General features: G+C 40.4%; 3 long non-coding RNA genes across 3 annotated transcripts; 2 read left to right on the plus strand and 1 right to left on the minus strand.

The window, feature by feature from the left end:
* Positions 1-4863: 4863 nt before the first annotated feature.
* On the minus strand, positions 4864-24149 carry LOC114013997 (uncharacterized). The gene is made up of 4 exons (XR_003557322.2): positions 23846-24149; positions 7688-7802; positions 5474-5536; positions 4864-4951 (listed from the first exon to the last, which is right to left on the minus strand). It is a non-coding gene; the product is annotated as an uncharacterized LOC114013997 (long non-coding RNA).
* On the plus strand, positions 7745-11333 carry LOC129784787 (uncharacterized). The gene is made up of 2 exons (XR_008747869.1): positions 7745-7814; positions 9874-11333. It is a non-coding gene; the product is annotated as an uncharacterized LOC129784787 (long non-coding RNA).
* An 18-nt stretch (positions 24150-24167) lies between the features above and the next one.
* LOC114013999 (uncharacterized) lies at positions 24168-39702 on the plus strand. Its single transcript, XR_008747868.1, has 4 exons — positions 24168-24226; positions 30876-31070; positions 33876-33966; positions 37597-39702. It is a non-coding gene; the product is annotated as an uncharacterized LOC114013999 (long non-coding RNA).
* The last annotated feature ends 32387 nt before the right edge of the window (positions 39703-72089 follow it).

The following is a 72089-nucleotide window of genomic DNA, read 5'->3' on the forward strand; positions in this document are numbered from 1 at the left end:
CATGGATCGTAATGCCTTTTGCTTCTCCCTTCTTTATTCTTTAGATGATTTGTCTTTTTTATCACCTCAATATTTTCAAGCAAGAACAGTGATGTCTCCTGTAAACAAGCAGAATTAACTATATATCTCAGAGAAAATCAAAGCACAATCTACCTGAGGTCCACAGGTGCACCCTCCTTTCCTCAAGCCTGGCTTCCTCCATGAACTGGAAAGTGCTGCTGTGTCCATGTGTTCTGCTGAAGGGATGCAGTCCTAGTCTGTTGTCCAGACTGAAGGACCATTTGGAGCACAATAAACACTCCTTCCAAAGAAAACCTGGGTGCACAGGTGGGAGGTTAACACAGCAAGGTCTTATTCTGACCTAAAGACCAGAAACAAGAAAGTACTATCCTTCCAACTAAACTCAAAATTGTATTTTAGTGATGGTCCAGTGAAGCCAAAGAGATGTGACACCTTTCAAGACATCTTTTCAGGGGCTTTGAATAGCTGCAGTTTGAAGGACAGGTATTTTTCTTCTTTGGGCTCACACCAAAATTGTAAAACTCCTAACACTGGTCAATCTTTTATAGAATGGGAAGGAAAGAAGAAGAAACGAAGCCATCCAAAAAACCCAAGCAAATCCAAATGGTAGAGCAAGAAGAGCTAGAAATGGTAAGAAATCTGGGGATGTAGAAGTAGGTTGGAATGAGGGAATGAGTGCAGTGACAGTAAAAAGACATCAGAGAGGAAAAATGAAACACAGAAGAGCAGGTGGGAATGGAGGAAGGAGGAAATGGAAAGGAGATGCTTGCAAAGAAGGTGAAAGGGCGGGCCAGAAGAAGTAGGAGATGGAAAGGGACAGAAAGGGATAGTAAGGGAGTTGGGACATCAGAAGAGAAGAGGAAAATGGAGGAGGAAGATGACCAAAGGGTAAGAAAGAAGAAATGTATACTTGAGCCAGAACAAAGGAATGAGAGAATCTTGAAGCAAGAGGATTTATGGAGAAAAGGAGGCAATCACAGGAAAAGTAGTGGTGTATAATAGGAAAATGAGCAATGGAAGCATGAAGAAAGGAATAACTATAAAGGTATCATGAAGCAGGGCCTCTACATCAAGTGATGGACTTCTAGATGTCACAATTAAGGCAGGTGAACCTCACCTAAATATGTGAAAATAACTTTTTTTTGAAAGTTTAGGGGGTGTACCAGTAATATAAATATTTTGTAGAAAATACAGAATGTCATGATTTTTACAAAGGTTGGGATGTGCTACGTTTTACTTTGTAAAAAATGCCAAAGTAAAACAAACTACATTGAGCTGTTGTGTAGCAATTGGAAAAAGAAAACACGTTTTACAACACAGGCAGGAAAGAACAGTCTTATGTGTGCTATGACTTACAAATCTGTGGAAGCTATTGTGACCAGTGTCCAGCCCTTGCTTTGTACATCACTCAGTGTGAAGGGTGATGTCACAGAAGGATTAGGTCTAATCCCGAACAAGAAAGCCATGTGATGACTCAACAAGGAGCAGAAAAGAGGGAGCCAAATCAGCTTAAAGTCAGGTTTTATGGATTTAGTTGGAATCAGCATTTTGCATGTGTGGTCATGTTTTGCACATAGCAACACACTCGGCTCCTGATGATAGTCTATGACTTTCCTGTTCCTGCCTCCCATTTTGGCAGGCTGCTGGCCCAGTCTGGCTGCCACTAACATGCCACCAACACAAAACAGGAGACCATGCTCCAGGATCAATACTAGGGAAATTTTAACTAACGGTGGAGCTCTTTGCGCTGAATACGTCTCACATTGCATTGCTCAGTGCAAATAGCCAATAGATAGGTAAGGGCAGGCCTTCAGCTGTCATGTAGTAAAAAATATGGCTGCTAGATAAATCAACTTTAATTCTCAAGTTCTGTTGGTAGCCTTTGAATCTTCTGTCTAGCAAAGCACAGGTGTAGTTTTAAGTGACCAAACTTGCTAAATGGTTGGTGTGGTTCACCTACTGGTTCCCCTAACCCCAGTGCTCTACTGAACCCAGCTGAATGGTAGGAAGAGGACAGGGCTTTCTCGAGAGGATAGCTCTGCAATTTGTGTAGAAGATCTCAATGAGCCATGGAGCATCTTTGCCACAAGCCCTTTAGTCAGGCTGTCAGTCCCTGGGAATCAGCTAGGCATAAGGTGCTCAGGGCACTGCTGGATCAAGCATTACCTGAATCAGAAGCAAAAGGTGAGTGATTTGAGTGTTATCTGAAGTGGTCACTGCCAAGTGGGCCTATTCTCATGATTAATACTGAAGAAATCTTGCTTCTATTGAAAGGAAAGCAAACCATTTAATTTAACTTTTATTGGAAAAGCACCAGAATCCTGTTTGGGGAGCTAACAAGTTGGAGATTACTTTGCAGCTCATCATGGCTTTGATAGATATTCCCTTATTTATTTATTTTGGAAAGTATTACAAAAGCGAGTGATAACTGTTGCAGAGATGATTTGGTTTCTGTTTCAGGGAGGTACCATCTAAAAGCTTTCTTTAGGTTTTAAGCAGATAAAGAAATGGGGACTCCGGTGATGCATACCAGTGTAATGTTTCTTTACTCACACTGTTGGTTTTAGTCTCAAAAACAATTACCTCATTGAAAGGTGCCGTTTAGGCAAAGCAGACTTTTAAGACTTGCAGCTTTATTTCAAAAGTTAGCTAGGCAGTGTGGGGCTGCTATAAAAGCTCTGTTTTGGAGCTGCCAATTTAAAACTTTAAACAGGAGGACCAAATATGCCCCAGATGTGAGTCCCCTAACGTGGATGTGAGAGTTGGAATGAATTTGTTCTGTTATTTTCAATGTTAGTTACTCTATTTTTAAATTACTTTTGCCAGGCTTGGAGGTGCAAGAAGTACATGCTAGATAGTACAGGAAGGATATTCTGACACGTGGAATAAAAATGAAAAAAACAGTATTTCCCACTTAGAAAGTATGCAATTACACGGTATTTCACAGTTAAACAATTGTGTAAACTGGCAGAAATGTAGATACAGAAATCGATGACAATGGTTATCTTACAACTCTTTGTCACCTTTGCGTAACAGCTTTGACTTCCCAGTCACTTCCCAGTGTGCAGTTGTCAATCCAACAGTCAAAACCACATCCCAGCTGGAACAGTTTTGCATAGAGATGCTATAGGTCTCAGCATGAGGACGTGAGGGAATCCCAGCACCCTGGGCACGTGGGGAGGAACCTGCGCTATCCTCGTGTTTTCCCCTGACAGAGGGTAATAGATACAGTCAGTCTGGTGACTGGTGGTCCTTTCCTCACTATGGAAGGTGTTCTGGCAGGGCGGTCTCCTTTCTCTCTTCTCTATCCAGTTGCAGATTTCTTCTTGCCTCATCATGAGTTTCTGGATTTTGGGAGGAGACAGCTTGAATATTCATCAGGAATTGGTAAATTGCTGTGACAGCATCTCATAATCTCTGCTATAAAGCCTTAGGTTATTGAACCACTGTCTCCTATTCAAGTATGGAGGACAAAAGCTGAAAAACACTCCAACATCATGTGTTTCTGAGAATGATGTGGAAGAGATTTTGGAGCACTGACAGTAAAAAAAAATAATTAAAAAAAATAAAATCAAAACAAGGGCATATCTGCAAAAGGACTTGGGGTTGATCCAATAAGGAGTTGAGGAAGTTCTGGAGAAACTTGGGTATAGCTGAGTGTAATTATGATCCCCAAATCCCCTGCTCAGCTGCATCTAACCCAGTATAGATACCTAAACTCACCAGGGGCCTTTTTCTTTGATGTTAAACATTACTATAATAAGAATTCAGTTCTGTGCAGCCCATCTCAGATTGCCCCAGTACGTGAAGCTCAGCAGCTGGTTCAACACTTGATCAAGTTTCAGAAACAGGAATTTTCCCTTAAGTCTGTCTTTAACTTGTAAAATATTCTCAGAACATTCCTAGCAAACATGGACAACAGTGTGTTGCTTGAAAAACACAGTTATACTTTTTTTTTTAAGGGAACAGAAAGGAATTTTTTAGTTTCTTCATAATACGATAAGAAAGCATTTCTAATACTTGCAAAAGTTGTGAAATTTAGTCTCTAGGCCTTCCTTGGCTAGAATGAGAAAGTTCAAAGTCAAATTTTTCATTTTTTGATTGAGTATCAAAACTCTTCAGATGCAGGTTTTGGTTTTTTTTTTTTTTTGGTTTTTACTGCATCTTCTTGAGTTGAAGCTGGAATATGTCAGATGAGAAAAAAACCCCTAACAAAATCAAAAAAAGGGGACAATAGGGGACTCCATCCTAAAAATCAGGAGCTATAAAATAAACATCACAGGGAGAAGAAAGATATCTTGATTCTGTTTATAATTTCCAGGAATGTTTGTTCACTTTATCCAGCAACTATTTAATATCAAAACAGGAGGAGAAAAAGGTTTGAATTCCCACTGGCTGAAGAGGAAAATGAAACTGGATGCTCATACATCTGGGATAAATACCTTTGTGTTGGGTTTGCATAGCAAGGTTTTGGTAGAGGGGGGGCTACAGGGGTGGCTTCTTTAAGAAGCTGCTAGAAGCTTCCCCTGTGTCCAGTACAGCAAATGCCAGCCAGGTCCAAGGTGGACCCGCTGCTGGCCAAGGCCATCAGCAATGGCGGTAACACCTCTATGATAACATATTTAAGAAGGGGGGAAAAAATGGCTGGGCAGGATTGTCTGGAGTAGAGGAGTGAGAATATGTGAGATGAACAGCCCCTGCAGACCCCCAGGCCAGTGCAGAAGGAGGCAGGAGGTGCTCCAGGCACCAGAGAAGAGATTCCCCTGCAGCCCATGGTGAAGCAGGCTATGCCCCTGCAGCCCATGGAGGTTAATGGTGGAGCAGACATCCAGCTGCAGCCCATGGAGGACCCCATGCCAGACTAGGGGGTTGTCTGAAGGAGGCTGTGACCCCGTGGGCAGCCCACACTGGAGCAGGCTCCTGGCAGGACCTGTGGAGAGGAGCCAGAGCTGGAGCAGGTTTGCTGGCAGGGCATGTGACCCCATGGGGGACCCATGCTGGAGCAGTCTGTTCCTGAAGGATGGTACTCTGGGAGGTGGGGGGGGGGGGAGGGGAGGGGAACCCATGCTGGAGCAGTGGAAGAGTGTGAGGAGTCCTCCTCCTGAGGAGGCAGGAGCAGCAGAGACTGCAACCTCCCTTCCCCTGTGCCACTTGAGGGGAGAAGATAGAGAAATCAGCAGTGAAGTTGAGCCTGGGAAGAAGGGAGGGGTGGGAAGAAGGTGTTTTAAGTTTCGGTTTGATATGTCATTATCCTACAGTGATCCGATTGGTAACAAATTAAACTGATTTCCCCAAGCTGAGTCTGTTTTGCCTGTCACAGTAGCCAGTGAACGAGCTCCCTGCCCTTATCTCAACCCATCAGCCTTTTGTCACATTTTTCTGCCCCTGCTGAGGATGGAGGAGTGATAGAGTGGCTTGGTGAGCAGCTGGCATCCAGACAGGGTCAACACACCATAACCTTAAAATCCAGGCTTGGACATTCCAAAGCTTTATTCCTGGTGGCCCATCCAGTAGGCTGTGGATAAGGAGATACAACAAAATCCATTAGCATCTTATAACACACCATATCTTACATAACCAAAATTGTAAGTAGGAGAATTCATGTTTTAGAGTGACTTTAATACTTATCACATCAGACAATTTGGGTACAAAAACTTTTGCCCTAGGATTGACTGAGTCAAAGCAATTAAAATGTATAACTCCATTTTTTCTTCCATTAGCCTCTCCAGTAAAGTGCTACCCTTGCTCATGGTATAAGATTGGGATCACAGTTCAATTGGTGCTAGATTAAGCTGTTCCAGAAACACATCACAGGAAAGACCAAAACCTCAGGATTAATTTCCAATGACTCTGTTGCAGCACTATCAAAACTGGCTGCAACAAGGCTTTTACCACCCCATACCAGGCTGACTTCAATAAGTAGTTCCCGTGCCTTTTCCCAGCACGGCCACCAATCCCCCACAAGGTTTCAAAAGTTCATCTACTGTCCATGCTGTTTCTTCATCCTCTTCAGGCCAGTCCACCCTTCTCTCCAACATCCAGGGTGCTCACGCATGCTCACACTCTCTCTCTCTCCTCCCTCTGCTTCTTCCAGGTCTCTCTTCATCCAGTCTTCATCAAGTCCTCCTCTTCCATACCCCTTAAAGCTATTTAACTACTTTGCAGGAACCAGCCACAGCTGCACGTTATCCACATCAGCCAACCCACCGCCCCAAGCCAGCCCACAGCTGTATGTGATCAATGTTAATTAACCTGCCTTCATTCCTCTATAATTCCTCTACATGACTCTGTTTCTAGGATCAAAAGATCACCTTGCCATTTCATACAGTCTGTCTCTTACTTCATTTTTGCCTTAACATTCATTGCTAGATCTCTCAGGTCAAAACACTTAGATGCCCTGAGCTATTCTTTCTGATATCCTGCATCACAGTCATCCCCATAATGCCCCCGGCTGTGCCTGATATCTGCAGCTTCTTGCTCACCTAGATGTAGTGAGCATCCTTCACATCCTGGAGAAAGGATGCCTACCTCTGCTGTTCCCAGCTAACCTGGAGGATAGATCTGTAGAATAGACCAGAAAAGGAGAAGCCAGCCCCTTCTGGTAACTCTGGAGAAGACTTCAAAGCAGTTTCATGCTTCAGTGCAAAGTGGTTAGCATAATCTTGTAGGCACGCATTATACATAGTGTGCTCACACCCACTGCACCGGGCTTTTCAAGTGTGAGAGAGGGATAGAGAACATGCCCTTTAGGAAACCTGATTATGCTTATAAATTAGATTGACTTTGAATGGCTCAGTCCATGTCAGCTCTAGGGATGCACAAAACTACAGTTTCAGTTGTCCATGGAAACTGCATTAAAAAGAAGCTACATCAGACATTAATGTACATTTCATTCTTGGACAAAGGCATACAAGTCTATGAACATCTATTTATGAACTAGTTCCAGTTCCCAGCCAGAAGTCATTGGTTTTAGAGTCATGATGTGACCGAAAACTTCTGAGATTCAGTTTTGTGTGGTATTGCTAAGACAGGAGTTTTGGAATTGCCATGCATTTCTTTCCAATTTTACTTTTCTTTCTTTGGTCAGAAAAATGTAATGAAGATGTAACCAAAAGTAGAACTGTAACTGCCCTGTAATTATTATCAAATAATAGCAAGAAACTTTATTTTGTTATATGAGTCTATTTATAATTACAATATAATTACTCTTGTATAAATCAGGACTAAGTATATTTTAATTGTAAGTTGTTTTCTGAATTTAAAATCAATCTTGGAGCTGACAGATGTATACTTAAACACTAACTCTGACTATTTCAGCAATAAATAGGAATAGATGTGTAATTAAACAGTATATGGGAAAGTGTAGAGGGTCTTTTTATACTCAAGTAACTACATAATTAAAAAAATGTATGGTATTTACTAATTACGTTCTGTGTTTCTTAAAGAATAATTAATGACACTTTTACTTTGTGAACTATTTATTTCCATCCATATGTTTTCCTTGTCATCATATCTATTCTGGATGACAAATTTGTATGTAGGATTTTTTTTATGTAAAGAAAGTGATTTGAATGAGCTTTCAGGTTTTTATTTACAAATAATAACAATAAAATAACAATAGAAATTAAGCTTTTATATACAACACCTTCACCTCAAATATACATACCTTCCTCTGCTCTCAGAGTCCTGCCTAGGTTGATTGCTGATGAGTGAAGTCTGCTGTGTCCAGGATCTCCAAATCCAGTTTCTTTGAGGATGACCTAAGGAAGGGGAGGGCTCATCTGGAGGCAGAGGTTGATGAGAAGGCAGTACTGCCTCATGGCAGTCAGCAGGGGGGTAATAAATGGGTTATGAATTAACAGCACCGTTCAGGAGATGGGAACCAGCGTGGGAATACCGAGCTGAGGGTGTGGAGCTCAGGGGCTGCAGGAGAAGAAATAGGAACTGGGGATAGAGGTGGAACTTAAGGTCTGGGGAAATACTTGGTAAAGGGTTTGGAAAAGAGCGGTGACAGATGGGAAAGGAGGGCTGGGGTTCAAAAAGGATTAGGAAGGCCTTATTTCTCTAGTTTGGAGTTTGAGGGTTGTAAGGACTGCCTCTGGAGGAACAGGGAGATTGGGTTAGTGAAAAGTATGGGAAAATAATTGTCAGAGTTGAAGTAAATCTAAGCAAGGAATGCTGGGGGCAAGACGAGTGGCTTTGGAATGGGAGGAAGGTGCTCTGGAATGGCAGAGACCTTAGTAAAGGACAATGTAGGAGGCAACCCTTGATACAGAAGTTGTTCAGAGGAGTTTTTAGGCAAGATGGACTGAGGGATTTGAGACCGAGGACAGAAGGGCCTGAGGACAGTCGAGTGTGAGGTGGAGGTTAGTGTTAGCAGTGTGGGGAATATTTTTATCTGGACCCTGCCAAATACTTTGATCTGGGCCCTGAAGTTAGAGCAGAGGCACACACATGGAGAACTGCCTCCTTGGCCCCATGCGAAGAACAGCCCTTCCCTTATTCTCTGTTCGTAGCAATTACAATAGTCCTGCTTGGACTAAGTAACCCAGAGAATACCCCTAAAGTCATGAATGACATGAATTCTGAGTGATCTGGGGAATTATTGTGCCATATGAAAATTCTGTACATGACTGATGATTTGAGAGACTGAAACTTAGTGTTACTGAACTTGTTCCACACAGCAAGAGTACCTAATAAATCAAAGTTTAAAACCAGAGACTCTTCCACACAATGACATACATCAGTTTCATCTTAGCTGTTTCCTTAAATACCTCTGTTCTGTAGGAAATTGGTCCTAAATCCTTCTGTCAGATCCCAGATCCTTCAGTAGATGGCCAGATAATCCTACTCTCCATATGCTACGAGCACTGAATTTACATAATTTCATGTCAGCACACATTAGTGCTCACTTTAGCTTTAGTCTGCTTTTCTTTTTGGCTAGGGCAACACTGAGTTCACTTGAAGTCCTGTCCATAATGCACAGTTATTTACAAACCACTTGATACAGAAGTCACAGCACATATTTGTGTTGGCTGATAATCCTGTGTCAATGATGGATGAAGATCAGGTGTCGTTTCTGATTCTTTTGAATTTGTCAGCTGCCTCCAGTACTGTTGACCATGAACTGACCTGTGCTCTGGCAGTCTGGAAGCAAGGACAAATGGGATGAGTAGTGGAGCTCAGAGTTATGTGCAGCTTTGAGCCCTGGAGCATGTTGGCAGTGGGTTGAGGCAAGCATCTCCTCTACGTTAAAAAACTCCAGCTGATTCTTCGTTTCACACCATTTTTGTTAATGTATTTACCTACTAACATTTTAATAATGCAGCTTTAGCACTTCTCTAGGTCTCTACTTGCTTGTCTCATAAATTTAAAAAAAATGCTGTAAGCTTATACAAAATGTTTTCTACAAATATTTTCCCCCACAGTCTTTTGCCTTCAGCTCATACTTCCTCCAACTGCCTCAAAAAATAGGTGAAAAAAGCTGTACTCCATATAGCATGCTCAAAAATGCCACCCACCTCTCCACTCAACAAGCAGCCAAACAACCCTGTCTCTGTTGGACCTGGGGTATGGGGCAGGTTTTATAATCAAAGGTGGAGGCAATTCTGCTAGATAGCTCCTCTTATTCTTGTTGGCTCCATTACCCGTATCTCTAGTGTTCTCAGCTGTGAGAAGTTGTAGCATACTAATTTCCTCCATTCAGTCCAAATTTGGGTTATATACAACCTCAGGGGTCTCTTTTATACTATATATTCCAATTCAAATGACAGAGGGAGGGGAGAAGAGAAGCGTAGGCTTTTCTGCCTCCGCTGTGTGGGGCAGCAGAGACATAACTCGAGTTGCCTCTAGGTTGCAGACCCAAAATCAGCAGTCTGAAGTCCTCCTGGAAACAGTTGCCAACCACTCAGACGTGGGTTTGATCACTGCCGGTGTGTACAGCTCTTCTCAGGAAGTCTGCATGAGCCATCAGATGGAGCCACTAGGTGATCCCAGCATCTAGGGACACCTACAGAATGTTTCATCCCAAGGTGAGGAAGACATGGATGGCACCAATGGCACAGTCTCAAGGGAGCCAACTTCTTGATCCAATTCCTGTGGCAAAGCATGTTATGCCATGTCAGCTCAGCCATGGGAGGAGTCCATGTTTTAACTACTGGTCAGGTGCAAGTATGAGATATTAGATGCAAGCTCCTCTACCTTTTATTTTCTGGCCTCCTAGATAGTCAGAGTGGTAGGTAATTAGGTGGGGACATAATTTAATGATTAATAGCAAATGCCAAGCAGTGCAACACAGGCACCTTGGGTAAGGACTGTGAGGACAGCAAGTTTTGCCTTTTACAAAGGGGTGCAGTAGGGTGATTTTTTTTTTTTTTTTTAAAGATTCAGTTGCATGTCAGCATAGCTCTGTGGTTAAACATTGCCTATGAAATCCTACATCAGTAAGACACAGTTAAATCCGTGTCATCTACCAAGAGAAATGAGACATTCCATCATGACTTGCATACATTATATTAATTTTGTTAGTTCTTTGCTGGAGAGCGGAAAAAGAACAAATAATAAGATGGTTGATTACACAATCCTGACATTTGTCCACTTGCTGTTGCTTTTTTTGCCCCCTCTTTAGCCAAGAAAGACATGAGCATCAGGCAGCAGATGGATTTCCCTGAGGGACCTGAACTAGTGCCATGCCACAGCCAACAGCTTCAGCCACTTGGAAAAAGTGCTGTGATGCATCTTCCAAAAACTGTTGCCAGGGCTTCATAATATTTGATAATTAGACCAGGGTTGTTTACTGTATGGTAGCAGCTACACTCAGTACAGACTTGTTCCTTTATTATGCACTGGTTCAATCTGTTTGTGTAACACTTTACATGTGGTGATAATGTCAGTAAAACATCAGCTGTAGTGTACTCCTATTTACTAAACTCTGAATGTCTCTGTTTTGCTTTTTCCAGACTCCTGACGATAGATGGATTTCAACTGTCTTTAGTTTTAAAAGAAAGAAAACCACTATGTGTAATTGATTACTGTGAGATCGGTCTATTATCCTACCTCAAATCTGTCCCGTAATCTTATAATACTTCACCCCAGCCTTTGTTCATCGCCACCCTCAGCCGCCTTCTCCATCAGCTGTTAGTCAGCACCTCCATGTTTCTTCTCTGAGACATCTACCCAAGGTGCCAGAGGCAGGTGCAGGAGACAGGCACAGCTGCTCATGATAGTTTTAACATGAATGCCATGTTTTCCAATTGTAAACTATTACCATCATTTGTTTTCCTTAGTGAAATGAAAACAACCAAAAAAGCGAATCTGTTTGTGTTCCCATAAACTAGTACCCAACTATTTTTAAACCTAAATTTTACTTACAGATTTCATTGTAAGGCTTCAGTTGACTGGGTTCTTTTCATTTAGTTTTCTTTTTCATTATCCTATAATCCTCTGTGGCTTGATACAGCAGGGATTGAGTTTCATTTATGTAGACAAATCATACAAGGAACATTACCACAGCAACTAAGATCCTGATTTATAAGACAAAACGTAGCTCCCCCCTCTATTCAGACAGGATTTACAGGTATTTTGCTAATCATACATCCAGAGTTCCTTTGATTTCTGAATGAAGCGCTGCCTATATTAACAGTGCTGTCACCTTGACTGGTACAAATTCACCCAGCTGTTTCATGTCAGTTAAAGGGTTGGCTTTTCATTTTCAAAGTTTCCTGCTCTCATCTTCCTTTGCTCTGAGCCAAAGCACTTCCCTAGAAGTGATTACATTAAATTTAATATTTGCTGAAAATCCCGCAATACTGAAGGGTCAGTATAACTGTCCCTTTGATTTTCTTCCTGCGTAACAGCCAGGTAGTACCTTTTCCCTGAGAAATAATGGTATAAGGATCTTGCTCTGGGATGAATTTTTATCATCACTTTGCTGGGTTTTTATTTCTGAAGTATGGTATTCCATGTTACTACACAGCCAGGCAAGAAAAAAAATCCCCTCCGAAACACAGACGTTAGCCTAGGACAACCAGTGGAATCCCTGCACAGCTTCAGATTTTCTGTCATGCAGGTCAGTCCACACAGTCTATCAGGTTCCTGAACTACAAAGCAGTGTTAATACTTTCCACCTTTGTAGACCATTTTTAGATTATGAAACATTCAAATGTCTTTTCCGAGAGTAATGGTGGCAAGGGTAGGAATGATATGAGTTCTTGTGCTGGCAGCCTGTGTGGTTATCCCTACCACAGCAGGGAAATGAACCCACACTGTGGCTTGATTAAGCTGCGTGCAAATCCAGGAGGTGTTGGACAGTTTGGGTAGTGTTTTGTGTTTAAGCAGTTATTGCCATATCCTCCAGGGAATAGGTGGTGAGCAGGCTGGTGTAGCTTTAGCAGTAATATGTCCTGAAGCTTGAAACTCCCCGAGGAACTTAAAAAGTCTTCTTGTCTCAGAAGTACCAAATAAGTTCTCAAATGAAGACTACAGTCTAGCCTCACTTACATGCAAAAAGTCTATTTTTAGCTCTTAAAGACAACCAAAGTCACAGAGACCCTGCCTTTTTCACTGGAATGTGAAATTCTAAGAGTTTACTGAAATGAACCTCTCAGCTCCAAAACTTTCTTCTGGTTTGAGGCACTTCCCATTAAAAAACTAGCAAGAAAGATTACAAAAGGAAACTCCTCTGTAAAGGGGGGGGTGGGGGGGTGGGGCAGGGAGAAAAAGCCCCAGCTGCAAATGAGTTGCACGTATTGCATTTGCCATATAAGCAGAACTCAGCTGATAGCAAAGACATGTTATAAATCCAGTTACTTTGTGAGACTGCACCAGCTGAAAGTGTGCAGCATTGCTAGGAGCAGGCAAGAGGGTCTTGGGGATGAAGGGTCCCTGCCCTTGAACACACAGAGAACTATGTGTGTTCACTATGTGAAACACTATGGGAAAAAGAGAGATTGTGCCATCCATGATCTCCCTTACCAACATAAGAGCACCTGCTCCAGCTTGATTAATAATAGGCTCTATCTTATGATTATCCTATATAAATATAGGTGTAACCTCATCAAGTCCAGACTTATGTGCAGTGTGGTGAGCATAGGCTTAGCAAATGTGAAGTGAGAGCCAAGCCTCTGCAGACCTACAGTGTACGCAGGGCAGGGTGCTGTGTCAGCCCGCCCTTGATGGTACTGCCCACCTGCCTTTGTGCTGGTGCCTTTTAATGGTGGAAAGCTGATTCCTGGAACAAGAGTCCTGGGTGTTCTGTCATGTGGACAATAAGCTTTTCTGGTGCTCATGTAACAGTACCTGTCTGTAGTCTGAGCCATAGGTATCTTACAGACACACAGACTGCACCATGCGCTGGCTGGCTGATGGCCAGGGTAGTCAAAGTGGCTTTCTGGTATGGGAGTAGTAAGACAGATTGATAAAAGCTGGATGAATATTTCCTGTCGATTAGCTATATCGTCTTTGAAAATAGAGGCTGGACCTGTCTTTAAAACACATGAACATGGAGAACACCTTGTTGAGAATACAGCTGTTTAAAAGGGACTAAGACTAATTTTTTTCACTCTTTTTTTGCTGTTTGAACTTTTACAATCCCTGCAGGGTCTTCCTATGCAACAGAAATCTTACAACTGCAACAATGTAGGACCAGCAATACAGAGCCTAATAAATTCAATTGAAGGTACGCTTTGGTTTCATTAGCTACAGAGAATAAGTGTAAAAAAAGAAAGGACTAAGGTTACCATCAAGGCTGAGAGTATAGTTACATAATATGAAAAGTTTTTGTTTGGTTGTTCATTAGTTGTTAACTAACACATCTGTAAGCCTGTACTTGCTGATAATTTAGGCCATGGTCATGTGAATTCACTTTAAAAACACTGTGTTTCAGTTAAAGGATCTCCTAATGTCCAACAACATGGTATTTCCAAGAATAGGTGAGTGTGCTAATCTACTATCCTCAGTCCACCTGGAACAGGCCGGTTGCTGGTTAAACACACAGCGAGGACTAATCAATAAAGAACTGTAACTTTGATCTAGTTGGTGCTGTTTCTGGTTGCACTAAAGTAATGCTCTTAATGGAACATGGTTGTCTTGCCTTTTCAGTGTCAAATCCTGTGTTTCAAATAGTCGTTTATTAAAAACATTATGAAATAGCAAGAATTTGCTTTTGTTTGCTCTCTTCGAGCAGTCCAATAGCAGCTTGCTCGTGCTTTTCTTAAGTGGTTTAAGGTTTTGTTTAGAGTTTTTTCCATGTGACCCAGAAGTCACTCTTTGATCTTTGTCAATAGCAAATGGCATGATTTCCGAAAGGGACAGTTTACATCTATCTTATAATGTTAAATAGGGCAAGTCAGTGCCCCAGTGTCACAAGGTACGATTGCTGAATTCTCTAGGGCTGAGTCCTGGCTTTAGCTGACATTAGAGGAAGCGAAGCAGGAATACCACCGGGAATCTGTGTGCTGTCAATCTGCTTTGACCTTACCTCATAGATGTGTATTTTATTTTCCTGCAGCGCAATCAAACATGCCTGCTCACTAGCTCTGAACGCCCTCTGATTTCAGCTGTCTAAATGTTTTTTTAAAAATTGCAAGCGACTGCACCCCTCACAGCACCGTAACTCTCAGTGCTCCCTCATCGACAAGTATTTCAGTTACCTCTTCACAGTCCTTTGCAATACCCATTGAAACAAAGGAATCCTTCACTCGCTTTAAGCTACCTGCTGTAAAGGATGCTAAGGTGTCCCAGAGTTTCCTGGACAATGTCTGACGTTGCAAGCTGAAATGTCACTGAATTTGAGGATGGAAGCAGAAATTCACCCTTCCTTGCCAGGATCAATTGTAGTTTGTGTTGACAGAATTTATACGCTTGCTAATCCTTTCCTTCTGGTGTTTCTGCAGTTCAGGGTAGGCCATACTCTCTCCATTAAAAGCAAAAATTATAAGGCTGCCATCAATGCCTTTCTATACTTCTCACCGCTCTCCTCTCCTGCTCGGCACATGCTGTAGATGTGAACAGATTCTACAGGCAGCTTCAGCTATGCGAGCTGGCGTACGAGAGGTGGCTCTACCAAGCTTTCTTGTCCCCTCCAGATCTAGTCTCCGGCTCACCTAGACCATGGTCCTGGGTGGAGCATACCAGAAAGCCTTGTCCACCAAAGAAAAATCAGCTATGGGTAGGGACAGGAGGGGGAAAGGGAGAGGAAAAAAGTTGATTCTGGTTTCTGCTTTCCCTACTGCTAATGTGTTTCTTCTGGTGACTCTCACCTGTAAAATGGTGCCAGAGGAATTCTCAGGAAACTTAGAGAAAGTGTTTTCCCCTCTTATCTCTCTCGGCTGGTAGGTAACCTAGCTGTAGCAGGAAGGACGTGGAACAGTTTAGCAGGGAGGTCTCTGAGCTGTGCCCACCGGTACTGCAGGCACAGCCGGCTGTCCGTGGAGGACACGCTTCTGTGATGGTTAGTGACTAATGGAAGGCACAGAAGGGACATACACAGGGGCAGGGTATGCTGTGGGGAGGGCAGAGAGGCAGAAGGTCATGGATGATCAGTCTGCTGGAAGAGAAGCTGACTTCTGAGCAGCTAAGGACGTTGATTAAAATGCTGATTTGCAGTTTAAAACACAGCTCAAGATCTGATGTACATACTGGCCTGAGATTTTGGTTGGTCCCACCCTCATGCCTCTGCCAGTCATTCTTGGAGTGGGCCACCATTCTGGAAGTGCTTATCAATTCACAAGAGAGCCAATGCTTGACACAAATCTTCAAGTGCATGTGCTTTTGGCGCCTCTTTAGGCATTGTTTTATTTTCATCCTAGTCATCATCAATTATCTTCTCATCAAGGCCAATTAAAGCAGTCAAAGGTGAAGGACAGAAAAGTGGGATAATGGCAATGGTTAGCAGAGTGGTTAGCTAACTCTAAATGCTTTATGGCAAATTTCCAAAGTGGTGGGTAAGGTAGCAACAGATTTTTAGCACACAAAAACACGGTCACTGTGTTTTACAGTAGAATAACAGGGTGTTACCATGTTATTACAGAACTTGGGCAACTGTTTGGTCCCCAGACCAAAACATTTCTGAGCATCCACAGGAGCAACTTCTGGGCATAGGCCCATGCAAACTTTGTGTTCTGATTTGAAAGTCGTAATTGATTTTAGATTTTGCTGGGGTTGTATGGTACTTGTGAGTAAGCCTTACAAAAATTAATCATTGGCAATCAGTCAAAATGTAGTGGGATCTCAGGCCTTCCTCAGCAGAGGTGAATTTTACACCTACCCCTTTCTAGTTAGTAAATTCACAGTCTTCTTCGGTACCCCTTAAGTTTTCCTCTTGTGTTTTCATTGACAGGTTCTAGTTCATTTCATAATCACAAGTGTTGATTAAATCAGGCCCCCAAAACCACTAGGAACTTAAAGATGCACTTTTTTTTTTTTTTTTTAAAAAAAGAATTCTATTTTCTTAAATTAGTCTAAATAATAGGAAAGCACAGGGGTATCCTACCTATTAAAAAAAAATGGAATCCTACCTAAATATATAATAAATCCTACCTAAAAAAAAAAAGGAAAATATACAGTATTTACACTGGAGCTCTGGTCAACAAATAAAGATGAAACTGACATATTTATTTGCACAGAGCTGATCATATCATATGAAAAATTCTTACAAATTTAGATGTAATATAAGCTGCCCAGGTCGTCATGTGTTTATATGGAAAAAATTGTTCTACACTAAAATCGAGCAAAAAACTTGCAAAACACTGAGAAGAGCTCAGTAAGGTGACAAGTACATCCTTACATTAGAGCATTTCTAAGGAATGATAGTCAAAACATTGGTATCTATGGTGCTGAGAAGATCAAAATAAACAGCATACCTGTAACAGCAAATATGCTACTACACAATCGCTAATCTAATCTAATCAGTAATTTTACAATCAGGAAAACTCCTGTTTTCTTTCCTATCTTGTGTATTTTTTTATTAAAATTGACATACTTTTCTTTTTAATTTGTGTATCAGTCACCATTTTTACTGCTGAGAGTTCTATTTATCCCCAAATTAATCCAACAGGTGTCTGCATATGAAGACAGGAGACATTTTAATTCTGATGAGTTTAACAAATGTCTGTCTTTGAATAATTTCCCTAACAAACAGGTGCTGGGAGATGAACCTCCATCAAATACAGGAAAATAATCTGTGTGCCCTTTGTGCTGTGGATAACACATTTAGCTTCTTGTACCTGAAAGAAGTCCCCATGGTAAACAATAATTTACTTGTTTATAAGTCACTGCTTGAAGTAATTATTGGATACGGAACCAAAATGGAAAGAAGAATATGAAAGGGAAGCTGTTAATACCTTTTATTGACAGTGTTTCAAACATTTAACCTTCATGTTGTACTTCTTTTTTTTTGCTTGTTGACCTTGTAAATATCAAACACAAATGTGTATTCTTCATGGTGGATTTTAGTTATATCATACGGACTGTCACATGCTTTTATAGCCCAGCACTTCAGATAAGATAAAAATTCTATGAGCCTTTTATAAAATTATTAAGTAAGTGGCAGGCAGACTGTTCATGCTACATTGAGATGTTTTATTCTAGTCAGATGATACTCCTTGTGCTTAATATGTTCTACTATTTGCCTGTGCACAGTCATTCAACCATAAAAGGAAAGAGGTCAAAAGTAATCTCAAAATTACCTTCATTTATGACTGAAGTACTAAGGGAATCAGACTGCAGGGGTGTGTGAGACCACTCTTCTGCTAAATGGTCCTGGTTACCAGTTATTTCTTGTGCGTAGGGAATGAACCCTTAAAAGAGTGATTTTGAAAGCATTTTCTCCTGTTAAGGTCTGCAGCAAAGTCAGTGGACTCTTGCTCAAAGATGTATCAAGTTCGCCAACAGATCTAAGGGATCGGTATTGATTCCTGCATGAAGTTCTGGTTCCACTGAGGTCAACAGAAAAATCTTGCTGATCTCAGTGAGACCAAGATTTCATGGGTTATCTTTACTCATTATTAACAAGAGTACATTTCAGACAGTCTCATTAAAATAACCTGATGTTATATTACATAGAAGAATTTTCTTACTGCACGTAATAAATAACAGGAACAGAAGGGCAACAGAAAAGGCAGAGGTAATATGAAAGTGAACAGGGATAAGAGCTGAGGCTGCAGATATTAAGAGGTGGCTTTTTAAAACAAGGGTTTAATATTGGTCCTTTTATTAGTCCTTCCCACTCTTAGAGATATTAATGATCCCCAGCTTTAGAACTCAAAGAACTCATTTTCTATCCTTGCATTCTTTTCCACAATTAAGTTCAAATTTCCATGGGAAATATAAAAAGGATCAAGATTTATCTATGTAACAATTTACAAGGCCTTCATTCACCAGCAGTAGTTTCCTGTTTTGCTCTCAGATATTCACACAACATCTGAATGCCTTGCAAATGGTAATGAATTTGTGCTATAACCTCCTGGAGAATTACAGGAGAAAATTTATCTCTATTTTACAGCTGCAGAATGGAGACAGAAAGACTTTGTGATGTGCCTGAGGTCTCTCACTAGATTTTTCAAACTCTGTGTTTAAACCACAAGACTTCCTTGGCCTCTGGTTATCTTTGCTTTGGGGATTCTAGCTTATTCAAATTCTATTATTTTGAACACTTTTCTTTAGGCCATATCCATGCAAAAATGATTCTTAACCTCAAAAAATATCTGGAAAACCACTTGTCCAGAAGAAAGCTAGAGTTTTTATTGCATGTTCACTGGCTGCTGTAGCTTGTGAGGCAACACAAAGGGAGCAGAAAATAGACCCTGAAAGAGCTCAAAACTTCTTTGAAAATATAATGAATGCATAGACGTTCAGATTTAATAGATTTCCTCATCCTAATTTTGCCTGGGTTAGATGTACTAGAGGCTTTTCCAACTGCATTTAAGTTACATGGTTGTTTGCACTGTTAAAGTTACTAGCATTTTGCCACTTTTTTCTGAAGCTCTCTCCTTCATAATTAACCCTGATTTTTATATGGGCTAGTTTTATATTTAGCTTTCGTTTTATGAGGGCTGGATTGCATTGTCATGATGCCTTTCCCTCTGAATTGAATCTACATACCTCATAAATCCACCTTGATTTAAATACTGAAGAAGAACACAGCTGGCTGGTTTGTCTACAGCCTGTTTTGTAAGAAGGACAGGAACAGCAAGGTTTGCTTTGCTGCTTGGAGGAGTTAATATCTGGTAAGCTACATTCTGCAGCACTCCATGCTGCTATTGTACGGCTGCTTCCAGCTCCCAGCTGTCTTGCTAAAGGTTATCCAAGTGTGCTGTATTTCCACATAACTATCATTTGGTAACTTATTGATTTGTTTTGCAATGAATTGTATCAAGTTTTTTTAAGTTAGAGGTGGAGTTATTCCATAAATCTACTTTGCATAAACCTAGTACAATGCAGTTATACCTTTGTATAGGTGTTTATACAAAGGTAGTTTATCCTACATAAACAAAACAGAACACATTTATGAGAAAACCTGGGTATTGGGACCTCTATAATACAGAAACCTGCAGTCTGACAGAAGCAGCACACCTTATCCCTGAATGTATCAAGACCCAACACAGTCATAAAGCATCCTCCAGGCTTTCAGGGTGAGGGGTGGAATAAAAGGAAGCAAGGCGAATGAAGTTATTGGGAAGTTTGTTGGTTCAGGAAGGAGACCGATACACACTGCTGTGGATCCCTTTCCACCACTCTTGACTTGGAGAGCCACACCAAGTGGAAACCATGGGTGGACTTGGGGAAGAAGGCTGAGAGAAAAAAACATGGAGCAGAAGTCTCTCTCCCATAAAACTGTTACTGTAAGGAATATCTGGCTTTGATTTTCCTTTTACTTCACTCATTTCACATTGTGGAACTACTCCTGACTCACTGGATTTCTTACTGACTTCCTCAGGAATAAAGAAAGTTAGAGTTGGGTTCATTGTATTATGGTATGAAGCAGCCTGTCAGCGATGACACTGAAGGACAGAGTTTAGGACTTCTAGAACTTACCCTGTGGTTTTCCTAGTTTATTTAATATAAAGGATCTTGGACATCCAGAAAATGGAAAATTCCAGACAACACCAGCGTTGACTGCTGACTCTGAGCAAACTGATCTGTCTTCAAAATAGGCCCTGCTCTGAGAAGTGGTTTGGACCAAAAGGCTTCCAGACGTCCCTGCCAACCTGCGTTGTTCAGCGACTCTGTGTTCCTACTCCCTGCTCACTGTAAAAACTATAACTATGCAGAGCTACGTCCATGGCTTTCCTCATGCCCCGGTTTCCCAGCGCTTTGAATTCCAGAACCATGTGCAGCACCTCCAGGTGAGGCTGTCCACTTCTCATGCTCTACACCAGAGTTAACACACCCTGTGCAACATGGTACCGAAACTAACTGTCACCTTCTTTTGCTTCCCCCATCAATCAGAGCTGCTGCCGTCCCTCATTTTACCACCAAATCCTTGAAGTCTCACAAAAAGTGTAAGCTAATAAACCAAATCCCACCTGTAGTTACGCAGTCTGGAGGCTGCTGGTTGTCTGCACATTGTTTTCTTATGGACTTCTAGTTCTGGGAAAGGATTTCAAGGCTGCAGGTCCTTCATGAAGCCAGGTAAAGTCCTGGACAGATTATTAGTTCAGACAGGTTGTCATATAAAAGGCATAACGCTGCTAATACCAGGCCCAAGACAGCTGAAGAAGAAATACAACTGTGTTTTCATGGTGCAGAGTGAGCCAGTGCCCACTGTACAGTTAATTTGCACGAGGAGATGACTGTACAAGTGGAAATTTCATGTGTATGCTGTTCGCTGACATTTGCAGGATTTGCAATGCCAGTGGCAGTCACTGAATGGAATTGAAGCAATTTGGTTTAATAATGCAGATGTCAAAATAGTAAAACATTCAGGACAATTATATTGAGAAACTTTTGTCATCGATTTTATTTATTTTTCTTATTGTGGCATTGTTTGAACAGTGTATTTCCCACCGTTGAGAAAGATGGTAAACAGAGTAATAGAGCTGAAGCTAAATCACTCATAAATCCATCTTTCAGTAAAGTGATATGTCATTAATTCAGGCACCGGAACAAGTAACATCATTAAACATTATGGCACACTTCATCCAGTTCCTCCAAAAACTAATTTTCTTAATACTGTGTTTGCAAAGGAAATTAGTATCAATCAATCAAACATGGACATGGACCATTCTAATTATGTATTTTGCCAATATCATAAAAACAGTATGTTTGGTGCCTTAGCAAGTGTGTATAGAAAGTATAGCAGAAATATTTTGTCTTCCTTACAGGATAATATGGCCTATTTTGTTCATATATGACTCAGAGGACTTATTGCCCTAAAGGAGCTGAAGAAGTCTGGGTAGAATGGGCTGAGAGGTGGAGAGGTAAGCCAGGGGAAGCAGATGACACCATTCCACCAAGACCTGGCCCTGGGTGCAACCACTTCTTGAGTTTCCTACGAGGCAGCGAGTTTCCACATCACTGTAGCATCGCTGGGAAATTGACACTGATCTGAAATTGTTTGGATCTGATGCTAATGAAGATGTGCAGAGATACAATTCAGGTTAACATTTCTTTTAGCACATATACAATCCTGGCACGTTCTTGAACTTGGCGGAGAGTAGAATTAGGGAGTAAATAATTGACAATGGAAAAGCAGAGAGAAAATTCTACAGAATGATTTATATAAAATGTAGGGTTCCTTTCTAGAAATATTTTTAGCGTCAGATTTTTATGACTTAGATCAATGTTTTAGATGTTGATAAGTACTAATGATGCTGTTACTAAAGCTAAGACCTATTTTAATTTGAACTGTAGAGAGCCCAGATGTTTCAAATGGGCATTGTGCTTTGTTACATTATCAATTATTTGAAAAGTGTGTGAATATATCTATTTATCCATTTATTTACTGATTGGTCTAGTCATTGCTCTACCTAATTTCCCCCTTACTGTTTGAGAATTGTGGGAACTGTCCTAAACCACATCATCCTTTTAAGTGAGCAATCTTCTACATGCTTTTGTGAGGATTTATGGGATCTCTCTTAGGTGAAAATGAAAGTCTTCTGTAACCACTGGGAGAGTAAGGCTGTGACTTACCAGTAAACCAGTCAAACCACAGATTTGATCTGGCCTACAATTATCCATATGGTTTAAATATTACTAGAAGTAAATAAGCCCCATAGCAGAGTTTTGGCTCAATTGCACTACCTGGGATAATACCCAGGAGCCGTTTGTGGGACAGTATGGGCAGAGACCATTCTTTGCATGGGTGAGGCCACACAATTTAGGGAGGTTAAGGGTTCCGAGCTGCATCCCGTGAGCTGGGCTGGGCTGTTTGCTCTCAGCCTGGCACTGCATTGCTCCCAGTGCATGCCTGAGCAGCACGCTGACTCACAGCCATGCTGTTGAAGCAGGAGGTCAGATTGGAAGCTGTGGGGTTAAACAGTAAGGTGTGCTCAGCCACACCTGAATGTGAGTCAGGCAGAAGATGTCAGCAATAAAGAAGAGCAAATGGGCTTGATCACAGTCAATCTCAGATGTTTCTGAATCATCTGGGCACTCTGCTTCGCCAGCTCAGGGTTGCAATAGGTGTGATGGGAATGGGATGGGGTTGCATGAGCAAGCAATCCTGTTCCAGGCATGGCAATACAGTCTCCTTCTAGGGCCAACTCCCAGTAGCTAGAAAGAGAGCTAGTAGGAGTCCTTAGCTCCTGAAAGTGCTAGTAGTTCTTGTTAATCCTGCTCTGGGTGGGGTTTCCAAGGCAAGGTAGCTCTCTGGCATCTCCTTTTAGTTCCCAAGAGAAGCCACCATCTGCCACTCCCCTGCCTCAGCCCAGGGTTAACAGCAATCTTGTATTTTGTCTCTATCCTGCCCCAAACAGCTTTTAAGTTAAGGGGCCCTTTTTGTTACCACATCATGCAAATATGGGGTCTGCACATAGCAAAAGAGAGAGAGAAGTAGAAGAAAAGAAGAAAGCAAGCAAGCAGGACCTTGACTGCACTCTCTGCAAAACTTAAGAACAAGAATAATTGTCCTCACCTTACTCATATAAGGAAGCGAAGTGCTCTCTCGTGTGCACCCCTAACCCCCTCAGGGTCTTTCTTTCCCTTTTCCTGACGCCGTCACAGATTCTGCCCTCAGTCAACCATCTTTGCTGCAAGTTCCTCTAAATTGTAAGTGGGTAACCTTCCAGCTTCTGAGGGACCCCTTTGCCAGAGGAACTCCTGGGGACATCGCCCCTATTTTTTGAAACTGAGGGGCTGCTAGATGAACAGAGGACTGACTACAGATAGGATTCTTTGTTCATAGCAGAAATCCTGTTTTACCGGTAGCTATTTTTAAGGAGCCTTATTACAAAATACCTGTAGTTCTACATTCACGTTCCTGTATTTTATTCTCTGTCAAAAAAGACTCCAAGTTTAGGAACACCGCGCTCTGTGTGTGTGTGTCACATTGGGAATTTGGACCTTAGCCTGCTCACCTGCTACCCTCCTTCTCAGGGATCCTGAACATACAGGCACCATTTGAACCATTTTCCTGAAATCGGTTTCACTTTTCCCTCTCTCTGTGTATGTGGCTGTTCATCACATGCTGAAACCCCACACATACCAGCCCAAAAGGACGGGTCAAGGTCTGTTGTATTGACAAGCAGAGATGGTCTCGATCGCTCAGCTTCAGCTGGCAGCCTGCACTGTCTGCACCATGTCAGTCAGCTGGCCAGCTCTCAGAAGTCCTTTAACCTATAAGTATAGAGGTGAGGCAGGGTTGAGAAGATTAAGGGATGAGACCTACCGTTTCGGTGAGGAGAGAAGCTGCCTAGAAGTACTACCAGCTGTCCTTTGGAGACCAGCAGTGCTTGTACCTGCAGTGTGTTTGGTTCTGTGATCCACTCTTCAAATTAAGTCACAGCAGGGAAAGGATGCTGGGGACATGCTGTGGGTAGCAGGAGAAGTAGTGTTACCCCAGAGTGGTCATGGCCAAATTCACCTCCTTCAGTGAGGTGGCCCTGGTGAGGTTTGTACCTGCAGACAGGTTTAACCTTCACCCACCGCACCACATGCCCTTGTTATGGGTTGGAGAACTGCAGTTTTGAGCTTTTCTTCTCCACTGGTGGGATATCACGGTCACTGGGTAATGTCTGATCCCCATGGTATCATGACCTTCCATCTCAGGGTAAGTTTTGGCCTCTGGGTTGAAAAATCACAACTGTTTTTTGACCTCTGTTTTGTTACAGTAAAGTTACATCAGCTCACCTCTACTGGCTTCTTGCACTATGCTAGGAAAAAGTTCAGCAAGAGCTGGAACTATCTCTCTGGCCTAGGTTTGAACCTTATTATAAATACAAATATCTCCCCTTTTCAGCATAGTCAGGAGAGGTAGGGTCATCTTTATACCTGATATCTCAAGCAAAGCAGTGGGTAAATATCAAAGATGTTAAGACAAGGCAAACACATCCCTTTTATGTTTGTGGGCAGCACTAATGACACAGGGTGAAATTTATCCTCTTATCAAAGGTCAACACAAGACTAGGCATTACTTCAAAGGGGCATTGATCCTACAACTGGCTCCTGGCACTGAGCTGGATATCACCAAAGTCCAAAACTTAAGAGAACAGATAGATTTTATATATCTGTGTAAAAAATAACAGAGTGGTCAGATACACACACACTTAGCAATCCGCACCAGCTATTTTGATTTTTCTGGGACAATGTATCGTTTTTTATCTTGTGTTCACATATTTTGGACAATTCTTCCTAGCCAGCTGTCCCTCCCTCCCACATAATCAGTCAAAACATCCATGCTTTTCTCAACTACACAATATTTACTCAAGCTTTGTGTTTACCAAGAGGAAGCTGACCATTCAGTGACTGTTTAGTACTGCAGATACCGCTTGGTTTGAAGGGGAAAGCAAGAGTGAAGGCACCAACAAAGCCATTCTTTCAGGTCTCGGTGATTAATAATGACAACTATCTAATGTTTTCTACCACGTTCAGCCAATGGTCAAAGATACTAAAAAGTTCTTGCAGATGGGGAAAATGTGAAAGGGAAACGGAAGCAAAGCCATTGCAAGAACAAGTTAAAAACTGGGGTCTTTTTGTTAGTGGTCACATGCATAAATGTGTCACTGCAGAGGAGGCATGGGATTTTTATACTGGAAGTGTGATCAGGCTGAGTGTGAACATATACATTGTAAATACTGTAGGAGAAGATATGGCATCTGCAGTTGTTGGTTGTTTTTTTTCTTTTGTATTTTCTTTCTGTGGTTATATTTGAGCAGGGTGTGCCAGTATTTGCAGTCTGAGGAACAGCATCAGAACGTCTAGTATTCCTGTCTACTAGCAAAAATAATGAAAACACTTCAGCTAATTCACTGTACCTTCATGTGCATTAGTCACTGGTCCCTGTGCACTCTAATTATAGATTGCCTTGACATTACAACTGCAGGGCACAAAGCAAAGACTTTACAAAAGTTGGTTTGGTATCTCTTTTTTTTCTTCCTAGGCTAAACGGAGAAGCTGCTTTAAATACAGATCTGTGCTTGAAGCTGTCCTGTTCTCAGAATGTGCCTGTGGCAGTTAATAGGATTATGGTGGTATCAGCTGAGATGGATTAGGAGGTGCTTTGCTCAGGATAGGTAAACCTACCTGGTAGTGTTTTCTTGCTTTAGTCCTGAGAAAATCAGATATTTTTTTTGATCCACAGGAGTAAGACATAGAGAACGTTCATATAACTGAGCTGTCTTTTTAACCTGAGTTGCTCTAAATATATAACCAAGGGCAGCCTAATCCCATGTGCTATGGCTCACTGTGCAATTTATTAAACTGTTATAGTCACGAGATTAAGTCAGAAATCCCTTGTTCAGTCATGTACACAATTGCTTTGGGGGCTCCAATAGGTCAAACTCTGACAGTGTCAAGCATAATTATCTCCTGAATATATTCACACCCCCTGCAAAAGCCAGTGTTTGTTTGATTTTGCCTTATTTAAGAGTGTATTCATTAGCTTACAACCTTTTGTCAGGCTTTCTAAGCTTCAACTGAATGACTAAAATCTGCAAGAAACACAGATTCCCTGATGATTTTATTATGACATAAAACATATTGAAGGAAAATTTCCTTAAAAAATTCAAGACATAATGTTTATTTTTGCACACTGATGCAGACATGTCTATGTGATGGGGCCCATGGTGGTACACATGCAGTAATGCACGTTAACTCGTTCTTTTTTTGAGTTAGTGGTTTTATGCATATGTGATGAATTTTAATCCCCCACCTTATAATGCATTTAGAGCTCATAAAATGTGACAGCTACTGATGCTTTCCACTAGTGCACTTGGGTGGTTGGTCCATGTACTATTCAGGTGGAAGGTTTGTACAGTGCAAATGTGAAATATCAATAGCATAACTGAAGAATTAATATTACAATGACTGAGACAGCTGGAAACACTGTGTTAATAAGCACGCAGCCGAACACAGCTGAGTTGTGGTAACCTAACAAATTGTCACCTATCCGTTGAATCAACACAACCTACCTTGTGTCTGCTTCAGCTTTGGAGAAAAATCATTAATGTAAAGCTCTGACTGACTTATTGTCTGCCAGCTGAAGAAATAGTGCTTTTCTCCCACATTTTATTAATTCATTCTCTGTGATCACAGTAAGCATGTATCAATAACTAACTAAATAACACCTTTGTGCTGAAACAGTTACTTGCTACCTGTGTGGTAGTTTGATTCTGGTAGCTTGTGATCTTTGTTCCTTTCACTGATGGGAAAGCACAGCTACTTTGAGGGAAGACATCTTTTGAACTTATGCTCAAGTTGATACTACACAAAATGATATTTGTGAAAAACCATAGCAATGCCTTCGTATTTATTTTGAGCCCAAACCGTTGCATCAGTGCTGCTCTGTACTCCCCTCATTATTTTTTTATAAAAGATTATTTTAAAAATAAAATGTATTTCTCAAAACAAAAAGTCTGACAGCTAAAGACCATACAAGAAACTAAGTTCATATACATTTTAATAATTCTTTTTAAAAGAAGAAAACCAAATATAAAAAAAATTGCGCATATGTACAATGTAAATCTAGTACAATGAAAATCTAGCACCATATGAATCACTGAAATGGCACCAGTATGTGAAGAAAAGTCAGTTACAAAAGTCATACAAACCCATTTATTTCAGAATGCCACCACATGACAGATTCATTTCTGACTTCCACCTAACTATTGGCATTCACTAAGAAAACAAGAATGAAAAAGGGACTAAGAACCTTTCCCCTATCAGTAAAGAATAGTGACATCTGTGAAACACAAGTAGAGGTCCATGAAATATCAGCAGAATTAGGGTTCGTGGGGACTGGGGATGGGGCCAGTGAGTGGGGAAGGGTCAGGGTGGAGTTGGGCAGGGAGGATGGAAGCAGCCCCCTGGGTGGGCTGGGACATGGCTTCTGGGACAGCTGGTGGGAGTAGGGAGGAGCTGGTTTTACTGAACCATGCAAACGTTCCTCTTGTGAAACTCCACATAAACGTATGAGGTATGTTTGGCACATGATCAGAAATATGAGTGATCATAACTAGACCTGTTTGGAAAACAGAGATCCATTTGTCTTAACGAAATGGTTTGGAAAATATTTCCCTTTTGAGTTGGGGTAAAAAGTAAAATGAACAATCCTCCCTCCCTCCCTGCTCCCGCTCCCAACATTACATGTAATTTTTTATTTACTTCAACAGAAAGAGATTTCTTAAAAAAATAATAATGGTGTTTACAGAGAGTTTTGGCTTGCTAGTTGTCTGCCTGCCCAGAAAGTACTGCTCAGTTTCCTCTTCCTTTCCATAAGTGAAATTATTAGTTTTCAGCTGGGGTTACTAGCAGTTAAATGTGAAATCTTTTTGTCCTGCTCCTCTTTGCTGATGCCCATTCAGGGAGTTTTTGCAGCTTTCCACAAAGGCTGAAATACAGGGGGCCATAACATTGGTAGCTGTAACTCACTTCTCAGTAACAGAATAGAAAAATGAAAATAGCCATTGGAAAATTAAATTTTGTGGAACAGACGTTTTCTGTTTTAATGATACTAACCTTGATGAAAAATTGCTGGCTAGCTTATACCTCAAGTCTTCTACAAATATGTCAGATATTCCATTTTGTATGTTTACCTCTGATAGAATCATAGAATCATGGAATCATTTAGGTTTGAAAAAAACTTTAAGATCATCAAGTCCAACTGTTAACTTAGTACTGCCACAGCAGGATGGAAGCTGACTCTCTACAAAACTTATTTTTTTACATTAAATTATGTATTTTAACGCTAGAATGTCCCTTGACTCACTACGATAGTGCTGATTCAAGATCAGCAAATTATCATAAAGGTAATGGAGTAGTAACGTTTTGTGGCATTTCCCAGTTTCTCTTTGGTTACATCAGGAAAGGGCAAGATGCCTGTCTTCTTCTGAGTAATTATTTTTGATTTGTATCTGATGCTTCACTCATTAAGCTCTGAGCTTTCTGAGATGACAGATCAGGAAGTTTTTATGGGATTTTTTGAATTTTAATATGCTAGATATTCAGATGATATACAGACACCCACTTGCACATGTATGTGTGTGCGCCATATGAAAGAACAGCAAATCTTTGAATAGTGATTCCAGTCAATGAAATTCTTATCAAATATTTGACTTTCTTGCATTTTCAAAACATCTTTTTTACAATGCTGGAGTTAAGGTTTCAGAATAATTTCTTTTTAAACCCTGCTTTCATATATTCATACTTACGTTTTCATTCACAATAATACGTATTGTTATAATGCTATTCATTGATGCATCAGGTATTTTCCTGAAAAAAATGTAGGAAAATAAAATAAAAGTTCATCTAAAAAAGAGTTTATGGGTTAGGCTTCAGGTATGAGATGGCCAGTTGATTATCAACACTGTCCATTTAATGTTAATATTGGATATGACTGTAACGATATGTGAAATAGCTCTTCATTCTGCGAGGGGGCTGGCCAAGAAGACTATCTTACCCCTTCTTCATATCATACCTAAAGCTTCTCCAAAAGACATTGCTTAGATTAGTGTAAGAAATTTTCCCCTAAAAATGTCAAATGCGTCTTATATTTTACTCTCATCTCTGTATCCTCTCTCTTCTCTCTCTGAAACTTTTTACTGAGTTTACCAATTCAGTTACAATTGGGAAAATTTTCGGTCAGAAACTGTAATCCGTTCTGTTCACTTTTTTTTTATGAGATAATGTTTGTAAGGACAGAAGTCAGTAACAGACACTACAGAAGCCAGGAGAGAAAATGGACTGAAATGGAGATGGGAAAAGAATCAAGAAAACAATTATCAACTAAGAAAGGCCATTGCATGAAAGGATAGTAGAGGTTCACTCCCCTTTGAGAGAAGGGAGAGTCAGAAGAGAAAAACATGAGCACGAACAGGCCCATAGGAACCCATAAAGTAATTTGTGGTTAGAAAAGGGTACGTCTCACAGCTGAAGTATCCAAAGGCTAAAATTAGTAATAGAGCAGAGGCATGACTGTGAGCATAGTGCCAGCGATGAACTACAGTGAGAAGAGCGACTGAGTCTCAGAAGTGCTGGAGAAGTGTTTTGCTTGAATTCATCTGTTTTGTCCTGCAGTGCTGGAGTTTTCCTTCCTTTGAGCAAAAGAATCATCACAATGAACCATCAGCATATACCAAATCAATCACATGAGAGAGATGGGAAACGAGAGACAGACAACTGGATACTGAAATGATACATAGTCTTATTCCTCCATGAAATTTTTGCTGTAGTATCCTCTTTATCTTCATAGCAGACTAGCTTCCTTAGTTCTGTACTTTTGAGAAAGCACTAGTGCTATTTTAGCCTCTAATTCAATGTCTCTTCATGTATATAGTACAAATTTGGGGAGCATCAGATTAATATTGTCAATGTCTTGTCTTCCACGTTAGAAAATACTTTTGTTGAGGTGGTGGTGCAGTTAAAGGAACATATTCATCAAATCACAGGCACATATGATTTTGATAAAGGGAGAAGAATTTTTTTTTTTTCCTTAAAAACCCCAGCACATCTAGTTACATACCATGATTGGGCAAATGCACGTGTCAAGCTATGTTTTTGAAGATAGCAATAAAGATTTGTGATCTAATTCTGTAAATCTATGTCAAACTGCTATAAATTTAGGAATAATTTGCTTTGATAACTAACTGGAAAATTAGTGTGATTCCTAACAAGAAAGAGCATGTTTATAACAGAAACTGCTGTGATAAAATGCCCTAAGAACTAAATATCCTGGAAAGAATTTTAATTCTTATAAAGATAAGTAATTGAAAGAATGCTAATTCTCTCTTTACTAGGAATGATTAGGAATGACTGTGCACATACCAAATGTCTTGAAAAGTCTGATAGTATTTTTACAGGAAGGCTAATGAATGTTTTTGGTTTGTTTGGTTGGTTGTTTTTTTTTTTTTCCTCAGATGTGTTAATACACTCCGGTAAATAAAGACACATAAGGAAGATGAATGTTACATTGTGAAACATGGCCCCACATTTTTACAAAGAACCGTTACGAATAAAACACTGAAACATGCCTAGCAGTGTTGGAGTCATTGCAATCAGATGTTAGGCAGGCAAAGAACTCAGCAAGAAGAAAAGGATGTCAATAATTTGGTGGTCAATAAGTATTTCCAGAATTACAAATGGAATTCGTCCTTTTTTCAGTCTACAGTCATGATTTTTAAAAAGCAATAAACCCGAAATATTTCTAAGGGACATAAATCAGTTGCACACTAATGACGTAGGAAAAAACATTCTTTGCATTTCAGACAATTTCAGAAGTTCCTTACAAGTAACTGGATGAATGAAGGGTAGAAGTTGCTGCTAAGCAACTTCATCTATCTTCTTCTGTCTTGCATTAAAGAAGAGACCAAAACACAGAAGCTGGTTGATAACTATGAAAAAATGAAAACAGTCACAGCCGGACAACAGGAGAAGACTGTGGGGTTAGATGACATTTCCAGGTATGCTCCCCCAAGATGATAATTTTTTCATTTGTTTTTTATACACAGTGATGATTACTTTTATGGCATTAGACATATTATTTCTTAATTTTCAAATAATATCAAAAATTCTTTTCAGGGACTATCATGTTTTGTTTGAATGATAGACTTATATGTTTCAAAAACTGATTTTATTTTCCCAATCACTATTCCAGTAATGTACACTATTAAACAGAATTATACATATTTTATTGTATCAGAAGCTTTAATTTTGGGGAAAATTTCTTAGAAATGTGACACTTATGCAGATACAGGATACAGGAAAAAACCCAGAATTCTGTAGTGTACACTACTGGTGTATCCTGTGAAGCTGGTATAAACTTCTGGACATTTAAATATGATACAATTCTTCCAAATAAATTCATGATTTTTTTAAAACTATGATTTGTGCCTAATTATAATAGTTCTGTTGTCCATTAAGGGCACATACAATCTTCATGTAATTTTTGTCTTCTGTGTCAGCAAAGTTGTTTTCTGTGTTCATTTTCCTGACAAACCAGAAAAAGAATATGTACCACTTCATTTATCCAGCACAAAATTATGGCATTAGCCACATCTCTCAGTCCGGAGTTGCGAGCCTGTTCTAAGGAGCTCTTGGGGCATTTTGAACTTACACAGTCCATGGGCTGTGACATCCCTGAAGCATATTCCACCTGCTAGGTTAGCAGCACATTCCACCTGCTAACCTGGCCACAGCGAGGTAGGACAGATATGGGGCAGGAAAGACCCCATGTGTGATGTTAACCCTGCCCTTCTTGCTCTTGGGGTAGTGACCAGGAACCGTGACAGGGAAACGTGGAAAATAACTCCAGTGTTTGTTTCTGTGTAAACCTCTGAACATGCTGTTTGTGTGGTTGGGTGTAAGGGTGGAGCCAGCTGACAGATTACAAGAGGGAAAATGGATATGTAACTGGCAATGTAGAATATTGCCATCCAGCCAGTCCGTGATTTCCCACCCTCAGGGACCCAACAAGGAGGGAGCTGGACACAACTCTCGATACACAGCCAGGTCAGGGGAGAAGAGGTTAGTGCAACAGAGAACACTGGCAAAATAATGCTAGCTCTGGGTCTAGCAGGTTAAGCCAAAAGGCTGCCCCTCTTGGCTGAGGGCAATCAAACACCTTATGTGCAGAGGTCCCAGCATTTCCAAGTGCAGGTGGCACCTATCTGTATGAAATGTTTAATGATGTGTGCTAGTAAAGCTGGTGTTTATACTGTTCTGGGACATAGGGTCCCTTTGCAGGCTCCACATACACTCTGTGCTCTTTTATCTGGTGAAGCTCAGTGAATGAAAAGAAATAAAAGAACTGTTACTTTGCTTGAAGGTAAATTCACTGCAACCAGGGTGCCAAATAACTGTGTAGGTGTTAAACTAATCCAAATGCATCTGAAGGAAGAAAATTGCTTAAAGGAACTGCATAATTCAACATAACCACCTAACCCTTCTTAAGATTTCTTTCTCCTGCAGTGATTTACTATAGGAATGCATTATTTTATCTCAAAGTGCTCAACAATCACAACTGTCACTGATCCCTTTTACAGCAAGAGGTCCTTGTGAAGCCCTTGCCAGGTCATCTTCCCACATGCCTGCCTGTAGACCTTCAGACAGTGAGTGGGACACAAGTGATGATCTTTTCTAATACTTTATATTAAAACAACTTGTATAGAATCATGTGAGAAAGCTGCGACCCAGGCAAGAACAGACCAGAGCTCTTCTGTATGGCAATATCTACAAGAGCCACAAGTGTCCTTCTTAATCCTGAAGAATCCTTCAAGCCTTCTGCAAGGAAGAGTATGCCAGGGAAACCTTCAGTCACCAGCTCTGGCCACCATGCCCTCAGCCATCCTCCTTTGCACCGTCCCACCTGTGCAGCAAAAGGACAGACATTCCTGAAAAGCACCATGCTACGTCATGAAGGAATGTCTTGGTTCTATTTGCAAGCGTATAGTATGGTGTACTAAAGCCTTGTACTATCTTTGTGAAATGTGTGGAGAAGCCTGCTTTGAGTCTCTGCTTATATGGAGATGGTGGAAAAGCACTTTGTTCATGTGGTTCCCCCGGAGCTGTGGATGAGCCCCTGAAGCCACACAACACATCTGAGGGAGACAGTCCTCAAGGAAGGGAAGGTGGCTTAGCTCTCCCTCCCTGCTCCCTTGTAGGGGAGGGTTTCTGCTCAAGAGCAGGTGTTGCTGGTTATTTAGTTGTGGTGTCCCAGTGTTTGTGTTCAGTTGTTATTTTGGCATGTTGCCACAGCTTTGCTGACAGATGGGAATGACACACACCTGTACCTGGGATGCAGACAAATGGAATTTCGTGTAAGGCACTAGAGCAGGGGTGCTCAAACTACGGCCCGCGGGCTGGATACGGCCCCCCAGGGTCCCCAATCTGCCCCCCCGGTATTTACAGACCCCCCCGCCGGGGGTTGGGGGGGGAACCAAGCAGCCGCAGATGGCTGCCTGCCGCTTCATCCGCGCGCCGGCCCCCTGGTTAAACAGTTTGAGGACCCCTGCACTAGAAATATTTATCTTCCAGAGCTTTCTTCTTGCTGAATTTCAAAGGCCTACTGTAATCAGTGAAAACGCAGGAACATTCAGCTGAAGGTCAAAATAAGATTTATTTTATCTGATGAGAAATACTTGGCAAAGCATAGTTCTCTCACTAAAAATATATAGATATGAATATATGTAGTTTTAGTTACAGAATTCTTTTTTAGCTGCTCAGTAAATGAAGGTCTTAATAATAGTATGTTTATCCTTTTCCCCCAGCATCTTTTACTGCTGTCAGTGAACACCATAGTAGAGACCCAGACTTTGTCCATGACATGGAGTATGATGACACTGAAAAGCTCCTCTCCTCGTAAGTAAGGACGATGGCAGCTTGGTAGATTGGAGATATGAAACAGATGGTTGAATTTCTGGTTTAGATTTAAAATTACTATCTCTTTCTCAAAAGTTTTTTTTTTTTTTTTTTTTTTTTCTGGCTGCACATGGATTTGAGCATGGTTTCACATGCTAGAAAACACATGGGGAATTTTATGTTTGCATCAACTCCCAGCAGGATTTTATGTATGCACAGATGATCACATTATTCACATTTGTTGGACTGGGAGTAGAAGTGTAACCCTCCATGGAGTGAATGCAGGGAATTTAGAATATATCTCAAGCTCTTCTGCACGTTTTCATTCAGTGTTGCAATGTTCCGGGAAAACTGTGGATTCACCTCAGTGCACTGCCTTGGAAACATCAAGCTGGAGAATTGTATTTAAACCAGAAAATTCTTAGGACTGTTTGTTTTTGTGAGCATTTCCTTTTTAAAAGCAAGAAGTGTACAGCCAAGCCATCCAAAGTAAATAATTTGTAAAAGACACATCTTTCAGGTGGCGTAAGTAGTAGATTTCTGTTCAATCATGTGAAATATAGAAGTGACTATAAGGCTAATGGAAAAAAGAAAGAACACACTGAAAAATGGTCAACCTGCTTCTAAAAAGAGCTACTATACTTGTTTATATGTATATATATATATATAAAACTATAACTTGTTAATATGGCGTTGGGTTATTAAGTTTGTAGTCTTCACCAGGTAACTAATACCTGCTCTAAAGGCAACTAAACATATAAGTAGTTTCCCCTGGAGTCATTGGGTCTCTTTCCACTGACTCAGTGTTGCAGAGTAATGTACGTATTCCATTCCCCCAGCTGGCTTTAAAAAAATTTCGAACAGTCTGACAGATTAAAATGGTGCAAGTAGGCAATTTCCACAGAGGTAAACCCCTTCTGTTACAGTATTTATAAGGAACTTGTGAGAAGTATTTCCTAGTTCTGTTTCAGGTAATAAGAAAAAGGAAAAGAAAGAGGCTGGGAAAAAAAACCCAAAGCTGATACTAGATTTCAAGAATACGTCTTAAAAATTATTGAGAATTATCTAAAAAATTATCAAAAAAATGAGCACAAGCTATTTCTTTAATTTCTGGATCAGTGCTATTTTTCAATATAAATTTATGATTTATTGTCGAAACATTTCCTTCCTCCTCAAGACTTTTTCTTCAGCAAAACTTTGCATAGGAATTTTTTAACAGCTCTATATTGTGTGATTGCATTTACAATATATTTTTTTTAAACTGATAGAGTGAGACATAGTATTAAAAACACACACACCCACACCCATTTACTAATTAAATCACACTGGATCCCATGAGAAATAGTTGTTAGTAATGAAAATAAAGTATAATTTACTAGCCACGTAAACACAGTGGGCAGGTCTGACATCAATTCTGTATGTTTGTAACTAGATGACCTGTAGATGTGAGAGTTTCAAGGGGACTGGCCAAGGCTTGCAGAGCAGAGCCTACCGTTTCTCATTTGACTGAGGTGTCAGACCTTTCAAAGACTTCATGTTGGCTTGAAATCTCACAGCACTGCTGTTTTAGTGCAAGCCCTGATAGATGTTGCATTGAGCAAGGGCTGAACAACTGCAGGAAACGGGGTGACACCTATGAAATGACCATTTGCAGCAGAGGTAGCAAACCACTGTGCGCTTGAGGCAAGACCAGCAGAGGGAAAGAGGTACACAGTCACCTCCTTCTTATGTGGGAAGGTGGGGCTGGGCTATCTGGGGTAATGGAAACATTTGGTTCACACAGGGAAGACCCAAGGGAAGGAGAAGCACAGAGGCAGCCTCCCTAGGGCCAAGGTGGCCCACTAGCTGGATGCCCACGGTGCTCTTGCGTGCACCAGCTCCCATGGGTTCATTTGGGGAGTGCAACCAATCTGTTGCCCCAGAAGGGCTTGCTGGAGCACCTCCTTTCACCTTTCTGTTACTGAGGCTGGCACACAGACTGACAGCAAACTCTGGGACCTGGGACCATACCCTTCCACCTCCTCACCCTTCGTCCATGGCATTAGTCACATCTTTTCAATAACTAATAGCAATTTGCATACTCTGGGCTGGGAGCTGTGCTACAGGCAGATGGGGAGAATCCAACATGGGAGGACATTTCCTTTGTCACTTTTTATTGAGAATCAAGCTTTATCAGCAAAGATATAGTTCCTAGTAGTTAAAATAACCCATGAGGTGACAACTGTAACCCCAGGGCTTACCAAAGTGCTCAGGAGCCGTGGCCTCCCAGACTTGTCCTTTATCTCATGTTTCTCTCAGGAGTGATGAAGTTTCCCTGAGCACTGACCCAAACAGAAAGTAAAACTTGTCCACTGTGGTCTCCTTCTTTTCTTGAGAGGGAGCAATGATCTAGGGAGCAAAGATCTAGACTTACTAAATCATGTTAGTAATGTGGGAGATGAGAAGTTGCACTGTTTGCGAAAAATCCTTGGCTCAGGTTTCATGTCCACCATCATGTCCATACGGCATCTAACACAACAGGGTACAAGACTAGCTGGGGTCACTGGGTGATACCACAGTATACAATTTAATCACAAACATGTTGCAAATTTGTTTTTTAAAAGACTGCTTTCAGAAGCATCACTGACAGCAGAACAACAATATAGCAGCCTGAAGCTCAGTGGCAGGAGGAAGGAGCAGATGTTTAGCTCTCTGCAAATTTCTAAAGGTTTTCCCAATAATGAATAGGAATCACTTTAGCAGAATGAAGGAGAGCAGAAGCATGAGTAACTGCATGGAGTTAAGTAAGGGCAAAAGTTAACTGTCTGGATAACCTCTGTGACAGCAAAATCTACAAGTCTGTGGAGAATTTTCCCAAAGGAAATGGTGAAAACTTCTCTGATTGACATACGTAGATAGAATATTCTAGCGGTTTTCTCCAGATGTGATTTACAGTACAGAAAAAAATACCTCAAAATAGAAAGTTCTTTTCCTTCTCAGTTTACCATTTTTTGTTTTTCTTTTCCTTTGGACAATCAACTACAAAATCAGAGTATGCAAATACAATATATATAAGACAACTTTTCCATTGAAGCTATACTGGCTGGTCTTTCCACCTTCTCATGAACTCTCAAAAGAACCGTAAACTATCTCCTGCCCCTCTTATGCTCCATTGTGAATAATAGTGTAGAGAGTACCTTAATTATGACTTGATTTTTAACCTGGTGATACAGCAAAGTTAAGACCTTGGTCAGTTTACAGATCAGATTCATATTCTATTCAGTCATATGAGAGTCATAATTAGGGTATTTATCTAAGGATATTTTTTTTTTACCTCAAAGTTCAGGTTATTCCACATGAAAATACTGTGTACAAGTAGGTAGTTCTTGCCAGCAAAACATTTTGCAATGTGATGCAGTGGTTCAGTATGTTTTTGTAGAAGGTGACCTTCGTAATGTGAAATTGTAGGTTTAATATTTTGCTTCTTCTTAGGCAGATGATTAAGGTCTCAGATGGGATATTTTCAGGAGCCAGCGCAGTCAAGAGGTTAATTAAAATGAAGAATATTTTGTGAGTTGTAAAAGTCTGTAATTACGTAGAACCTTTTTCTATTTTTAAGCTATTCTCAGACATCCCGATTTTTGTTTATAGTCTGAAGAACAAGATGACCTGACACTTTCTGCACTTGAAGACATTGTGGAGCTCATGGGCTGGCATCATTCTTCAGTAAAAGTTCGAGAATTTGATTTATATATACTTTCTACAGTGATATACTAGAAACAGATAACTACAGATTCCAATAACTTCATCTTTCTGATAGGGTTGTTCACTGTAGTCAAAGACACTTCTACATCTGGTTTCACCTCTAGTAAAGCCAAAAAATATACTTGCCTCCTTACTGACCTTCCATTATTAGAAGACAAGGCAAAAAAGTATTATTTTCCCCCTGTTCTACGCACCATTTTAAGTATGACCCTACCTCTTACTTAATTCTGCTCTGATGCACAGATCTTTCAGCTATTCAGGCATATACTTGGGGGAAATAGTGAGTCTGATTTCAATAATGGCAAGAGCTCTGTAAAAATCACCAGGGCAATTGTATTAAGCTCAAGCTGCTGCTTTCTCATAGTAATGGTCTGGAAGTAAAATAAAACCAAACAACCCTAGACACAGCTATTTCTTATGGCACAGTCTATTGTAGGTGTTTACTTCTACCCAGCAGGTCAGCCACATATTTTACAGAGCCAGTTCTTGCAGTCTCTCTCTCTTTTTTTTTTTTTTTTTTTTTTTTAAAAAGGCATTCCATAAAAGGAGAGAGTACAAACATAACACCACATTCGTCATATAATTTATTAACACGTAAATTTCTACCTGCAACTGAAAGACCTGTCAGATATCAAGGATTATTGAAAGTCTACCTTGCAAAACCCCTTCCATGCCGTTACTTCCAGTGAAGTCAGTACTACTAAACATTCAGGTGATATTCATCCATGTGAAAATCTTTAAGCATTTTTAAAGTTGATTTCAAAGACCAGGAAGTTTCCAGACATGGAAACAGACATGCCTCTGTCATACCTAATGAATGACATGCCTCAGAGGTCTAGAAGCTGACATTGTAATACACACATCTTTGAGTCTGAAACCTTTGCTGATGAACTAGTTTGAGTTCAATTGAATCATAAGTTCATTTTCCCTTGCACTAGGTATCCATTATAAACTGACGGGTGGCTGTTCTATAGAAAACAGATAATGTCCTTGTTCACATTTTTATTTTTTGAGTATCCATTGCAATATTTATATATTTTTGGTTTTTAAAAAATAGTTGCTTTGATTATCTGCTCTTGACAGATATCATTACATTATCAGTTTTATTAGTGTGGCAGGCATGATATAAACCAAAAGATATAATAAATGTCTTTACAGAACATTTAAGCAGCTTGAAATCCTAGGGAGGCTGAATGATAAATATAAAATGCTGTTGGGTTTATGATTTCAAAGTATTACTTGCTGAGAATCAAATGTGTTCCATTATATTAGGAGGTCAGCATCTACTGAAGAAAAAGGCATAGGAAATCCAGCCTCCCTCATGAGGGCTGGCGTGTCTTGGGAAAACCCAGACAGCGCAGGCAGGAAAAAAAGCCATATTTACTTCACTAATTAATAAAGACATTTCATTTCTTTGAGATAAAATTATGGGTTTATAGGAGGAAAGGCCTCCTTGCTGTAGTCTTGAACTGACAGTCTTATAATATAAGGCTTGGCCTTGTTTTAATGAGATATTTCTGACATGTGGCCACTGTGTCAGTCGGATCAGTTTTTTGCATGCACCTGAGCTGCATTGATACACTGCTGGCTGTGGGTGGGTGGCTTCTCCCTCAGCAGTGCAGTATGGTTAACAAAGGCCACGCTTAAAGGAGTGAAATGGTCCCCCTTACCCCACAAACCAGTTATGCTCACCTACAGTTTCAGTCATTCATAGTCTTGACCACCTCTGCTTCCGTATTCCTTAAGGAATCGACTGATCAATATTTGTCTTAATTTCCATTGAGGCAAATGCTCATTGATTCCCTTTGGGCAAGAAGCAGGGCCAGCTGCACCCAGGACTGTGCCTAGGTTTATTTTACTGACTCCCAGGAGAGAGACCCCACAACCTTCCTGAGCAGCCTGTGCCAGTGCTTGGCCACCCTCACAGCACAAAAGTGTCCCTGATGTTCAGACGGCACATTCTGTCTTTCAGTTTGTGCCCATTGCCTTTGTGCCCGTTGCCTTTGGTCCTGTCACTGGGCACCACTGAAAAGTCTCCGGCTCAGCCTTCTCTGAACACTTCAGATATTTGTAAACATTAATGAGATCCTCCCTCTGGGCCTTCTCCAGGCTAAACAGTCCTAGGTCTTTCAGCCTCTCTTCACATGTGAGGTGCTCCACCACCCTCTGGGCCAAACTGTTCAGCCACTTTTCAATCCACCTCACTGTCTGCTCATCCAGCCCATACTTCATCAGCTTCTCTAAGAGGATGCTATGGGAGACTGTTGAAAGCCCTACTGTAGTTTAGGTAGGCAACATCTACTGTAGTCTAGGTAGGTAATGGTCACTGCTGAAGTGACACTCATCTACCAAGCCAGTTAGTTATTGTAGAAGGTCTGAAGTGACACTCGTCTACCAAGCCAGTTAGTTATTGTAGAAGGTTATCAGGTTGGTTCTTCATATGGCTGGAATTTGCTTCCAGGATTAGCTGCTCCATCAACTTCCCAGGGATCAAGGGGAGGCTGACTGGCCTACAGATCTCTGGGAGATGTAGCTGTAGAAAGTCTTTTCAATGAAGTCAGGTAGCCCAGAAGACATGATGAAGTATTACAATAATAAAACAAGAGTTAATAAGCAATTGGTGAGGCAAGATTCAAATTCTCAGGGCAGGGGTCTAATAAAGAAAAACAAGGCAAAAGAAGTGCTACTGGAAAAATCAATGTAGGTGACAGCAAGCTGAGGCAAAGTTCGGACAACTGCTGAAATCGTTGTGTTCAGAAGGAACGAGGAGCCACAGAAACAGGAAGAAATTCTTCATTGCAGCTATTGGACATACACATTTAAGTAATATGCAACAAAATGTAACCTTATATGTCCTTAACCTATGTGCTGCTGCTGCTGCTAAACCAAATAAGCGCTTTCATTGCTGACTGTGATGTGCAGCAAGCATGGTCTGCAGTGGCAGGAAACTCATGTGAAAAAATGGGCAGATTAGGAAATGAAAACAACATTACAAATCTAAACAAACCAAAACCTAAACTGTTGGTTCTGTAAGCGTATGGATGTGAAATTTGTGAGAGTGTGTTTCTAAATTCTGTCAGGGAAAATATATTGTGATGTCCTCTGGAGGGGTTGGTTTAGTTGCAGTTTAGTATTGCTGATGCTTCATTAAGTCAAGCTGTTGAATTGGCAGAAGTGATGTGCTGTCTGGGTGAGGTGAAGTATCGTAATGCTGAAGTCACTAAAAATCACATGGCAACTGATACAGAATTGGGATGTGATTGTACATTAAAAAGGTTGTATCGTAGTTGCTTAACTGGCTTAAGCTGAAGTATGGATGAATATGTGCTTTATGTTAATGCTAGCTTTTTACAAGGCTAAGTTAGATGTTGAACTATGATAAGTAATGTGAAATTTAAGTAAAAATATATTATGGATAATTGCATAAAAAGTTTAAATAAACCACTAGGCTTTAATTTTATTCCATAAAGATGCTGGTTTCTGATTCTCTAAGACACAAAATCTGCATGCAGTCATAGTGCATGAAAACTTACTTTGTGCTATGTGGTACATAAAAGATCTCAGAGAAGGCTGACCTCAGTGTACCCTTAGGCATGGTTACAAAGGATACTTAAATGCACACTTCTAGCAAAAATCCCAAGCAACAGATTTATGACAAAAATTGCCACGTGATAACACTTAATTCTCCAAACACAAACTGGGCAATAACATTTGTTTTGTGGTCCTTTTCTTTGTACAAATCAGGTGAACTTCTAGCTTTATTCTCAGTCTTGTTTTGAAATTGAATACGGATTCAACACAGCAACGTACAGAAAAACCTCAGAAAAGAAGTTAACTAGAACCAGATGTTGAGCAAGATGCCACACACGGAGAAACCCACTTTAAACAACCACCTTACTGTAGTTACTTGAGTCAGCTCAGTTTATGGCAAACAGAAAGGAGCTTTTCTTAGTTGCTATAAACTGGTGCACATACTTCAGCACGTGAAACCAACACCCCCTTAAAAAACACAGCGATTGGTTGTAGGATTTAGAGTTTTATAATTTTGTGTCCCTGGTGACCAACTCTGGATGATACAAAAGCAAAAGCTTGGACAATCTACCGGATTCACATGATGAGTTCTGGTTTTGTTTTTCTTTAATCTGAATCTGGAAGATTATACCTTTGTTCTGTACATTCCAAATCAAAGTCTCTGATACTGCTAGGGGAAAAAAAATTAAATGGAAGAGATGCTGCCAGCTTCAAAGCCACACTTCAGACCGAATTTTTATCTGCTGTTACTACATGCAAGTAAATTAGCTGAAAGAGATTTGAGGAGAAAGATATTTTTCCAGTTCTTTTTACTTTGATTTTTTTCTTTCTTTCTTTTTTTTTTTTTTTTAAATATACCAGGTACCTGGGTTTCTGAAACAGGTTGAATCCAATGTTATTTCTGCCTAATTTTTGACTGGATGTGCTCTGGACAATCTATCAGCTACTGTCATTAGAGGGGAAAGCAGGAAAGACCTCAAGGAAGCCTGAAATCCAGAATGGGTAGGACAGACAGTAGAATGGTTTAACAGAACTGGAGGTCAGAAAGCAATGTCACAGTTGATTGCCTGATGCCTTCTGTGCTGGGGAATGCCCTGCAAAGCATGGAATGGTCCCTAGGCCCAAGGCTTATGAGACTGCTGGGAAGCTCCTGGCACTGGTACAGGCTCCAGCTAGAAACAGTCCGTGTCAGATGTCTTGGTGATCTCCTACATCGTGCATAGGAGCGCTTCTGGTGCTCCCACATACCCTTTCTTTTATAGCCTTGCAAATATTAACTATGGAAATTAGTTGCTGGACAGAAATATGGTGATAGTTTGTTCTGGAGAATTCGATGAGGCTGCGGACCCAGACATCTGAGGGTGAATTTATTCTCTCCAGTTCACAGCCTTCCTCTTCCAACTTCTTTGCAGTCTGTAAGGGCAGTCACTGATTATCCACCGGGTGGCAGAATCACAGGACATCTAGCTGGTTAAGGAAACACAATGTCTCCAGGATCTTTTAGGGTTAGATGAGATACAGGCGTTTTCATACCACAGGGCTTCAGGAATAACGAGAACATGAAGTGCAGTGCAGCTTTTACAATATTTTCAGCTACCAAAAGAGAGGGGCTCATAGTTTCTCACAATCGATCAGATATTTCCAAGCCAGACTGTCTTAACCATCCTGCTCAAACGTCTGAATGTACAGTCTTCAAGGATTTTCTGCAGAAACCAAATGAAATCCATAAAAACAGTGAAGTCTAAAGTGACCAGTTCAAGACATGGTGAGACAATGAGTTCTTATAATGAAATGGATACAGATTTCATTAAGACACATTTTGCATGTTTGTGGGGTTTTTTAGACATATGATTCATATTATTCTTTTACAGTGATTTGTCTTGCTAACCCATGAAATGTTATGTCTTCTAGGTAGGCCAGCAAAGGTAATTTCTCCCTGTTTAGGTCGCTGATAAAAGTACACAGGACCAAAAAAGAATATCGGAGGGATTTTGCTAGAAGAAGTTCCACTCATTAATGATTTCGCATTGACAGCGTTTTAAGATTTCTCATTTAGCCACTGTTTTTAGTCTGTCAGACACATGCCTTGTTAGTGCCGTTTACTGCAAATGTTTTTTTTTTTTAAATCAAGTGTCCAGGTAATAATGCAATTAACTAGAAAAGTACAACCTTACAATAGCAACACAGTTCCATTTTCCAGATAGGTACAATGTTTCCATGAAATGTTTCCATGAAATGTAACAAGATTGTTGGCTCAGACCTTCTGCAAATAAACATACTAACTGTTCTTGCTTGTATCTATAACCTTAAATCCATTGCTGAAACTCTAATTACCATTTCATAATAATAAATAAATCCCCCCTATTCTTTTTAAATATTGAAATAACCTTAGTGATATCTGAGTCTGCTGAAGTTTTCTTGAATTTGTTTAAAGTAGTTTGTGGTGTTTGTCAGCCACCTTGTTAGGTTTTGGTTGAAGTAGAAATGCACTGCTCCAAAATTCCTTAACCTTAGCAGATGCTTCTTCACATCCTATTTTTTTCAAAACATGAGCTTCCTATTCAGCTGAGATAGTACATTTGAGTTCTTAGTTCTTGATGGAAAAAGCCTCTCCACCTTTTTTTAATTTCATTCAGTTTCACTATGTATATTTAATAACGTACTTTAATTGTTGTCTAGGGGTTTTGTTCTGTTATGTTTTGTTTGTGAAATACCTTCTTATTTGGACTGACTTTATAAAGTTTCCAAAATGATAAGTAGTAATCCTTCCTATTTACTTTTTTCTTTTTCCAGTTCTTACATACCAATTTCTGCTGATGTTATAACATTACTCCCATGTCTGTCTTTATGTGTATGATGTCTTTTGGTGTATGTTACGTTTATCCCTACAAGCACAATCAAGGATTTTGGATGCCAGTTGTCCTTCAACAACTCATAGTCTCTTTAAAACAAATCAGTCTAAGTTTGTAGTTCCCTCACTAATTCCAACTATGTGTAAAGCTTTGGCAATTGATACTGTTCAAGTCCCTGTACACGTATACCATTACTTATTGCAATATTCAGTAGAACATTGAACTTATATAATGATAGCCACCTGTGCTTGAACAGCCACATATTCTTAGGTTAATGACCAACTCTCCTTCATTCGATGAGATGAGATCCAATGTTGCATTATTCGGATCCTTAGAAAATTTATTATCTCTTGTTTTCAGAAGTAGTAAAGATGACTTTTTTTTTTTTCCACTGGCCGTGCAAACTTTCAAGAAGTATCCATCACACTACAGTTATTTGTAATGTTTTCTTTTTCCTATGTGTTATCAATAAGTATTTGATGAGATAGTCACATCACTCTATCCTGAGATTCAGGTGATCTGTTCAACACCACAGTGTAACAGAGATCTGTTACCCCATGGGAGCTGACACCTGAAGCTTTATTCTGGAGTTCTTGGATTGACTCTACACTTCTGCAACACCTTCCTCACGACGTGCCCCACTTTAAAGGAGGGATTTAGAGCAAGAGCCAGTTTGGAGGATAATAGCTTAGAGGAAATTTGGGCCACAGAGAAAAAATGTACAAATAATCAAGACAGTTTGCATGGCAGTTAGAAATGGAGATCAGATAATGTGTCTCCAGCTTTTTTTATTGACCCTAGGACTCTCTTTCTTCTACAGTATTTGCAGAAGAGGAAAAGGAAAAAAAAAAGCTGTTGGACTATAAATTACAATTCTTTCTAATCTCATTCATAGCAGATTATTTGCATGGAAGATCCACAGACATCCATAGTGATCTATACCAAATTTTGAGTTTTTTAATAATTTATGCAGCGTCTGAAGAAAATTCACAAACCTATAACCCTAAAATTTGAAGTTGTACAAAGTTTCAGACAAGCAGGAACTGTTTACAGAATCTACTTCTCACTTTGAAATAATTTATTCCATATTTTGCTTGAATAATACTTGACATTCTTGATTTTGAGGATTACTGGCAGCATTGCCCCAAGAATGACATGAAAAAGCTACCTCTGTTCTTGCAGATTTCAGTATCACATACTTGCCCATGTGTACAATTGTCATAGTAATTTTTAATCTATGATCTCAGTATGTCTGAGTGGCTGATTAAGAAACATCATTTAACCCATCACTTTTAAAGGACTTATCAGATAGGAAAAATTGCTTACGTATCAAACAGTGACAGTCAGAACAATAGTTTGCTTAGTAGGGCAAAACTCTCTCTTATATTTCTTTCTGTTTTCCAAAATCAGCACTCATCACCTACCATCTGTGCTTGCTTTCTGCGCGGATCTTCTTCATTTGATTGACGTTCTTCCCAATGGCAGAACTTTCAGTGCATGTTAAGTTACACAAGAGAACCAATTTAAGCATCTCTTGTGTATAAATTAGCTAGAGAGTCTTAGAGATATGCTGCTTATCTGATGGCGTAATTGAGCCCAAAGCTCTATCGCTGATCTTTCACAACCTGGCTGTCAAAAAAAAAAGTTTTTAAAAAAAAGGCAAAAAGGTGAGGGAGGGAAATCTCTTCATCAGAATTGTAACTGTCTCAGGTTCTCATAAACTACATTTCTTTTGCAGACAAATTAAGAGAAATTAAAATGTAATAGTAAAGCTCATGGTGTATTTCTGACAGAAAAGATGTACCACTGCAGTAAATGACAGGAAACTATGGGAAAAGGATAGCGTGTTATCCATACTCAACAAATTTAATTAGTAATTCTTTTCCTAATATTTTGGTTATGTAAACTTACATTTGTGACAAATGACTGTTGTTCCAAGTTGCTAATTAAACAGTTAAGCAGACACTTTAAGTGTGTTCTTAGGCAAAAGAACCATGAAATTTCCCAGTTTTGAAACAAGATTTGAAACACAACCACAGCAACCCTTGACTGCGTTACAAAAATATGGGACTGGCAATATACCCGAAACAAAACAAATTGGTGATCATACTCCTTCCCCCACATCCTGTCACATAATTCAATATCTCTGAATGTTTCACTGTGTCCATTGTAGATAGTTTGCCCTCCATGTTTCCAGAATTTAAAACTGATGCAGTTGTCAGGATTCCTGACAATGCTATGTTTTTAATATTCTTTCCAATACACTGAATCAGAGCATAATCCAATAACATATCTGCCATAAAATCGGTATGACCTCCGTTTCTTCTGAAGGTGTAGTGCATACAAATACATATGTATATATACCTCTCTCTGTCATCCACAGTGCAGAGTCTTTCCCAAAAGGACAACCTGGAAAACAAGGATACGGCCCTTTTCTAGTAAGTTAAAAAATTAGTGATGAGACACTGGTGCTGCCATACTGTAAACTGTACCCCACATGGTAGTAAGGGGGACATTGCATTTTCTGTGGGGTTTGAAATCATTGTGGTACTCAGCTGTGTGACCACTCCACTCTGACATTAGCATTAAAAAACCCACACACACAGAGATGAGGGCATTGAAGATTTACAAATAGAAGTATTTTGTCACTGAGAAATACAACAGAAAATGAAAGGATGGAAAATTTCAGACAAAGTTGTAAGGTACGCTGGTACTGTTTGCTGACACTATGTATATCAGAATGACATTTACTAGCAAACTTCCAGCATTTAGTTCCCCTTTCCCCATGCACCTACCTTCTAGATCTGAATTTTTACAACAGTCTCTGAGAAAACTGGTGGGATTCCAGAAGTGGCTGACTAAGGAGTTACACGTAATACATAGGACATATCTTGTGGGAATAACATTTACAGATCACTGTAGAATTTATATTTAATGAATTATGGTGTCATTGCTGTTATGCATGTCATATTTTAAAGTAAAATTAGCATTCTGTTTTACCTTCTTTCAGTGCAACCTCTTCTCTCTATTACAGGGGAAAAAAAAAAAAAAAAAAAGTAAGAGCTATATATTCAAGCTCTGGCTGGGATAGACAGACAAAAGATAGCTGAACTTTGCTATCAGTGTCCACCAACTGTATTCAGACACTGGAATACAGGAATCGGTACAGGGGATGTCACCTATGCAGCAGATAAACTCTGCTACATGGGATAGGGTGCAGTAAGATAAAAAGGAAAGGGACCACCTGCTCTCAGCAGCTTTGCGCATGTAGCCCCACATTCCTCCTGAAAAATTCTACCTAAATTGCCTCTTTTGGTGAGTTTATGATTTACTAATGTTGTGCTTAATTCCCTGTGTAAAAGGAATTATGTGTTTTAACCTTTTTGCTAGGATAGTTCCTCATTTTTGCAGGTGTTATTAATTGTTGCTTGTTATATATTATGGTGGCTCCAAAATCTCTGCACTGTTTATTTTAAACTAAATTAACTCTAGGTAGTAACAAATTTTGCCAAATAATCCTTACAGTAGAGAATGAATAATTTATTCATGCTCAAATTGATGACCTTGGCAGCCAGCCCCTTCAAAACTGTTTTTCAAAACATGTAATAATATCACTTTGTTTTTGCACAGGGTCCTGTGTTCACTATGCATTGTACAGCAGTGCAGAATGACTTCCATCTACAGATCTAAATGACTCAGATGACTGGGTTTTCATTTAGGTCCATTCTCACTTCTATGGCCTGTAACAAGACAGATCTGATTTCATTTTAAGAAATCAAATGGCTTAAGTTGCACATTACTAAAAAAAGATACGTACGATGCTTTGGGGCAGCACAACTGAGACAGTCACATAGCATCAAGGCTAAGATTAGGCTTGGTCAGAGGATGGAATTTTGGAAATTGATGAACTTCCAGATGACAGCAAAACAGCCTGAGTCCCGGCTGTATGCTGTGCTGGCAGCCAGACCTCGAAATCCCCACTGACTCACACTGGTTTAGGAGATGCATGTTTGGGTAGTCAAGGGCTGGTGATGCAAAATACGGGTGCCTATCCTGTCCGGAGGCAATAAACCCTATATCTGGTGTTGTCCTGACAGCTGTCTGTCTGTTTTGCCTTGTCTTTTCCTCTCCCAGTGCAAGCCTGTGGCTTTCAAAGTGTCAGAGTACTAATTTCTTTAGATGCTGATGACCCTGCACCTATCCTGGGGGAATTTATATGTGATCTGTAAATCTGTTGGCATTATTAGTTACAGGCAGGTAAAGTCCTATCTCACAAAAGAATCTTTTGACAGAATTTACTCTTGTTCCCACCTTCCCTTCAATCTCTTTGTCAGGCATTCCTTAAGTGAGCTCCTGTCTCTGCATCTCTTTGCTTTTGCCTCCCTCTCTCAGTCTGAGATCAACTGTTACTCCCTTGAAGAGAGCAGTAAAATCCTGTGCTCTCCATTGACATTCATAACATTAAGCATGGCCAGATTTATAGTGTGTCCTTGTACAATTTTGGAAGAAAAAGTATTGTTCAGAAACCTTCATTTTCCACCATTCTTTAAAGAGGGCTGATAGCTACATTCACTCCCAGTCCACTCCCGGACATATTTGGAAGTGAGGGTGAATGAAGAGAGGCTGTAGTAGATCCAGCCAGATGTGGAGTGGGACGGGAGAATGTGCTGCACCCATATGAAATATGTTATGTGAGTTTCCAAGAGGCCTGGGAAGAGTTCATCATTGCCCCTCCTGGAAAAACTAGCTTTTGTACAGCCCTTTGAACCAGAGAGCCCACACAGACTGATTTTCACAAACAGGCATTCCCTGCTTAAACCATTTGATGTGCATGATGCTACTAGCCAATAAATGTTTTCATCATAGCTGAATTTCCAGGTAAATTGTGAGAAAGGAATTGACTGTCTGAAAGGATCCTGCCAATGGGAAATCTCAGCTGACGCTCACCTCCTCCATGCACCCAAATACGTTGAACACCCTCCCTTAAAATAATGATGTGCTCCTGTCTGCACAAAAGTAGCTCTGTCGAATTTACCTCTGTGACAATCCAATGAAGGCAGAATCAAGCCCATGTAATCTGGATGTTTGGGCCCAGGAATACCTCACCTGCAGCTACGTATAGCATGGGACATCAAAATGAGGAGCAAAGTTACCTAGGCTCCCTCAACAGCTGATGGGCAGAGAAGCACACAAGTCCAAAAGAAAATGTTTCCTCACTTATTATCAACTAGCTCTCCACTGACTCATACATTAAACCAGATAAGGTGAATCCAGGCATAACTGGGCTAATTTTCAAAGCAGGTAGCTGGCAACAGATAGATATGCCATAAGGTATCTGTCTAGGCAGCTGGTCATAAAGGATACAGGTCTGTGCACAGAATCATGATCAGTCATAAGCTCTTTGGGACAGGAACCTTTGTATACCATATCCACACAGGATATTTTAATAAAAGACACCAAACTTGTCTGGCTGTTTGAAAATGAGATCTTTAGGTTATGAAACATACTTAAGAAACCAAGAAAAAATAGTAAAGTGAGCTGCATGGAAAGGTAAACCTGAAACATATATGCTCTCCGGGGATTACGGAACATGGGTCTTCTGAAGCTGGTTGCAAACCTACTTACGGTCTTAGCTACAGGACGTTTTTCTACCTTCATATTTGTCTTGAATAAAGGAGAATATTTCTCTCTATGCCATTAGCTAACAAGCTCCTTGCTCTGGGAACAGGTATTCTTGCTTCTTCCCAGCATCTTTAACTGTAAGTTACCAAAGGATTTCCCCACTGCAATGTGATAAATAGATGCAGCAGGGCCCCAGGACTCTGGAGATGTGGGAGTCTGCTTTTGCCACTGATGTTGCCAGATGCATTTCCTTGTGAGGTGACTTCGCCTTGCTGTGCTCCATTACTTCCACCTGTAACAAGGCTCAATTTCCTGAGATTTTCAGGTGAATGGAATTAGAAGTCCTGTGTCACAGCAGATTTGCATTTACTGCTCATTGGCAATAGAATTCCGCCTATTATGCAAATTCATTGCAGAGACATTTTCCTTCCAGGTTTGAAAAGTAATCCACATGACACTTCCAGTAAATGGTTCTGTGTCCTCTTTCCTTTTCGACAGAGGAAGACTAACATTACGTGTTTACCTGATAAAAAACAACACGCTCTTCCTAGCAACTAGGCAAGGACCTGCTCCTACAGCAGCAGCATCATTGTGAATGACCTCATTCATTTGCAATCATGATCCCATTCTGACAACAAATCCCATCTGCATGTGTTTGTTTTCTAAAGAAAAGCGTTAGCCCAATGTGAGGTGTTTCGATTGAAGCAGCTCACCGATATCCACTGGTGTTATATTTACGGGACTGAAATTGTAGTACTTGATGACTCCACTGTTTGTTAGCTGGAGAGTGAGTTCATTACCTTCAGAAACCCAAATGTTTACAGCTGGTTGCTACTAGAAACTGTTTTGATTCTGTATTGGAAACCACAATCACGTAGACAACCATTAAGTCAGCTGCCCAGGGAGACCTGGACTTTCTGCTTCTCTCTTATAATCCCCCTATTCACCCTGCTTCAGTCTGGGGGGGGAGACGGGACTGTTTACTACTTTAACACTTCAAACCCTCCTTATTTTTTGCCCTCACCATGTAGAGGAGGTTAAGAAGTGCTAATTGTTGCTGGAGCTGAGGGATTTTTTCTCATATTAGGAGCTACTTTACAGAGGACACGGTGGATTACCTCAGCCTGGTTCACTATTGTGTGGGAGAGAGGCTCTCATCCATATATTTCTTCTGCCTCTAGACAGCCTTCATCCCTGTCACTTACAGAGCACATAGGAATGCATGGAATCACTTGTGTGTTTTACTACCTATAATCTATTTATCTTGGAGGTACTAAAGCTGTTATAAATTGCTGTAAACCTGGTGGTCTGAAGCCATGAAAGAGGATGAGCTTACTCCTAATACCCGACATTGAAGCAGGAGAAAAGCAGCCCAGAAAGCTTGGAGAGGTATGGAGGCTCCTGCCAAGCTGGTGAATGTTCTGCCTACATCTGCTTTTGAAAAAAGGGAATTAACGGGATGGATCAGGCCTCTGCTGGATGTCAGTTATGTAACAGTTTATAAATTTTCTGTTTAAAAATAAGCTGTGAAGTTTTACTGTTGAAATGAACATAATGTTGGCATTCATGTTTGAAAGTGAGCAGGCAGACATGCCCTGGGTGGGGGAGTCCCCCCTGCCCACTGCCTATGGCTTCTGGGAAATGCCAGCAGAAAATGAAAAGAAGATAAAAACTTGGAATAAAATTACATTTTACTACGGAAGTTGTTTCTCTTGTAGGCAGAGGGCTTACTAAAGGCCTTTAATTCTACTCTGAACTACATCTCAAACCCTGAAGGGGTGGGTGGGAGATGTGTTCAGCAGTTCAGGGTCTGAGTAATGACCTACGGGTGAGAGCACCAGCCGTTCAGAGCAAAGCAGCTGCAGTGCAGCCACTGTACCAGTGTGTATCTTTGAATTTGGGTCATTTCAGCTGAAATCACCCATGGAGCCCACTAAAATTATCTGTACCATGGGGGATCCTACCAACGTGGGCAATGAATTAAGTGTGAGTACAATGGCAAGGGAAAGATAGCAGTTAGCTACCTCGGCTGTGGGGAGCAGACTGGGACACCAGGGCAGAAAATGGTAATCCTGCACGTTGTCATTTGGTTCTTTCCCTGAGCTGCTGCGTTATTGTGTTTTCCTTTTGTTCCCAATATACTGTGTTAGTTTAAACCACATTGGTCTTAGTGTTTAAACACGAGGAAATGTCAGTTGCTGAATTACTGGTATAAACCAGGCAAGTTCCTAACTAGGCATTCACGAGAGCACTGCTTAAATGTTTGTAGAAACCCTTATAAATTGAACACACCACCATGGCACAAAATTTGCACCAGCTTTTCCATTGAGAATGACTCAGTCCTTTATTTTATTTAGGAGAGTTTGGCACTGAGGGCCAGAAGCTCACTCACTTTGAATGCTGTTTTTTTTCACTGGCTTTCCAGACAAGTTTTGGGATGACAAAATTATTTAATAATAATAATTTAAAAAAAACTAAACAACCAAAAAACCCCCAAAAACGAAAGAAAGAAAGAAAGAAAGAAAGAAAGAAAGAAAGAAAGAAAGAAAGAAAGAAAGAAAGAAAGAAAGAAAGAAAAAGGTGAAAAAAAGAAAGTTAGCTAGAAGGTAGAAGTACCACAAGCCATTAACCATGTTTTAGATTGAATATTGATTTCCTGATGAAAAGTTCCTTTTGTTTCTAAGAAGCATCATCACCACAATTATCAAAGGAATTGCTATGCAACCACATTAGGGACAGCACCAGCACCACATGCACCCTCCCTTTGGTCATGCCAGTAAAGCCTGCCATGTCAGCTCTGATGTCTCATCTGAACAGCATTGGAACTTGTTCTGCAAAATAATGGTTTTACAGCCTGTTAGGGGAGGCCTGGCTGGCAGCTGCTTCTTCCACTAACTTGTCTTCTTCTCCCTATACTGGGAAAGGTATAACAGATTTCATTTTGCCAATAAAGATTGCTTTAAGAAGGATACGTATACAGCCAAAAAAGAAGTTGGTTTTCAGACAATATTCTGGAAAAAAAAAATATTCTTTTCCTAGGCATATTTGCAACATAAACCAACTAGTAGGAAAATGGTTGTTATCTTTGCCCTGTAATTTTTTTGTTGTAGGCAATTCTAATACGAGTGGGAGCATATTCACTACTCTCCATCTATCTCGTGACCTGTATCAGTCATCTAATTTCCATACTGAACTGTACGTTGTATTTGAGCTTGCTATTGTTCCAGCTGGTGTTGAAACATAAATCTTCTAGCTAAAGGTTTCCAATGTTAAAAATGCTCCCTTGGGGCCCAAAACAGATGTAAGATGTAGCTCACACAAATCCCTATTTGAAACTTGAACAGGCCAGAGGAATTATACTTTGCTGTTGTAAGTGAAATAAACATATTTTCTCTCACATTCTGTCTTTGATCCTCGAAGTATGTGTATCCATAGGAAGAACCTGCAAGGTACACTGTGAAAAAATGTAGAGCTGAATTACTGTCTCTCACGGAAAACCATATTGCAGGAAAGAGACTTGTGTATCGACATAGATTCCCAATATTTTCACACAGAGTGGAGTTTCCATCTTTTCATGGGAAATGAGTTTGCACACTCCCCGCCCTGGAACAAACCTTGTGATCCAGCCCACGTGGAGCAGGTCTCCATCTGAAGGGAGCTGAGACCTGGCAGTCCTCACTGGGTTTCTCAGTACACTGGTTTAGTTGTAATCCCATTAATAAGGACTCCAGAATTACAGAAAGAAATAGTGGGAGGTGAACTTGGTCTGCCTGTGTGAATGCCTGTTTGCTTGTTTCTGGTTTTTTACTGCCTGTTTGTCTTTTTTGACGCTGTTAATTGCTGGTCCCCCATTTCTGTCTGACAGTTTATTACTTTGACCTGTTTGCTTGGATTTGACGTGATTTTCCTATTCCTTTTTCAACTTTTATCTGTCTAATCTCCTTCAAGTCTCACTTCTCAGCTGAGTCCTCCTTTCCCAATGAGACACAGTATAAGCAAAACATCTTGAACTTTAAAAAGGCTCTGTTGCCTAAATACTTGTTTACTTCTGAATCCTCCCTCTCCTTCCACGTGTGCCATTGGTTAACATGGAGGATCACTGACACCAATGCCACACTGAGTCATCCCAGCAGAGGATGAGCGAAGTGAAGGTCTGCTCAGGTTATGTGAGGTCAGTACTGCCATTCCTGCTCTTGAAGTCCCCTGCCCATGCTGCTGCGTGTTCCCATTCAGTTGTGCCATTCGAGGGTTGCACCTGGCAGTGTGTAGATATTGTCCCAGGTGGGACATGGGCTCACTTGGGATGCCGTACAACAATTAGTAATGGTGTGAAAAATACAGAGATGGATGGAGTCCAACCTATCTGTACCTGCAAGGCATGTCTACATGCCAGCAGCTGTAGGCGATGAACCTCCTCTACCCATTAGAGGGGAAAGCTGTATGTTCTTTCCCAAGGTGATATACAACACAGAAACAGAGTACATGTGTCTGTGCTTCCTGTTCTTTAAACTTTCTGCTTCAGTTAAGCCCTTTGAGATAAATTGTTTTCCTCTTGTCATTCTTGGATAGTAGCTCTTGTAGAACAAGACCTTCTTGTGTTTGTGTAGGGCATAATGTGGTGGGATCCTCTAGCCCTGGCTAGAATACCATAGATGTCATTCAATGCTCCTCCTACTAGTATCTTCAAAAGATTACCGGTTCGGGGGGCCTAGGTAGGAAGCTGCTAAAGCTTGTGCTTCAAGGCATCTGGGAGACATTGATGTGGGAGAAGAAGGATGTGTATTGACTTGATAAGGTTTTCTAAGCAGGTTTTTCTGCCTCTTGATTCAGTGGCTGGAAGAATGCCCACTCCGGAAAGTAAGGATAAAACTGAAGCTTTTCCAAATGGTTTTTAGTAGCTGGCACACACTTTAGATATAGCTTTTAACTTAATTAAATCAACCATTTAACCCTCTTTCTTAATTCTGTGCTTTGGAGAATTTAGAAGAAAAATTACCCTAGGTAGAATGTTAAAATGAACATCAGACAAATACCGCCCCAAACAGGAAACTGTGTGAACACCCGGGTGTACACCTACTCTCTCCCATTTCAGAACAACATACTGAGACTGTGCACTGTCTGCCACAAAAACACCAAGGACATTTTGTTCAGCTGCCTGGGTTTTGAGCACAATGATACGTTCTGAAGTAGAAGTATTCATCTGGGACATCTTTGCACATAAGAACAGGCATTCATTTAGGCCACTGTAGTTACAGTTGCAAAACAGTTTCCACTATGACCTCCTGCTTTCTCGTGCTCATAGCTTTCCAAAGCAGGAGAAATTTGGACCAATTTTTGCTATGATGAATCCTTTCTGGGCCAGAGTTTTTCTTAGGAAAGGCAACGAAATGAGACAACTTAGTTTTGCAAAGCCAAAAACCCCCGTATTTATTTTCCGTGATGAAACAATCTAAATATAGTTCTTGCTTCTCTTGTCAATATGTTATTAAACCTGCGCAATTAAAAACATAGTATGTAAGAAAACAATAATTTCAAAAATCACATTGGACATGCATCTTTTTCTTTTTGTATTCTGGTTATGAGTACCATTTTGCTGTTTATCTGGAAACGTTTTTCCTTTCTCTGTAAGTCTCCAGAACACTATATTTATTATACTTAGAAGTAATTCCTTTATCAACGAGGACCATTCCCAGAAGAAACTGTATGAGCACATGTCAGTGTCTCCCCAGTCCTGATTAGGCCAGTATATTTTATTGCTTAATATTCTTGTATGACATTACCATTCTCTGTGATTGAAATGGGTTAACCTTGACTGGTGGCCAGACACTCACCCAGACATTCTCTTACTCCCCCTCTGCAACAGGGTTAGAGGAGAAAATAAGAAGAAAAGCTATGGGTCAAGGTAAGGACAGGAAGAACAGATGCCAATTACCATCATGAGCAAAACAAACTCAACCTATGGAAAATTAATTTAATTTATTCCCTATTAAATAGGTTTGGATAGTCAGAAACAAAGTAAAATAACACCTTCCTCCCACCACCCACATTTTCCCAGGCTTAGCTTCATTCCTTTATTTTTGACTTCTCTTAGAGGAGGAGATGACAAATCTCTTCTTGTCTCATCTCCTGTAGACAATCCAAGGGAAAGAAAGATCTTAATTCACTATTATCTGTCTAGCGTAATGCTCTCTAATCTCAGGTTTCCATCAGCCATGTTTACCACATCAGATATCTTTTGCATTGTCTTTTCATTTGGTCAGTATGTTCCTTCCCATAAACCCAGATTATTATTTTTTTTAGTATAGAAACAGAGGAATATGTCAGCTTTAGCTAGAGATGACAGAAAATCAGATGCCGAGTTTTATCTACAAACAAGGCTAACAGTGAAGATAAGCATCTTCTTGGATGTAAGTAAATATTCCATACTCTAATGATTGAGATAGTCACTAAGAACAGTCATACTAATATTTTCTAATTGTGAATTATTTGTAAAAAACCGCTTTTTTCAATTGGTTTTAAAATTGTTCATAAAAATGTTGTATACATTTATCCTTAATTATTTTATTATTAATTTGAATTTTCTCATTCATTGATCTTTCTTAATTAAAAGGGATATTTTACTTTTTTACTAGATGTCTCAAGCTGTAAAACTTGTTTCCCATATCAGTCAAAATCTTTCTTGTTAACTAAAGAACTGATTTGAATATCAGTGTCCTCAGCATCTGCTTTTTCTGACAGTATGTTCAAAAAGCTTTCGGGTATACAACATTTTTGAGAGACAAGTATAATGTTAGATACGTAAATAAATGAAACTCTGATTGAGAATTTTCTCAGCTCTACTTAAATGTTATGGTAACAATCATGGTATAAATAATCTAATAATTATTTGCTCAAATAAACAAAAACACCTTTTCTTATAATCAAAGGAAATCAAGCTATTTTTAGCAGTCACATTTATCTCTATTTTACTGCTGGACTGGGCCATTTCCTAGAATTTGAGCCCCACAATCATGTTCTATACTTGTTGTATTTTAAGGGTCGCCATTCATTCATGTTTAAGTTTCATGCAAACTCTGTCCAGGAATATTTTTTGTTGTTGCTTCAGGTGTCTTTTTCTAAAGAGATAATAAAGCCACGGAAAGGGAATAAAAAAAAAGGAAACTCCCCAAAACCCACCTGACAAACCCCAAACCCTCAGCTGTTATTTGGGAGAGTATTTATTTCTGCATTGCATCTACTATGGTACCCACTATTTCACCATCTTTATTTACTCAAGTTAAGGTGACATCCACGACAGAAGTGGAAGTTGTAATGTGTAGCATATTTTGTGTGTCCTGACTCCCTATCTTGATAAGAAGTAGATTATTAAAAATGTCACTTTTGAAGAAAGTTTTTTCTCCAGGCTTTTTCTGTGATCGCTAACCAAGCTGCATAACTTCTACTTTCTAGTCTGAAGGACATTCTGCACTTCAACATTGCATTTTGTGAAAACAACCTGACAAAACAAAATAACAAGGAACCCTTTATCTTATAACACTCCATATTTGCAGCGGATCTTTTTTGGAAGGTTTTAAGCTCCTCGTTGTCCCTGGTGCTGAAGCAGGGAGCTACCTGGCAGCACCGCTCTCGTCTGATAGAAGGGACATAAGCTGTGGAGCAAACCTGAGATAGGCAACGTGAAACAACACTGTCCATATGGCCATGAAAGGATGTCATATTCACAGAAAAATGTAAGTTGGCAAGGACCTCCGGAGGTTGTCTGGTCTAACCTTGAAAGACAGAAGAAGGACTAACGTCAAAACTAGCCCAGATTGTGCGGAACATTGTCCCACCAGCTCCTTCACCTTGAACTTGTATGCCATGCTCTGCCCACATAACTGTCTTGGTAAACCTCTACTGTGCTCTTTTCAATTTGTCCACATCTCTCTTCTAATAATAAGATGCTCTTAAGAAGGTATCAAGTAAAAGGCCATACACAGCATACATAATTCCCTCTATTCCAAAAACATATGCACAGCTTTTTGCCTTTCAGCTAGTCTTTGTGCACTGCTCTTTCAGATGTAAGCAATTCTGACTGAAGGTAAACATTATGTAAAATTACCTTTCACATTTCATATGAGAAGACAGAAGTGTTTACTTTGTGCCCTGCATTTTGTGCCCTTTAGGTGTTGTATAATTTGACATTCACACAGATAGAAATGTTAGATTTTTCACAGACAAGCTCTTGGTGGGATGGTAGGTCAGGAAGGCAGAATATAACCCCCAATATGTGGAAAACAGGTTGGTTTCCACATGATGATGGAGCAGTAGCTGCTATCCTTGTACATGGATTAGTATTCACAGCACCTATGTACAATGTGCTTTGGTCTTTTGGTCTTAAAGTTTTGGTATTCCTGCTTCCATGAATCCTCTATAAATACTCTCTGCTCTTACTCTGTATAGCAAATGGCTTCGTTTCTTTGGAATACAAAGGATAGCACTATTTCTCATCTCTAATTCTTCTGGGGGGTGAGGAAACACTCGTAGAGACCGATTTAGGTTTTTGCACTGAGCTGAATACTCTCTCTGCTACACATCCCCAAATCAGCTTTTAAGCAAATCAGCAATAGATGAGAAATATCCAGGAAAACTTACTAAACAACTTGAAAGTTATTAAATTCAAGCCAAAGCGTGGCAGTGACAATGCATTTCCACTCTGTTGTATTCAGGCTCATACTTCATGAACACGCATTGCTCAAACTTCGTCTGTCTTTTGAACAACAGTGTTTTAATCCACTGGGTTGTCAGAGGGTGGCAATGTAAGAACACAAAATAAGCACACTGCCAATTAGTGAGAGCTTCTCCAGGCTGGGAGCAGCTGGTTTTCCTGACACAGCCACAGCCTTTCCTTTGTTTACTAACATCACACTCAGGTTTCTGTGAACACTGTGCAAAACAAGACAGGGTGGTCCTGGAGAAACACCGTGCTTCATGTAGGACTGTCTCGTACATGGAAAACCTTCCAGACAGAGACAAACACGCTTCTCTTATTTACAGTTCAGCCATGCTCATCCCAGGCTGAATTTCTTCCAGATCTGCCAGAGGCAATAGAGCAGGCAGCCTCATGATGTGCTGTCAGAAGCTGCTCCTCTGCCATGCCTTTCTGCATCCCGCAGAGCCCGCCTTGTCTGCATTAGTAGCCTCTTGATGGGTCTACACAGAGTTGCAGGATTTGCAAGGTAGATGTCTATTGCAGCAAAACAAGACAGAAACCGTCCGAGAGTGCTGGTGATTCCTCTTGATGTCACCTTCTCTTCCTCTGCTCATATCTAAAATCCTCTCTCTCTCTTTTAATTAACTCTTCACTCATGCGTGATCATGATACTTCCAGGCTCCAGGTGTCCCCAGGCAGTGGCTTCCTCCTGACTCTCACCATGGCAGTGGTTAGGTACTTCACTGAAATACTTTGCTTTGTACTAATTTGGCTTGAAGGATTAAAGGATCTGACTTCATCAAGACAAGGAACACCTAGCAAAAAAAGTGCTTTCCATTGTCCATATATACAGGTTTACAAGGTATTAATAGTGTACAGGTAGGACAGCCAAAACTGCCATTTTTCCTAGCAAATAATTGTTAAGTTTGGCTTTCAAATTAAAAATTATCTTTTCTTGTCCTGACTTGTGCTGGCAGGGGCTTAGACAAGTAGAATGTGCAGAGGAACTCGCATGGCTGAGGGGAGCTTACACAGGGAGCACCTCCAGGGCTGGAAGAGGTTTTTTGTCAGATCCCTGTGCCCTGGTGCAGAGTGGAGGCAAGATGCTCTTCTGCAGACTGAAGCAAGAGAAAATTTTGCTTGTGTTTTTGAAGTACCTGTAATTTTGTAAAAATGTTTGCTTCACACATGGGAGTATTATGACTGTCATCCTTCTCCCACCAGGATTGGGATTAAGGCTGCAGTTCAGTGCCTACTGAGATGAGTCATTATTCATTTTAATATCTCTTTTTGTGGCTAAGAATAAATTCTGTTGTCAGAGTGCTACACTATGTTCTTCAGAACAAGTGCTGTCCTCTGCACTTACAGAAGAGCTGAGCTTGCAAGAGGAATGGGTCTAGCCCCATTTTGAGCATATTCCCTTATCTTTTGGGTTTGAATTGTATGTCTTGGACAAACAAGATATGAACATAAAGGGAATTTTCAATAATTTCATATATTAAAATGTGTTCTTTCCCCAATCATTTTACTGTCGTCATTCAATGTGCCACATCTAATTTATAGGGTGAGATCTGTTGGAACAGTGACTCATCTTTTCCTTATAAAGCACCATGCACACAAAACTGTATTAATAAAGGAATAATAATGGGATCTGCTTGTCTCTTAGAGACTGGGGCAGAGATAACTGATTCTGTTGCAGGTGCCAGTAAGGATATAGCATAGTTTATGTCTTACCTTGGGTAAAGCTGGGGACTGGTAATGCAAGGATTGTAAAGTACAGAGGCCCATGGATGAAAGCTGAAAGCAATCAGATCTTAAAATAGAAATCAAGGACCCCAAAGAAAATGCACCATCAATGCAAACAGTTTGCACTATCTCCAGCTGAGAGTCTCAATACCACTGGCAAGCAACCATGATCCAAACCACAGTAGATCTCATGAGATAATGCAATAGTGCTATTCCACTGAAAAAGGACAGCACAGAGAAACAATTATTTGCCAAATAAATCAATTTCACTTCTGAATATGGAAATAAATCTATTTGTTTGCTATGGAGTGATTATTCCACATCAATAGTTAAACCTGGATAAAATGTGGGAAGTCTGCAATCCTTATTTCCTGAACCTTCTGCTGATTATCTGAGGCTATAAATTATAAATTTCTTGACAATGGTTTGGGAAAGACACAGAATTTGGTGCTTCTCAACAATAAAACAGAATTTCTATACTGAACTGTAAGCTGCTTAAACCAGTGTCTCTGCCCCCTATAGCAGATACACTACTACAGTATGGCATAGTATGTCAGTACTTAATGTTTGAAACATTAAATATAGAGTGCTTTTAAATAATCACTATGAACGGATTCCAGAGAAATGTTTTCACACTTCTTAATTCTCAAACAATATAACCCTCAGAAGATGCCCATAATTAGGGATATAGATCTAAGAATGCAGTAGAACATGCATGGAGTTTTCTTATATTTGCTCTCTGACCTACCGTATTAACGTAATTATATGCCTTAGTTTAGGGCAAGCTTGACAAACTTCTTCATTTCTTCGGTTAATGTCAGAAATCTATAGCTTAAGAAACACAGAAAATGACAGGAGAGTGGACAAGCTGTTTATATGAGCTAAAGAAACAATTATCAGATTATTCGTGGCACTGTAAAGAGTAGGAATGATAAGCAGCCCAGTTATTGTAATGTGATTAGTTAATGTTAGTCAAGCATTGTGAAGACAGAAAGAACTCCACAAAGGTTAAACACTATTATTGTCACCGTTAATCCAGAGTGATGGAAGGCACAGTGAAACCTCTTACTATGTGCTGTGTAAAGCTTGCAGAAACTGAAATTTAGAAGTGAGAGATTTACAGATGGGATAAAGAGCATTACCAGCTGGTGAGCTCTTTCTGCTTGTTCCTTGCTGAGGTCTGAGTAGCTGGTCATTTGACAAGACATCTCATAGATAGTGGCAGAGATATAGAATATATCACAGTAGGAGGGACAGATGTGGGTCAAACTGTGCGCCAGGATGCCTCTCTCCAGCTTCCCTGTGGGTCCTCTAGTCACGCACGAGGAGCCGCAACCCTGAGAGCTGCAGGTTGCCACCCACAGCACTTCGTGGGCCTGGCAGCTCTTTGAACATAATCCATATGGGCATAACCATCCTGGAAACGCTAACTTTCTTTGGCTGCAGCCTTCTATTTCTGGGTGTCTCAGTATTTATGTCATGGATTGTTGCCTTAGGCAAAATTTCTTGTATGTACTGCACGAAACAAAAGGTGCTTCCCTAGGATGGTTTGTTCCACCAATGTATTGTTATGTGGAACTAGACAAAAATAAGCATTTGTAATTCTCAAGGGAATTCTGGTGTTTTAAAAGCATTACTGTTCCAGCCTGGAAACCAAAAAAGCCACAACCTCTTGCTGTATTAAATACTAATACTATTATTATTACTACTAATGAATCACTTCACAATATTTTTTGTTGTTCAGTTGGAAAAATTTTATTGAAATCCATAAATTTATTTGAAATATATGACCACTGGAAAAAAGCGTATTTTTATAAAAATATATTCTGTCAAGTATTTAATCTAGCTCTTCCATGCTATGTGTCTCTTATGAACAACACTGGACAAACACCCAGTCTTCCAGAAAAAAACTTGTAAGAAACCAAGGCTGGTGAAGGAAGACACAGTGAAGAGCCAGAGCTGATCTTGAAACGTGGGTTTAAGCTCAGGTGGCAATGCTGCATGACCAGGGCCTCCGTTTCTTTTCAACTTCTGGTAAACTTGTGTATTTTAAAGTTTCAAGGAAGTATTTTCGAAGAACATGAAGATACCTGCTCCAGCCAGGGTGAGATGCTGTCTTCACCTTTCAGACTTAGAGAATCATGGAACCATTTAGGTTGGAAAAGACCTTTAACATCATTGAGTCCCACCGTTTCATCTCTTTCTGACTACAAGCCCAGTTTCTCCACTTTGATATGGAAAAGAGAGGCAAACTGCCAATATCTGTGTAGGCTGGACATCGTTAGTATTTTGCGGATTTACTAACCAGAGAAATCCCCCATCCCAAAGCCTTATGAATCTGGCATACCGGGCAGGCAGGAGAAGCAAAGGATGAGGTCAGAGAGGGAGGAGAAAACAACAGAAAGAGGAGCGCTGGAAAGGTGATTTGCCATGTGATATTTGAAGCTTTTTCCAGCTGCTGCTGAGTCTTACCACTGAGTTCAGACCTTTCGGTTCATTGAGAGCTGACATTCAGAATAACAGTGTTATGAAGGCTCTTAAAAGAGCTCTGAGAGAAAATCTGAAGTGATTCAGCAAATGATTCACTCGTATTGATAGCAAAGTATCAGCAGTAGCTAAACATGACAGATACAGTGTGTACAGAGGCAGCCAAGCCAAGTCTAAATTGGAGTTTTGAGCGTGCATTTGTTATTTATTCATCTGGATAATAGGCTATGGGCTGTGAGAAACCAATATTAACTGAAGAGCATTGCATTATCTCCAGTGTGAGTATTCCCAAAGGTACAAAACATTTGTCCCCTTAAAAATGACTGCTGTTGGTTTTAGGGTGTTATTCAATCAAACAATTTAAAATATGATCTCTGTCATTATTCTCCAGCTAATTTGTATTATAAGACCTGAATTTAATTTAACTCAAGATTCCTCTGTGTTACAGAATCTGGCACCCGTACTTCTGCTGATTCATCATCTGTGATGACAGAATTAAGTTGCAAGAGCATCAGAGGTCAAAGCGTCTGTACCAGCACGGCATGTCCTCACTATTTGCACTTTTATTGGTAAAGACCATACAGGTCTTTTGGCATGTTTTGTTGCAATACACTATGGGATGTGGAAGAAGATATATCACAAGAGAAGCAGCTCACACCACAGACACAGTGGGTAGTTTTCAACTTGTCCAGGTAGCACAAATGAGGATTTTAGAACATAAAACAAGGGGAAACTCATGGGAAACAGACAATCTCCTTCTCACTGTGTCATTCTGACTGTTCCCTTACCTCTGCCACACCTGGGTGTCTGAGTGACTCCAGTCTCCGGTGATACCCATGTCAATGTGCATGCTACTAGCTTGGATTTCAAAGGGCCACTCAGTAAAACAACATCTTTCCTGGTGGTGAACTGTGCCATCAGTTTTCAGTCATGCCCCAGGCCTGCAAGAATGAGAAGCTATGACGAAAACTATGGATGAGGAATGGCCTGGCAAGGAAAGAGAAAGGGTGCTGCAACAGAGGTCTAGGACTTGAAAGCATTTGTGAAGTTATTAATTTACTACCTGAACATTGTTAAATGATTTTGCACACCTGAGGAAGCTTGGATGTACTTGTGGGTCTAAGGCAAACAACAGAGGTTGCAAAACCTTCATATATGAAAGGCATCTTTACAGACAAAAACATAAGAGGAACACTGCCAGTGAGCCACCAGGTATATTCCCCTTGCAGACCCTATAACTTTGGATAGTGGTTGAAATGGTGGTGGTGAGAGGGAGGAGCTGGGAGCTTGGGAAGGGACTAAAGACCCACAAAAGATCTGTAGAAGTAAAGGCTACACGTCTACCAGTAAAATGATAAATTCTGCTGTTGTTCATAGGCTCCACAGCCAACATGGCTCACAGCTATAACAATAAACAGAATAGGGTGTCCCCATCCAAACTGCCTACTTGGAAAGGCTCATCTCATGCCAGGGGAACCTCCTTTTTGGCAGAGGTCCCATCCCAGAGACAATGCTGGCAGTCAGAAGAGGAAGTTCCAGTACTTGGGAATATTCTCTGATACTGTTTATTCTACTGGAGAGATACAAGCAAAGAGTACAGAAACCTCTGTGGGCTGTTTTGGCTGCTATTCCCTTGGTGTAGCTGAGGCATGATGAGCATAGCTATGAGTTTGGGTCCAAACATCTGTCTTGCCTAGCTTCGTTGCTCTGTAAGGTTGGGTCAAGCTCCTCTTCTCACATCAAACTTTTTTCCCTGAATCCTTTTCTCTGCTACGGTCTTTCCCTCTCTTTGTTGTACTGTACCCTCAACAAAAAGAACCTCTTTGTTACTAAAGAGAGCTGCTCTGTTCTTTGGTTTGGGGATTTTCCTTTTGTGTGTGTGTGTGTGTGTGTGTACTTCCCCAGAGATAAACAGGTTTTCCATTGGGTGTTCTTTTTAGTTCAACCACTCTTCATCCACTTGTTAATGACATTTTTGTTTGTGCTGTAACTTTTTCCAAAAGGGTGGGGAGAGGTTGGAAAATCTTCTGATGGCTAGCTATGCATTGGAGTCTTTAACAACACAGCAATTTCATAAAAAGAATCCGGATTATTTAAATTACCTCGTAGCCAAATTCCCCAAAGCACCAGACTGCACTCTCAGGGCCTAATCTTGGCCTAGAGAGCAACTCTTCATTCTCTGTTCCCCAAAATGATGTTTCATTGTTTAATTTGACAAATTTAGCTATCTTGTTTTAAATAAACATGTTCAGGTGGCATTTCTTCTGGGAAATATTAAGCCAGTATGTAACCGGGTTTGCATGGCAAGGTTTTGGTAGTGGGGGGCTACAGGGGCAGCTGCTGTGAGAAAGTGTCAGAAGCTTCTCCCATGTCCAATGGAGCCAATGCCAGCTGGCTCCAAGATGGACTGGCTGCTGGCCAAGGCTGAGCCCATCAGTGACAGTGGTAGCCCCAGCGGGTTTAACCCCAGCTGGCAACCAAGTACCATGCAGCTGCTTGCTCACTCCCTACCCCCTCCCCAAGGGATGGACATGTATTTTAGAAGGGGGGAAAACTGACTAGGGAAAAGCAGACAGAGGAAAGGAGTGAGAATATGTGAGAGGAACAGCGCTGCAGACCCCCAGGTCAGTGCAGAAGGAGGCAGGAGGTGCTGCAGGTGCTGGAGCAGAGATTCCCCTGCAGCCCATGGTGAAGCCTATGGTGAGGCAGGCTGTGCTACTGCAGCCCATGGAGGTTAACGGTGGAGCAGACATCCACCTGCAGCCCATGGAGGACCCCATGCCAGAGCATGTGGATGCCCGAAGGAAGTTGTGACCTTGTGGGCAGCCCATGCTGGAGCAGACTCCTAGCAGGATCTGCGGCCCCATGGAGAGAGGAGTCCAGGCTGGAGCAGGTTTGCTGGCAGGGCTTGTAACCCCATGGGGGACCCATGCTGGCGCAGCTTGTTCCTGAAGGATGGCACCCCATAGAAGGGACCCATGTTGGAGCAGTTCATGGAGGACTGTCTCCTGTGGGAAGGACCCCACGCTGGAGCAGGGCAGCGTGTGGAGGAGCCTTTCCCTGAGGTGGAAGGAGCAGCAGAGACAGCGTCTGATGGACTGACCACAGCCCCATTCCCCCTCCCCTCACGCTGCTGGAGGGGAGGAGGTAGAGAAATCAGCAGTGAAAGGTGAGTCTGGGAAGAAGGGAGGGGTGGGGGGAAGCTGTTTAAAGGTTTGGTTTGTCATTATCCTACTCTGATCTGATTGGTAATAAATTAAACTAATTTCCCCAAGCTGACTCTGTTTCGCCTGTGAGGGCAATTGCTGAGTGATCTCCCTGTCCTTATCTCGACCCACGAGCCTTTCGTTGTATTTTCTCTCTCCTGTCCAGTTGAGGAAGGGAATGATAGAGCGGCTGTAGTGGGCACCTGGCATCCAGCCAGGGTCAACCCACAACACAGTGCTACAAAGAACTGCAGCAGATTTTTTGCTTTTACCAATTAAAAGAGAGTTCCTAGGAGTGCCAAAGATTTGTCTTCTTTGATATGATACAAGAAATTTCTTGGTAAATTGGTTTCCCATAAATGAGGATATATGACTCCGATCAGTAATCAGATAAACAAACATTTTCATTTAGTACAGACATGGTGCTATATCATTTGAATAATAGTCTTAATGAACGGGCGTGTGTAGTTTTGCAAAAAAAAGTCGTGAAAAGTCTCAAATATCACATTAAGCTATCATAAATCTAAATGATATTGTTAAATCCTGGGTCTTTATCTTCTGTGAAAAAAATATGAGTATTCAGGTTAAAAATACAAGCAAAAATACGGAATTTGGATTCTTGGATGGAATTTAAATGAATGTGGAGACAGATCCTGTGTCCATTTCCATGCTGCTAACATTCAAAGATGTATCACTGGTGTCATGAGACATGATGCCCCTTTAAAAAGTCAAGTTTGCATACTTAGATTTTCTTTATGGCCTCATGACTACAATGAACTTTGAAAACATGAGAGAGGCTTATTAATTTAGTTCCAAATTCAGAAAACAAACTGAAAATGCCATGTAAAGAAATCACTGGTTTTTTCCTCCAATACTGAGTGAATGCCACACTGCCTTTCTGCTCTCTTTGCATTTCCTTTAGCTTGAGAGTGCTTTTGCAGCAGCAGGATACAACTCTGATCCTCTGTGAGGTTCTGTGAGCTGGAGACACTGCTGTGCAGCATTGCAAGTGCAGTGAACTACTAGCGTGGGGTCTACAGACTCCAAAGTGAAAGCATGTATGGAACTCCTTGTATTGCTTACATGTGTTACATGTTAGAATAACCTGTAATGTTGAATTAGTTTTCTTCAAACATAGCAGTTTGTTTAAGGCCTTGGGTGTTTTTACCCCCTCCTTGAATGCTTTATTTTTGAAATCACTGGTTTATATTCAGTTTAAAAAAACGCAACGGAAAACAAAAGTCACAATTTCTTTTCCCCACAGTATCTGAATGGGTTCTTTCCACTCTATGGAAGGAAAATAGTCTGACTGTTCGTTTCCAGGAAGAAGGTGGATAATCTTTTGTCTCTTTACTTCCAGTCCAATCTGCATTTCTTCTATGAAAAACGTGATATGTGATAAATAACAAAGGCTAGCAAGCTGAGACATGTTTTTGCCTTCTCCAGACAGAAGAGTCAATGATTAATGCAAAATATTTTTAAACGGTGCTGGGTGTCCTGCCATAACAGACCTAATACCTCACAATTTTCTGCTCACCTATTAAAAAAAAAGAAAAAAGAAAAAAAGAAAAAACCTTACAAAACCTCAGGTCAAATCCTTATCATGCAGTTGATGGATCTATGCTCATGTAAGCTATCAAAGAATCTAGTTCGGTCATAAATTCACAAGGCACATTTTGATGTACGCTTTCAGTGTAAACATATGAGGGACAGGTAAAATAATTATGTATTACACATGGATGATAGGATTGAAGTTTAAATCAATGGAGGCAAGGTAACTGAAGTACCATACTAATAATGTAATGGACTATAATGTTCAACATCTACAATTTTTCATTAATAAGAAATTTTACATGGTCTTGTGCCTTTCTGCATCTTTAATTCCAAAATATCTCCCAAAGGATCCATATTTAAAACTTAAGAGCAATAATAGAAATACTAAAATTAAGATTAAGGCAACACAGGTAAAATATTGCAAAGGTGACAGTTATTAAGATGCTTCACAGATTTATGTCATTGTCAGATCATCTTCTCCAGCACTTCAGAGAAGTAAAACAGAAGCCAAATGCAGTGACAAATAACAAATAACTGTAAGAGGGCCTTTTTGTACTTGCAAATCTGTTCTGCAATAGATCATCTCCAGGCTTACCTTTACACCATAAAATGGAAAATAAGAATAATAAATAGCATGCAACTTGATAAGAAAAACTACAGCATCTGGTCACTGCCCTGCATGGGTTTACCGTTTTCCTTGAAAGCCTGATCACTCTGCTTCCTGCAACCTCTTCCCATGCTCAGGAAATATTCCTCCCCTCTTCCCCGTGCAGTATGGCCCACAGCTGAGAGTCCCTGCAGCTGTATCAATCAGGACTTGTGGGTAGCAGGTTGTGCAAGGTGCTCATTCTCTGATGGATATAAATAGGTTTTTAGAAAGATCGCTGTTGACTTGTGGGGACTGAAATATCCCAGAGAACAGATCTTACACTGTTTGTTATAAAGCTTTTAAAGGAACCAGAAAAAGTCTTGAAAAGCTTGATAAGGCTCTAGTGGCACAAATTCAAATAATTTTACTGAAATTCAAGTAGCAAAACCTCTGCTTTGCTTTGAAACTGTACTGGGAGTACAGATAAATTCCTATCTAAGATACATGTGAACCTATGTTAAATACTGCTTCACTTCCTGGTTTTTCACATATTATTTTTCTCATTGATATGATGGCAAATTAAGCAAGGAGTTTTCATATTCCGTATGTCAATTAGCTCTGCAAATGCAACATAATTTTCATTGAGGTGCTAAGATGAAGCTGCACACCACAAGAAGCAGCATGGTCATGGTCGATTAGTCTGGTGTGCCCGTTCCCCATGTGAAAAGCCTGACTCCCAAGGCATTCTGCTGGGGGAAGCAACCGCTGCGCTCAGAAAAATGATCGAGACTTGTAAGAACTCTAAAAGCTGCTGAAAAAAATCTGGATTTGTAATCAGTTGCTTCTTAAACTGTGGGTGGCAGCAGTGTCCAGGCAGAGGGAATTTTTGGAAGCTTCCCCCAGGGCCCTGACCTCCACTGAATGTTTCTGGAGGAGGCAGCATTAATTGCTGCCCCAAGACTAGGAGGCTGAGCTCACAATAGGCAAACACATTAGTTTGTAAATGAAGGATTAAGTCAGGAAACCTTGCTAATAACCTAGTTCAGTAGCTCCATAATCACCACAGTGTGATGGTGAGTAATTCTCAGTGTTTGTAAGCATGAGTTCAGCAGCCCTCTAATTGACTCAGTTTCCTATTCTGGATAGCTGTGCTGATACTTGGAATGGTTCTGTAAGATGATCTTTAAATAATGCTCCATGTGTCACGGCACATGTGGCATTCCTGACTTCCACTTCTAGCTTTCCTCATTTAGACGATTTATGGGCTTGCATAAATCAGTCTCCAACATAAGTGGGTGCCTGTTCTTTTGCTGATTCATACTCCCTCCATTGTAAGCAAAGTTATGCCCTCGGACGGTCTCCATTATTCACAGGCTTTGCCTGCCTTGAATATGAATTTGGAGGAAAGAGTGCAGCTTTGCAGAGATTTCCAGCTCTAACTGATTCTTTTATATTTTGCCTGCCTGAAAAGTGGTCTGAATATTTTCTGAATAAGCAGGTGTACAAAGCACAGCTTCTGGGGCACAATCAGCATTCCATTCCCCCTGTCCTCCCAATAAATAATTGCAGGACAACTGGGGAAAGCTGAAATGAGCTGGAAGTGAAGATGTCCCTGATTCGCCCACTCCAAGACAACATATGCAAAAAGACTTTAGGGTCACCTTTAAAATTTCAAGTTCCGTGTAACTATGCTTTCACATCCTGGTTTCTAATAATGATTAAAACACATTGACAATGACATTTTTGCAAGGGCACTACGAAAGGACAAGGCAGTATATGAAACAAGTGCTTCACACTGAACACCAAATTCCTGCACTTGTAATGAACACGGCATGCAATGAACAATCCACAAAGTATGCTATGCTTTCCAGATATAAAATGTAAATAGATACTTAAAAAGTGTTTGAGGTTTTCAAACTCAGTGAGGGGATTTCCCTCATTAGCTTTGGAAACAAGCTTAAATTAGGCAGTCTAATCCAAACAGTCATGCTTTTTTTTTTTTCCCCAGACTTACAGTAGAGCTGGCTGTGACAGGAGGATGAGATGGTTTAGTCATGGTTTTTCATTGAATCAATTCCTCTCCTTTACTGGAACTTTGACCTTCCATTTCTAAGACTTGCTGGAACCACCAGACCTCGCAACCTTCTCAGAAGAGCACAAGAATGAGTAACAGTGTAAAATCAGCTTAATGAACTTGAGCAACAGGGCTAGTTTGCAAAAGCACCATTACTTAAAAATGAGAAACCTAAAGTCAACTGTAAACTAGATTGTGAAAGTTTCTTTCCTGCTGTGCTGAAAGCAGTTAAAGTGATCAGAACAGGGAAAAGGAGCAGACTAAACTGGACTTACTACTCCTCGTGCATGGAGGGCTGGGATTTTTCAGAAGTGCACTATATGACTCACACTCTTCTCACGCAGAGTTCAATGTAAAATGTCCATTGACAGCAGTGGGAACAGTGTGAAATTCTACCCTACAATTTATTGATATGATCTCCCTGTAAGGAACAGAACAAAGACCCAGCTCCCACGCCAGATAATTCAAAGAGCCAACACATCAAATGGAGAATGAGAATTGCAAAGGAGAATGATGAGAGACAATGCAAAGACTGCAGCAATAAAATATAATAGTGTCTCACTTGTGGCATATTCACACCTTCTGAGGTTTTCAAGTGTTTTGATTTTAGTTTCACTTTGCTTGTTTGCCCTGATCAATGGATGGGTACAGTTGTTCATTGTTACTTTGAGAAGAACTATAGTTTCTACACAGTGAAGTAATTTCAATTAAAGTTTGGTCAATGTTAAATTCAGCACTGGATTGACAGTGGGCCTCAAATCCCACGTCCCTTCTCTAAGTACATCATATGGAAGAGTGAATTTTGAACCCTTGTACCTACACTCCATAATTTATCCAGAAGTCCTGGCTAAAGACTTGCAAAACGAAAGTGAATCATGCAACATCCCTTACCAGAGAGAAAACAAGTAAAGGAAAGCTAATAAAAGGTTTAAAGCTATCAAAGAACACAAAAATATTTTAGATCCCTTCCTATTTATATTGAACATGAGAATTTTAAAGGAGGCACTGGGAAAGTGTCTATCAGGAGCATTATACGAAGGTATATGGTAAATGTCTTGCCACTTGGGAGTCAGGCAGTGAGCATAAAACACCTCTCAAAAGGAGATGCTGCAATTCAGGACATCCTGTGATAGCCTATGCTACCCTGGCCTATCCTATCCTATCTATGCCAGGCTATATGTCACTTTAAGGTAGGCTGTGGACTGCTCTTTGAACACACAGAACTCTCTGTGAACATCTGTTTTAGCTCATTTACAAGTGATTTAGTTCAGCTCTTTAGCTGTGTGCTTTAAGGGTCAAATGTATAATTGTGTATGGAGTTAGCTTCATTCATTTTCATGAATGTGAGGTGACTTGCATTAACTTAGAACTGGGCCTGACCACGGTGCTCCAAACTAAATCTAACTCCTTGGGTTGGTAGGTGGTCGTAAAAGTCTTACAAGAAAAGTCTTAAGAGCAATGCTATTGTCCAATCTACTAATGACAGCAGGTTTAGGTTTGTCATGGAGAGGCAGCTCAAGTCTTGACAATGGAGACTCTGTAGTAAACAGACTCTGATGGTTTACAAAACTACTTTGTTCCTAACTTCCTTTGAGGACAGCTGTTTTCACCTATATGCAGAAAAATCTGATAAATAACAAGTTAAGCTGGCATTTTGTATCAGTTACGAAGACAGGTGGATTAGTCTTAACCAACCCAACTCAAAACTTGAAAATGCATGATGGAAAAACTATGCATTTTTTTTCACTTGCTTTAAGAGCTTTGTAATGGCGATGGTGATAGAAAATCAGAGAAGAAAAGGCTGTTTATTTGATAGTTTTGTCAATGGGATGGTTAACACACTAACCAGTGAGCCAGATGTGAGATAACTAGGAGAAAAATTTTGAAAAATATCCTGCCTTTTTTATTTATTTCTGAAATGTCAAATGAAGAACATAATTATTGTATTTCTCTCTCCATTTCTTCTTTCTCATCACATTTAATTTTGTTATGGATAATTCTTATGGGCAGCTTAAGCAAAACTGTA

Source organism: Falco peregrinus, chromosome 6 (assembly GCF_023634155.1).
Source record: "Falco peregrinus isolate bFalPer1 chromosome 6, bFalPer1.pri, whole genome shotgun sequence".
Classification (NCBI taxonomy): Eukaryota; Metazoa; Chordata; class Aves; order Falconiformes; family Falconidae; genus Falco; species Falco peregrinus.